This window comes from Pinus tabuliformis, chromosome J (assembly GCF_031772625.1).
Source record: "Pinus tabuliformis cultivar Carrire ecotype Pingquan chromosome J, CPIR1, whole genome shotgun sequence".
Lineage (NCBI taxonomy): Eukaryota > Viridiplantae > Streptophyta > Pinopsida > Pinales > Pinaceae > Pinus > Pinus tabuliformis.
Genome location: NC_142295.1, coordinates 231292073 through 231364161, shown reverse-complemented (window position 1 = coordinate 231364161; position 72089 = coordinate 231292073). Strand labels below are relative to the sequence as shown.

General features: G+C 34.5%; 2 pseudogenes across 2 annotated transcripts; both read left to right on the top strand.

Annotated features, from left to right (window-relative positions):
- The first annotated feature begins 12873 nt into the window (after nucleotides 1-12873).
- LOC149226575 (putative aquaporin PIP2-8) lies at nucleotides 12874-14204 on the top strand (annotated as a pseudogene). The gene is made up of 4 exons (XR_016247058.1): nucleotides 12874-13201; nucleotides 13303-13598; nucleotides 13718-13858; nucleotides 13961-14204. The product of XR_016247058.1 is annotated as a putative aquaporin PIP2-8 (transcript).
- A 24108-nt stretch (nucleotides 14205-38312) lies between these two features.
- Nucleotides 38313-39699, top strand: LOC149226574 (putative aquaporin PIP2-2; annotated as a pseudogene). The gene is made up of 4 exons (XR_016247057.1): nucleotides 38313-38638; nucleotides 38740-39035; nucleotides 39158-39298; nucleotides 39403-39699. The product of XR_016247057.1 is annotated as a putative aquaporin PIP2-2 (transcript).
- The last annotated feature ends 32390 nt before the right edge of the window (nucleotides 39700-72089 follow it).

Genomic DNA, 72089 nt, shown 5'->3' with positions numbered 1-72089 from the left:
TTTTACCTAAATCTAGAAAGAAAAATGATTCCATAATGGTGGTAGTAGATAAATTAAGTAAGGTTGTGCATTTTATACTAGTGCAATCCACTTATAAAATAGTACAAATTGTTGATATTTTTATGAGAGAGATTTTTAGATTGCATGGTATGCCTAAAGTAGTAATATCTGACAGGGATGTGAAATTCACATCTACCTTTTGGAAAGCCTTATTCACTGGATTAGGTATGCAGATACAGTTCAATATTACTTACCACCCTTAAACAAATGGACAGATTGAACAAGTGAACCAAGTTCTTGAAGATATGTTAAGGATGTATGTGATGCAGCAACCGACTAAATGGGAGGACTACCTTCATTTGGTAGAGTTTGCTTACAATAACAGTTACCATGCTTCTTTAAAAATGAGTCCATTTGAAGCATTGTATGGACGCAGATGCAGAACACCTATTAATTGGAGTGGTGCTAAAGATAAACTAATGTTAGAATAGGGTATAGTAAAAATAAACATTATAATTTTTGGTAAGACATGGTATTGATCCATGTATTATAAAATAGTCTATTTACATAATGAGGTTAATCTCAGTTTTCAAGAATTTTGTTACACGTTTTATTTTATATATATATATATATATATATATATATATATATATATATATATATATATATATATATATATTATTTCTTTTTATAATTTATAATAGTGATCATAATTTAAAATAAAATTATAGTCTATTTATTTTTTATGATTTTTTAATATTAGTAATGTGATATATTATTAAAAAATACTTTGATAATCCTCCACCATTAAGTTCACTATGGAACAAGAAGTCGATGGGTGCCTTCCTTTCCTCGATGTTCTTATTTCGAAGAATAAGGACGGTTCCCTCTCCCACCAAGTGTTTCGGAAGAAAACTCATATTAAGCAATATCTTCATGCCAGCTCCCATCATTTCCCTGCTCAAAAGTTGGGCATTCTCAACACACTTGCCACTCGTGCACGGATAATCTCTGATGAAAAGAACCTCGATAAAGAGAAAGCCCATCTCATTAATGTATTTGCCAATAATGGATATAGTAGGCACCTTGGTTAGAGGGCTTTCCTCAGAGCCAACAAAAATTCATTGGTCAAGAAAGACCCTAAAGATCGAGCCTCAGGGGTCCATCTACCTTATATCCAAGGGACCACTGATAAGATTGCAAGGATTCTTAAGAAGCATAATGTTCCCTCGACCTTTAGACCTCTTAACACCCTTCGTAACTCCCTCCGATCGGTGAAGGATCCGATCAACCCTAAGGACATGAAAGGTGTCTATATTATTCCTTGTTCTTGTGGGACCCCCTACGTTGGAGAGATTGGTCGCTCTATTAATCAAAGGATTAATGAGCACTCAGTAGACCTAAAACATGGGAGAACTCAATCTTCTGCCCTTGCAGAGCATGTCGAGAAGACCAAGCATCATGTTTATATTGAGGAGGCCTAGGTTATTGCTAAGGTTCCGCAGTTTCACCACCAGAAATTTAGAGAAGCCATTGAGATTTAAAAAAGACCAAACAATCTCAATAGAGATGATGGCTGGAAGATTAGCAGTTGCTGGATCCCTGCCCTCTCTTCCTAGTCGGTTTTTTCCTCCTTGTCTTCTGACCCATCTTCTAAATTTGTTAGAATGATTATGTAGACATTAGATAGCTTTAGATTTATATCTAATTAATAAGCCCTTTTAATAAGTTATACAATCCATTAAAATTAGTATCATTAAGAATAGTACTACAATAAGAATACTATGATAATAAAATTTATAATATCAATATTAAAGTTATAGTAATAAGTCCATAGGTTTTGGTTTTTGTCTTTTTAATCTTTTTAAGAATTTTCCATCTTATTTGTTCCCTTAAACTTACTAGATAATCCCTTATATAACTAATCTAGAATTTATTACGCTCTACTTATAAAATATACAATCCTTTAGTAACTTAGGGTTATTAATTATTAGGTCATAATAATAATATAATAATATAATTTTAAAGTAATTATTAGATCTATAGTATTAATGTTATAATTAAAGGGATATTATAGGTAATATATATAATATTATTAATATTAATCATTATTAAACATTTTAACATAAATATAGTTTCTTTAGTATTACTTAAAACTATTCTTACTACAAGTTTAGTATAAAGGAAAAAAAAAAATATTCATAAAATTATTATTTTAACACTCAAGAACCCTGAATATATTATAATAATAGATATTAATTCATTGAATAAATAAAATTATTATAATTAAAATAATATTAAATAGAATTTTGGTCCATATCCTTAATCCAGTCGAGATTGGTTGGTCAAAGTTAGCCGTTACATAGTCAAATATAGCCGTTAGTCCAGGCCCATATAGCCATTTCCTAGTCAAGCTTCGCGGTTGGAAGATCTGCTCTTCCTATTTAACATGCAACCATGATCTCATTATTCAACTTATCCTGACGATGAACCACACTCTTGGTTCGAAACATGTCGACAATTATTCAACTTATCCTGACGATGAACCACACTCGTTGGTTCGAAACATGTCGACAATTATATCATAACATGATTTACGCCGAAAAATCTTCTCATAATTTGATATGGATCACAGAAGTCTCAATTCAACCAATACTTTGATGTTTATTATAGTATAAAATAATTTAATTTATATAACTAAACCAATAATATAATTTTTAAAACCAAAATACTTTTAAATTAAAAATTTAAAAAACATAAAAAAAAATTCTCTTGTTAATGAAATGATTTAATATAATATAATAATATGTTTATTTTTATGTTAAAAATTTACCATATTTAAAATGAATTTTACTCAGTTTTATATATAGCTTTAGAATGTATGTTAAATTTTTAATTCAATATTCCCTGTGGATACCCTGAATAATGTATTCCCAAAGCGATACGTTTGCAGCACGACCTAAATAATTAAATTACGCTCATATGGCTAATAAATCTCTAAACGGAACCAACTGAACAAGCGAATGCGAAATGTTGTTGTATCTCTAAAATGAGATTAGAAGCTAAGGATGCCTTGATACAGCAAATCCAGCTCGCTTATTCTCTACAGTCATGTGACGGCTACGGATTAATGTTTATCTTTGAAAATTTAACTCTGATCAGTTCGATTCATGCTATGAATATTGAAAATTTAACTCTGATCAGTTCGATTCATGCTATGAATATTGTTTGAGGCTTCAGTGTGTTAAATTTAAGTGTGGATTAATGCTTATCTTTGACTACTATGACTCCGGAGGCACGGACCAGAGTTGCGCTGAGCATCAATCCAAATTAAACTGTGTGAACATGCATAAAATTAAATAATCCTGTCAGCGTCACAATAATTTTAATATGATAATGGCACAATACAAGTTGACATGCCTAAACCAACTTAACGATTCACTTTTACTTTCAAACCATTTTTTTTACGTTTAAATATAAAATTTAATAAAAAGTAATCTCCACACCAACTAATTAATCAACAACTTACTAAAATTAAAATATATTATTATTTATTAATGGTTTAGCTATATTGTCTTTATGTAAAGAAGGAGCTCTACAACCCAGTTCAGTATAGATAAATGTTATAACGTAACATTATATTTAAAAATAATAAAATAATATTTTAAATTAACAAATTAAAAAGGGTAATAACAAACAAAATAATGTTGGTCATAACTAAAATACTATATTATTGATGTTATATGATCTGTAATTCTATATTTAGTTTAATATATGAATAATAATCAAATATTTTGCTATTAACCATAACTAAAATATTCCAATGTCCATATTAAATACTAGCACAATCACATTAATAAATATGTTTGATATAGACACTAAGCATAACTTAATATATGCTATATTATAAATCTAATATATTAATATTAATTTACCAAATTAAAATTAAAATTAAAAGCTCAAGTCGTGATGGCTGTAGAAATGAAGTCTCACTGAACCGGAAATCTTGGGTTCAAATCTTGAGCTACCCTCCCCGTAGTGGGATGAATAATGGACATGTAAGCATGAATATTAATATTGTTAATATATTAATATTATAAAACTAATATGCTAAATTAATATATTAATATTAAATTAATATATTAAATATTGTTATTAATATTTTTAATTATATTTATTAATATAAATATTGTTAATTATTTAAATAATAAATAATTCATTTAATTATTAAAAACTTAATTTATTCATTATTAATAATTAAATATAAATAAATAAATGATTAATTATTAAAAATTAAACACTAAAATAATCATGGTTGACCATGATTAGCCATGGTTGGCTATGATTGACCATGGTTGGCCATGATTGATATTATAAACCGAAGGGATTGTCATTATAAACCCAAGGGATTGGACTCTGGTTGATCATGGTTGACCATGATTGACAATGGTTTAGGATTGCTGTTTTCATATTGAGACAATCTGTGGCAAAATGTGACATTGGACCAAGTTTGACCACGATTGTCACAATGTGACATTGGACCATGAGACAATCTTGGACACAATGTCACCATGGTTGACCATGGTTGATTTTTATATTGAGAAAATCTTTGTCAAAATGTAACAATGACCATGGTTGGCTATGATTAACCATAGTTAACCATGATAGATATTATAAACCAAAGGGAATAATAAACCCAAGGGATTGATATTATAAACCGAAGGGAATAATAAACCCAAGGGATTAATACTAAAACCCCAAGGGATTATGAACCCAAGTGAATAATATTAAACCCAAGGGGCTAATATTATAAACCCAAGGTATATAAACCCTAAGATAAATATTGTAAACACTAAAATAAACATGGTTGACCATGATTCACCATGGTTGGCTATGATTTACCATGGTTGACCATGATTGATATTATAAACCCAAGGGATTGTTATTATGAACCCAAGGGAATAATAAACCCAAGGAATTAATACTAAAACCCCAAGGGATTATGAACCCAAGGGAATATTATTAAACCCAAGGGACTAATATTATAAATCCAAGGTATATAAACCCTAAGATAAATATTGTAAACACTAAAATAAACATGGTTGACCATGGTTGATTTTCATATAGAGACAATCCTTATGACAATGTGATGTTGGACCACAGTTGACCATGCTTAACCATGGTTGATTTTCATATCAAGACAATTTTTGTCACAATGTAACGTTCGACCATGGTTGAGCATGATTGACCATGGATGACCATGTTTGAATTTATAAAACATGGTTGACCTTCAATGAATAATATTAAACCAAAGAGACTAATATGATAAAGCTAAGGTATATAAACCCTAAGATAAATATTATAAACACTAAAATAAACATGGTTGACCATAGTTTATTTTCATATTAAAACAATACTTGTCACAATGTGACGTTGGACCATGGTTGACCATGATTCATATTATAAACCCAAGGGATTTTTATTATAAACCCAAGGGTTTAATACCAAAACCCCAAGGTAATATTATTAAACCCAAGGTATATAAACCCTAAGATAAATATTATAAACACTAAAATAAGCATGGTTGACCATGGTTGATTTTCATATTAAGACATTTTTTGTCAAAATGCGACGTTCGACCATGGTTGAGCATGATTGACCATGTTTGACTTTATAAAACATGATTGACCATGCTTGACCAAGGTTGACCATGATTGACATCGTTGACCATAATTATCATATTGAGGAAATTTTTGTCATAATGGGATGTTGGATCGTGGTTGAGACAATGATTGATTTCCATATTGAAACAATCATTGTAAAAATGTGACATTGGCCAACGGTTGACCTTGATTAACCATGGTTGACCATAATTGATTTTATAAAATATGATTGACCTTCATTGAATAATATTAAACCAAAGGGACTAATATTATAAAGACAAGGGATATAAACCCTAAGATAAATATTATAAACACTAAAATAAACATGGTTGACCATGGTTGATTTTCATATTGAGACAATCCATGTCACAATGTGACGTTGTACCATGTTTTACTGTGTTTGACCATGATTGATTTTCAAATCGAGAGAATCTTTCTCACAATGTGACATTGGACCCTAGTTGACCATGGTTTTCCATGGCTGGCAATGGTTCACGATGGTTGATTTTCATATTGAGACAATATGTGTTAGAATGCGACATTGGATCAATATTGACCATGGATGTCATAATGTGACGTTGGACCATGAGACAATCTTTGACACAATGTCACTGTGGTTATTAACCATGGTTGACCATGGTTGATTTTCATATTGAGACAATCTTTGTGAAAATGCGACATTTGACCATGGTTGACCTTGATAGATATTATAAACAAAGGGGAATAATAAATCCAAGGGATTATGAACCCAAGCAAATAATATTAAACCCAAAGGACTAATATTATAAACCCAAGGTATATAAACCCTAAGATAAATATTGTAAACAATAAAATAAGCATGGTTTCCAATGATTGACGATGGTTGTCTATGATTGGCCATGGTTGACCATGATTGATATTATAAACCTAAGGGATTTTTATTATAAACTCAAGGGATTAATACTAAAACCCCAAGGGATTATGAACCCGAGGGACTAATATTATAAACCCAAGGTAAATAAATCCTAAGATAAATATTGTAAACACTAAAATAAACATGGTTGACCTTGGATGATTTCCATACAGAGACAATCCTTGTCACAATGTGATGTTGGACCATGATTGACCATGATTAACCATGGTTTATTTTCATATCAAGACAATTTTATTCACAATGTGACGTTTGACCATGGTTGAGCATGATTGACCATGGATGACTAGGTTTGAATTTATAAAAATGGTTGACCATACTTGAGAAAGGTTGACCATCATTGACCAAGATGATCATATTGGGGCAATATTTTTCATAATGCGATGTTGGACCATGGTTGATATAATGATTGATTTTCATATTGAAAGAATCTTTGTCATAATGTGACGTTGGCCAATGGTTGATCCTAATTAACCATGGTTGAACACAATTGATTTTATAAAACATGGTTGGCCTTCATTGAATAATATTAAACCAAAGGGACTAATATTATAAATCCAAGGTATATAAACCCTAAGATAAATATTATACACACTGAAATAAACATGGTTGACCATGGTTGATTTTTATATTGAAATAATCCTTGTCACAATGTGACATTGGACCATGGTTGACCATGATTGATTTTCAAATCGAGAGAATCTTTGCCACAATGTGACATCAGACCATGGTTGACCATGTTTGATTCTCATATTGAGACAATATTTGTCACAGTGCAGCATTGGACAATGGCTGACCATGATTGAATTTATAAAACATGGTAGACAATGGTTGGCCATGGTCGACCATGATTAACCATGATTGACTATGGTTTACCATAGTTGACCATAATTGATAATAAACCTAAAGGAATAGTATTAAACCCTAGGAATATGAACCCTTATATCAATAAACCCTAGGAATATATCAATAAACAAATTTATAGATGAGAGAAGCTCGAGAATTCTCTAATTCTCTCATGTGGAATACATGACTGAACAATGAAGTCAATGGACATTGTGGTAGGTTGAGGGTAGTGGAGTGTTGGAGAGTCGACGCCGGATGGTGTTTTCAATGGCAGTTGGTGCTGACGTATTCATTGGGTTTGATATTTAACATTCTCCCACTTGAAATCAAATGAAGAGGCTTGAATCAAGTCACACCAAGTCCTACCATACCTCTACATAATGCATGTTTATTTATTGGTAGAATCTTGTGAGCATATCAGTAGGGTTTTTATCTATATCGATATTTTCAAAGGATAATTGTCCTTCATCTAACACATGTCAGATCCAATGATCTCTTAAGTCAATGTGCCTGGTTTTTAGTGAAATGCTGGGTTTTTCGCCAAATGAATAACACTCTAACTATCGCAATATAGCACATACTTGTTCTGCTTTATTCCTATCTCTCGTAGGAATCGTTGCATCCACAACATTTCTTTACAAGCTTATGTCACAGTTATGTAATTTTCCTCTATTGTAGAGAGACCTACTATTTTTTGTAGCCTTGACACCCAAGATACTGTTGCCCCTACAAATGTATACAAATAACCCATAGTGGAATTTTTGGTGTCCATATCTATAGCCATATCTGCATCTGTAAATTCTTCAAGCATGGTATCATTATGACCAAAACATAAACAATAATTACTAGTACCCTTGAGATACCTCAAAATCCATTTTACTGCTTGTCAATGTTGTTTGCCTAGATTGTCAAGGAACCTGCTCACTACTCCCACTAAATCTGCAATGTCTGGTCATGTGCATACCATGGCATACATAAAACTGTCAAATGTTGAAGCATAAGGAATCTTCCTCATTTCTTCCTTCTCGTTGTCATCACTAGGACATAACTTAGAACTCAACTTGAAGTGGGTTGCAAGGGGTGTACCACTGGCTTAGCGTCCTTCATATTAAACCTGTCAAGCACCTTCTTGATATATTTTTCTTGTGACAACCACAACCTTTTATTTTTCGTGTCACGCATGATCCTCGTGCCCAATATATGTTGTGTTGGACCCAAATCCTTCATTGCAAATTTGATGCCCAAATCTTTCTTTAACTTATTGATCATGCCCAACAATTAACATCCCATCCACACATAACAATAATATGATATATTTTCCTTGATCATACCTCTTGATATAGACACAATGGTCAACTTCCAACCTATGAAAACCATGTTCCAACATGGATGAATCAAATTTCTTATACCATTATCAAGGTGCCTATTTCAACCCATAGAGACTCTTCTTCAACTTTCAAACTAGGTCTTCTTTGCCTTTTTCTATGAAGCCTTCTGGTTGCTCCATATAATTTTTTTCTTCTAATTCACCATGAAGGAAAGTAATCTTTACATCTAATTGTTCACATTCTAAGTCTAAAGTAGCAACATGACCATGAATGAATTTGATGGATGAAATTTTGATAACATGTGAGAAAATATGAGTGAAGTCAATACCTTCTTTTTGGGAAAATCCTTTCACCACCAGTCTTGTTTTATACCTCTCCTTCTTTCTGTCACCTTCATGCTTAATCCTATATACCCATTTTTTTTGTAGAGCCTTTCTACCTTTTGGGAGCTTTACTGATTCCCAAGTTTTATTTTCCAGCAAAGAGTTCATTTCTTCCTCCATTGCTTTCTTCCATTATTTATTGTGCTCAACTTTACAAGCCTCTTGAAAACAATTAGGCTCACCTTCATCAGTCAATAAAATATAGTTTGAAGGAGGATACCTTTGTGAAGGCTTATGAGGCCTAGAAGATTTGTGAACCAACTATGGTGGTGCATTATCAAGTTGAATCTCTTGTAAAGGTTCCTTCAAGATTCCTTCTTCTTGATATTCATCATTTTCCACTTGTTGTCCTTCATGCTCTTGAATTCGATGTCCATTTTCTTGCATTGGCGGGATGTTTTCCTACTGCTCTTCAAACTTGTCAATAACTTTCTTGACCTCCAACTCACCTACAATCCTCTTAAACATTTCTAACTCATTAAATAAAATATCCCCGCTTCTAATAATTTTATGGATGACTGGATCCCATAAACGATAATTAAATTATTTATCTGCATATCCTAGAAAAATGCATTTCATAGATTTATCATCTAGCTTAGTTCTATTTTCTTTGGGAATATGTACACATGCTTCACATCCAAATATTTTCAAATGAAAATATATTCAACTTCTTACCAGTTCAAACTTCTTCAGGGATGTCGCCATCCAAGGTTGTAGTGGGAGATCAATTTATAAGGCAGCAAGTTGTCCTTGCAGCTTCTGCCCAAAAATGCTTCCCCAAACCAGAATTGGACAACATACTCCTCACTTTCTCCATAATGGTGTGATTCATCCTTTCTTCAACACCATTATGTTGACCAGTATCAGGCACAGTATTCTCATGGTTTACACCAAACCTGTTACAATATTCCTTGAATGCTTTTGAGTAGTATTCTCCACCATTATAAATTCTCAAGCACTTGAGCAACTTGTTAGTTTGTCTTTCAATAACAACATGGAATTTTTGAAATATTTCAAATACTTCACTTTTACTTTGCATAGGGTATGCTCAAACCTTCCTAGATGCATCATTTATAAATGTTACAAAATATGATGCTCCACCTAATGACTTAATGTTAATAGGCCCAAACACATCTAAGTGTATCAATTCTAACAAATTTTTCTTTCTGTCATTGCCACCTCTAAGGAATGAAACCCTTCTTTGTCTACCATATATACAATGCTCACAAAAATCAAGATTGTAGCATTTCAAACCTGGAAATAAGTTTTTACCAACAAGGATTTTTAAGGCCTTCTCGCTTATGTGACCCAAGCGCTTACACTACATATCTGTTGAATTTCCTTCTTTTGTGACAATAGCCAAATCTGATTTTCCTATCATTTCCTTCAATGTATATAATGTTCTTGTCTTTGGTCCTTTGGCCACGAACAATACTCCTTTGCTAATTTTCCAACCTCCCTTTCAAAAGCTTGTGGAATAGCCTTTATCATCCTGTCATCCCATAGAGATCAAACTCATGCGCATTTCTAGTACATGCTTGACCTGTCAACAATATATCTTGGCCATCTTCATCTTGATCTGGACATCTCCCACTCCATCAATACTACAAAAATGATTATTCCCCAAATGCACTCTACCATAATCACCAAGACTATATGCAACAAACTATCTTTGCATGGGGTTACATGATGAGATGCCCCAGAGTCAAGGATCCAATCAAAGCTACTGCTAGATGTGTATAAATATGCATCCTCTACTGAAATACTAAATAACGCATCACCATCTGTGACTACAACAGTAATCTCGCCTTCATTTGCACTGGATGACTTGTGATTTGTATTGGTCAGTCTCTAATCCTTTTGCCCTTTCTTCCAGACTTGACATTCTTTCTTCATGTGCTCGAGCTTTCCACAATGAAAGAAGATGATCCTACCCCTCCTTGATTTCGATTGGCCTCTCGATCTTGATCGCCCTTATCGGCCTCAATCAATTCTCCTACCACGATCAGCTACAGCTAAAGCTTTTCCTCCCTGGTTTTCCGCAATTGACTTGCTCGCAGCTCCTCATTCATTAAATTGTTGTTGACATTATCAAACTTCAGGGTCCCTACAAGTGCATTTCGTCAGTCATTGCCTCTACATAATTTTATAATCGATGCCATACCATTCCACCGGTCATCGCCTTTGCCTTACATAGGTCTCCAACAAATAACGAAACTTTGCCAAGAATGCAACCAAGAGATCCATGTGTTCCACCTTCGCTCTATAGTTTTGGTAGTGGAAAATCTCTTGTGGTGGGCTGCCTCAAACGAGTTGAGAAATGCAGCAATTCAGCAGTTGAACAATGGTTCCACCACCCTGTCTTCGTTGAAAACACCTTGTCGAAGTCCTCTTTGGGAGAGTGGCTATTGGTGCCCACCAACGATGAAGTCCCTAGATCTGATACCAATTGGTGGGTTCAGAGGGAAACAACAGAAAATAAAATTGATTACAGACAAAGATATAATCAGACAACAGAATTAAGAAGAACACAAGACAAAGACAAGAATGGAGAAAAAAAAACATAGACTATTATTCATAGAAGGCCTTGCCTTGGCTTACATTGCTAGCATAGGCAAGATTACAAATTTATAGATGAGGGAAGCTCTAGAATTCTCTAATTCTCTCATGTGGAATACATGATTGCACAGTGAAGTCAATGGACAGTGTGGTAGGTTGGGGGTGGTGGAGTGTTGGAGAGTCTGCGCCGGATGGTGTTGTCAGTGGTAGTTGGCGCCGACATATTCATTGGGTTTCACATTTAACAATTTGAAATATGCATTATTATAAATTTATTTTAACTCTACATTTATCAAGGGATCAAATTTCTTTTTAAGTGTAAAGATTTACACCTTAAGAAATTTGATTGTTGAGATCTTAGTAGATTTTTGTAAATCCATAGTTAAAATAAATCTAAACTAATTTTGAAAATCACATTAAAAAATAATTTAACTTAAAATATATATATATATAGATATATAAATAAATAATTTATATTAAAATACTAATATATTTTATTATGATTCACATTTTCCAAATTAAAATAATAATACATCCCGCTTTTTTTGGAAGTTGAATAAATATATATATATATATATATATATATTCATTCCCGGTTAAAGGATTATTTTATTTTACCGAGTTTTAATTTGTAAGAGTTTTACCGAGTTTTTAAGTTTGATCGAAATTTTGAGGCTGTTGATTATATATATATATATATATATATATATATTTTTAAATCAAGTTCATGTTTTTTCCAGATAATTTCCCATATTTTCCATTAGTTGCTTTTAGAACCCTGAACGATGTATACTCCCAAAACGATATTTGCAGCACTTAAGATAAATTACGCGGATATGGTTGATATGCAACTGATGTCCATCTAAGTCATCTCTCCATGGAAACCATCTGAACAAGCGAACCCGAAATGTTGTCCCATCCTACCAACCTCTGGGATTTAGAAGCCAACAATACCTTGATACATGTTTACAATATAATATAATCTCTAAGCGAGATAAGTTCAGTGTTCTTTACTTCCTCCTCCAAAAATTTAGCTGAACGGTCGAGACGGGTCCCCCGACTGTTACAGCAAATCCAGTTCGCTTATACTCTATGGTCATGTGACGGCTACGGTACGTTAGCTCTCCTCGGTACTATTTAACCGAGGGCCTTCGTCTGTAAAATCCACACAGTGGAGTATCCATTATTAGCAGTACAGTTTTTGCTGTTAAGCTAAGGAGAAGAGCAGGACGGCAGCGATGGAAGCACAAGGCGGAGAACAACAGACAATGGAATACGTAGATCATCACGCCGCCCCTCTTTTGGATTTGCTAGAATTGAAGTTGTGGTCGTTCTACAGAGCCGCCATAGCTGAGTTCGTCGCTACGCTACTTTTCCTCTACATAACACTGACCACCGTTGTTGAAAACAAAGCAAGCAAAGGTACCTGTGGCGGAGTGGGGTTGTTGGGAGAGGCCTCGGCTTTCGGAGGAATGATCTCCGTTCTCATATACTGCATATCGGCAATTTCAGGTATAAGAAGCCAAGCGTATCCGGCAGCCCTGATCATAATCTGATTCCATATATAGTGAAGGCTAAGTTGAATCACATTAATCATCAAAGCGTGTGTGCAGGGGGTCACGTCAACCCGGCAGTCACATTTGCACTGTTTCTTGCCCGCAAGGTCTCTCTTCCTCGCGCCCTATTGTATATTGTAGCTCAATGCCTGGGTGCCCTGTGCGGAACTGCCCTTGTGAGGGGCATGCAGGGGAGCTTTTATGCCTCCACCGGAGGAGGATCGAACTCTGTATCTACCGGTTATTCCAAGGGAACTGCCCTTCTCGCGGAGATCATTGGCACGTTCGTGTTGGTTTACACTGTCTTCTCTGCAGCAGACCCCAAGCGCAAAGCCCGCCACTCCCACATCCCTGTACATAACACAAATCATACTCCACCCTTCAAACTCTTTCTCTATATATATGAACCTTGGTGTTATTAAATATTCATTCACTGATGGAAATTTACTAATATGACAAGTGGTTAATGCAGGTTTTGGCTCCGATTCCAATTGGGTTAGCGGTATTCTTGGTCCATTTGGCAACCATTCCCATCACAGGCACAGGCATCAACCCTGCCAGGAGCTTTGGGCCCGCTGTGATATACGGCCATCAAAAATCATGGGACGACCTGGTAAGAATAATATCTATAATTCCCTGTTAGAAAACATTAGATTTATATGGATAGAAATGGAATTTGATGGTGACTTATCGTTTAATGGATTGAATGTATCAGTGGATATTCTGGGTGGGTCCGCTGATTGGAGCTGCGGTTGCTACGGTGTATCACCAGTACATTCTAAGGGCGGGTCGTTTGGCCTGAAAAACTCGGGATCGTCGCGTGGCCACCTAACCACTGCAATATAGAATGAAAACTTCACAGGACCTCTCTTTATTATCCCACATTGCAGTTCAATAATAAATAGACGTTTATATTGTAAGGTCTCCACTGTTGAGTTTTAGTAAGAATATTAATAGTAATAAATACCATAAATATGTGCTGTTGTTGTTTACACCTCTCGTATTAAGTCTAAACCTGGATCATTCCTTGTCAAACTAATTGCATATTGCTTTAATATTGTGTTGGTGTTTTAAAAGGAAATAATTTGATTAAATTTTTAAAACCAAGTGTGTTGGTGTTTTGAAAGGAAATGATTTGATTAAATTCTTAAAAACATTAAGAATATGCATATAAAATTTAAAAAAAATGTTTGGTAACGTTAAAAAAAATATTTATTAAAGAATAATTTGATTAATTGTGAGATATTTGATTAAATTGTTAACAACATTAACCATATATATTTACATAAAAAACAATTTAATAATATTAAAAAAATATTTATTAAAAAATAATTAGATAATATTAAAAAATAATTTGCAGAATGAAATTCAACACTCCATTTCCGCTTTTAAATTATTTATAAAATTTAAATTTAAAATTTAATAAAAATTAAACCATTAAACCACACAGCCCGCACAAACCAATTAATTTATACCCACATTACCTAAATTAAAATATATTATTAACAAGTGTGTTTGATGGCGTAAGGAATGTCTCTTCTTCCATACAAAGTTGGCCGGTAACACCTAATCCTGAACGAGACAATTAAAAAGCCAAGAGTTCGATGAGGCATCGATTATACACCCTCTGAAGCAAATTAGTAAGTTAATAGTAAGTTTACATCAAAAGTGTGTTGTATTCTTTATGCGAGAGTTACCTACATTATACGATTACATAAAGGTTTGAAGGGAAGAAGTAGACGTAAATCGCGAAATGCAAGCCCGGTATTTCTTTTTATTTAAAGGCCTGTATTTATTTCCGTCCGCCTCAACATATAACGAGTAACGAGATGCCAGTTTCTGGTACACCGTAAATGTAACCCCAGAGGCTTACTTCAAGTTCTGTAATCCCTCCAACCCCTGAAAACTTGACGTGAGCGAAATATTTGGCGATGCACTGCCGAGGGGCTTGGAAACCCCAAACCCATATATATATAGATAAAATTAGATATCTGTTTATATAGTAGAGGGTCATATATTAATTTTATCTTTATATAGTATAAAGCATTATCAATTTTGTCGGGTAGGTTAGTTGGTTGAAGCTTGATCCTCTGCCTTTTGTTACCGGGTACCATTTCAATTTTCTTTAGATCTATCAGGGTCAAGTCTCTGTGATAGAGTCTATTTGATGGGTGTTATTAGACTGTTCTAAAAACATTACTAAGAAAAAACGAATGAGAGTAAAGCGTAGTTCTGCAAGAGAGGTCTTACCCTGTATGTAAGGTGACAACTATGACAAGCTTAACATAGGGATGGATGGAAATATTTATTAGTTGCCTTAAGAGGTTCATTTTACTATCCACTATGAGGGGATGGGATGGGGATGAGGATGAGGATGGAGATGGGGATGTGCCCAAAATAAAAATGAAAATAACTATATAAATTAGAAAAAAAAAAACTTATAATATAATTTGTTATAAAAAATAGAAAATCTTGCTCCCAAATTTTATAATAGTTTCTTTTGCTTAAATATTTGTAAAATAAATGTTTAAAAAAAAAAAACCATAACATGCATATATATTAAAGATATGTATTAAAATTTTTAAAGACAAAAATATTTCCACTTTAATGTAATTTTTTTATTATTTTATTAAAAAAATAATAATAATAATAATAAATCTAATATAAATATAAATATTAATATTATTAAATTTAAATTAATAATTTAAGAAAAAATTACAGATATATCTCGAATTAGATAGATTTAGACAGTAAATATAACAAGGTTGTTAAGGGCCGCAATAAAGAACAGCGAGCTCAATCTTATTACTTCAATTCGTTCAGGGCTTGTTGGAAAGCGGGGAAAATTTTATAAAGTTCTAATATTCTTTCATTGATATTTATTAAAAAAAAAAATCTGAAAGTAAAAAGCATAAAGATTAAATTATGTATATTGATCCAAAAAGAAAAGAATATTCAATCGTAGGTTTGTTCAATAAATATTTATGAAGAATTGGTTTTTTACAAATAGTTGGATATGACAAGGAATTTATTATTCAATCGTAGGTTTGTTAAATAAATATTTATGAAGAATTGTTTTTTTCAGATGGTTGGATATGACCAGGAATTCATGGGCAACAAATGACAAGGAACTTATGATATTATTATTATTATTTGGTTTATCTAATATTTTTTTCAAAAATATTTTGGTATAGGTAATATATCCATCCAAAATTTGCCAAAAACTCTTAAAAAAAATTCACTTAAAAATTACTCTTTTTCATTTAATATAACATATCAATATTAAATATTTATTTTCACTGTATTTAAATCAATTACGGAAAGAAATTTTATAATATATATATATATATATATATATATATAAGTAACTTAATCTAAATATTAAAATATTATTGTTATTATTTAATATGACTTAGTTGTTATATTAAGTAATAATAATAATATTTTAATATTTAGATTAAATTATAATTATATATATATTTAATTTAAATATTAAAACATTATTATTATTATTTATTATAACTATATATATATATATATATATATATAAAATAAAAAATTTAAGGGTTTGGTCAATTGGTCTAAGTCAAACTTTAAGCTTTTTTTGTAACACCCCATATTATATGGGCACTTAACTTGTTTTATTGTTTTACTTATTACTTTTAATTACTACTATGATTTTGTCATCATATGTTCGATAAGAACATTAAAGAACTGTGGTTGAGTTGGTCATAACAATTGACAAATAATGCATAATAAGCATTAAAGTATTTTCGAGAACTAAAAACAATGGTTAACCTCCTGAGACAGTTAAGGTGGTTACTCGCCTGTTTCCTCAAAAAGAGAATTCGAGGAAGGCCTAGGGAGTTGGAGAATTGAAGAGAGGAAATGATTAGATTGGTCAAAAAGGCAAAGTGATGCCATCAGAAACTCCTTGAGCTGGGTGAAATAAACCAATGGGAGATCTCGAGAAAAGTTATGAGGGTATGTGACTTGATGTTGGACACTCAGTCCTGACACTTCAAGATACCTAGACTAAGATGGACCTTATAAATATTGTATGGAGGAAGAGCTCAGGTGAGAGTTTGGACGTCATTGCCAGACTCGAAGATAGGAGGTGAGATCTTCCTAAAGAAAATCTACTAAGAGAAAGACTCTGAACAAATAGGTGCTTAAATCTTTCTTATGTCTCATTTGTTATTAAGGACTGGTAATTTCTAGTATTGTCAGGTTACTTTAATCAAATGAAAAGGAAATTCTGAAAATTGATGTTTAAATCCATTATGTGTATGGACAGAAGAATTTTTTTTATCTAGACAAAAATCACTAAATCTATGTTCTTGAGGAAAAACCAATTGTAACTATTAATTATTACATTGTGTATGCAATTGTTAATAATTAGGCATTTAACTAATAGTTGTAAGTAAAACCTAGAAAATTCATGAACAGTAGCATAGAACCAATACTTGCATAATAATAGAAAAACAAAGAATCTGTGAGCCCTAGACTTTAGAATTTAAGAGTAGATCTAATAATATTCCATGAATTTTCTTGAAGAACTAGTACACCTTACACGCACAAATAATAAGCAGAAGAGAGTTTATTTCAGTATCTACTATTTAGAATTTAACTAAAGTACCAATGCATAGATCTAGATCTTCTAAGGAGAAAAAGTTATTCTACTCTTATAATGAGGAATTAGACAAATATATATATATATATATATATATATATAGAGAGAGAGAGAGAGAGAGAGATCGTCTTGGGAATTAGAAAAGCATATATAGCATATCAGGCAGAATGATTAATTAATAGAACTTATTTACAGCGTTCCAAATATTGAATCAGAGAGACAGTAAAAAAAATTGGTAACCAAGCCAACTCATCGATTTTTACACAGTAAGCTATTATCTGACTCAAACCCTTGTCTTTTGACACATAAGCTGTCTCCAAAAAAATATGTGAAAACTTTCCAAACATAGGACGAGCACCGAGCCTAGATGGGATATTCGTGATAACCAGTTAAGCTACCTGTTCAAGTAGGGAATGGTGGGGAAAAAACGTTCAAACTTATATATAGTTATAGCATTTTACTTAACAGAAGAAGAACTTCAAAAACTTATACAAATAGTATTTTGTTTAATATTTAACATCAAGAGCAAATTGGGTCACCCATTTGAGTTCCAGTAGAGAAAGTCATCAAAATATATTAACCCAAAAAACAATGGAGAGGCTACAACCAGCCACATGCTAAGCCTATCATAACAAAACTCGTAAGCCAATAAGCAATCGAAATGACAGTCAAGTGGTAAAACCCTTAATATTTTAACAATAAACCAACCTAAATAGTAGGAAAGACATAATTGTAAGAAAACATTGCTCCTAAGGCTCGAACTACTAAGAAAGAAGGCTCTAGGAAATTCTTACATGCAAACAGAATAGGAAAAGGAATTAGGAGGAATTTTAGTGGGGTATCGACTAAAAAGTAGAAAAAAAACAGATTGAACAACCCTACATTACCTGTGACATGGCCTTGGAGCTGCAATGCTCACCTGCATGGGTAAACAAGGTGTTGTGGTCAAATTCAAAATTTTCCCTCTCTAGAAAAAAGACAGAACCAAATGTCCTAGTAAATAATTGCAATAAATACCTGAGGAAGAACTTCTAATTCCAAACTTGCTTCCATCAATGGATGTAAAGCCGACGTTAGCAGGAACCACCTGTATAGTCCAAGAAACAAATTAGGGTTGTTCATATTGTGTGGTTGTGGAGAAAAATGATGAGGGAAACATTAATCCTAAGAAAATAAATAATAATTTACCAAAGGGATGGTGTGTGTAGCAACCTGCAGGAGGGAGAGGTTTTGGTGAGTGAAAACCCTTATAGCCATGGAGAAAACCTCGTTCAATTTCAGAGCAGTCGACCGTGAAGCAAAAAGACCCAAATGATTTCGACCCCGACGCTGAGGGTGGGAATTAGTTACTCAACAAACCCTCACTGTTGTTGACCGTCAAATTCACAAAGGCTGATTGCACAACGCAGTGAGTGCCAGGTGTCCTAGGTCATATGACCTTTGTGGAATCATGTACATAGACAAAAATTTGTGTTGTATGTGTTGCATACTATGCACAGGGTGGAATTAATAACCTCAAAAAATATACATACCAAATACCATAACACTAGTTGAAAGACTATCATATCAAACCTTTGTTTGCGCAATGAACATTAATTATAAAGTGGGTAATTCGAAGTTATATTTTTTTTATTTGGTTAGATCTTGTAAGTTGAAATGTATGTTGCAAGTGGTATGTGAGCCCGGTTTACGATATACAAATATAATATACATTTAAAAAAAAAAAACTAATTAGAATTGGGTGTGAATGATTGACCACAGAGATAAAGACAACGAGAGAGAAGAAGGGCAAAGAGCCACAAGAACAGAATGCAGAGGGGTTCCAGACCACTGAACCAGTCAGGTGCGACATATGTAGGGGCCAACCCTGATATGTGGATACAGTTGGGAGAAGAATCTCATCAGGCCAATGCAGCCCTACTCGAAACCGTTCAGTAGTTACATGCTGAGATGACTAACTTGAGGACGAATAATGAGAGATTACGACAAGAACAAGAGAGAATTTTGAAAAGCCTGTCTGATCGACAAAATCAATGTGGGCCAAACCCTAGTGCTAGTAACGGAGAGAAAACCGCGATTGTCCATCAAGGGGAAGATAATGTTGAGTCAGAGGAAAGACATGAGGATGATGAAGGACATTCTGATAATGTTTATGATCAGTGAAAATCAAAAGCTAGAAAGCTGAATTACAAGGGGAATTTAAAAAGATAAAACCCCCAATTTTTTAAGGTGAATCAGAGGAAGCGGCGGAAGCTTGGTTAATAGATATGAATAAATATTTCTAGATCTATGACTATAATGATAAATTAAAGGCATGGCTAGCAGTTTATCAACTAAGAAGTAAGGCCACCCTGTGGTGGGAAGAAATAAAAATTGTAAGGAAAATTGATGAAGAGCAGGTCACATGGAAAGAATTTCAGAAGCATTTCAAAGATAAATATTTGACAGAACACTATTATGATGAAAAAGCGAAGGAATTCCATGATTTAAGGTTGGGAGCCTTAACTATGGATGAATATGTGAAACGATTTACCTCTTTACTATGGTATGTACCGTATATGCAGGAAGAAAAGGCCAAGATTCAACATTTTATTAGTAGTCTACCTAATTTCATGAAGGAGAAGCTGGAATTTGATTATCCAAAACGATGGATGATGTTGTGCGAAAAGCCCACATCTGTTACCAGCAAATGAAACAGAAAAGTGAGGGTTCGAAAGGAGGTTTGAACTAGAGGGGAAGAAATTTTCCCCCAAATAGATAGACAAAAATTGTCGGTGGAAGGAATTTATAGCAAAGAACCTTTAGTAAATTTCCAGCAAAGAATCAACAAAAGGTCCCAACATCTACTAAAAGTAGGCAGACTGAGGGAGTTAATAAGCCTGCTAATGACCAATAGAAAAAATAGCCTTTGTAGTGTTGGGGATGTGGAGAATCCCATTATTACAAATATTGTTCACATAGAGCAAGAACGGAGCAGCTTTTGAACATGCAAGAAGCCTCCACATTTGGGGAGGTGGCGAGGAGCATGCACAGGATTAATGCTGCACTTGACGACCATCAAGCAGAATACCAGCCCACCATGATTGAGTGTGAAGGTATGATTGCTAATCAACCTATCTCTATTTTGTTTGATCTGGGTGTTAGCTTAAGCTATGTTAGTCCTAAGATTGTAGAGGGATGCCAACTACAAAGTAGTAAATTTCAATAACCCTGGTTAGTCCAATTAGCCACAGGAACGAAGCGAAGGGTAGTTTCAAAAATAGAACATTGTCCTGTCAATATTTCAAGATAACATATTTATGTTAATTTAAATATACTCCCATTGGGATCATACGATGTACTAATAGGGATGGATTGGTTGGAAGGACATTGGTCCTTAGTAGATTGTAAGGGAAAATATGTTAGTTACCTTACTGAATCGGGACAGAGGAAGGAAATTCAAGGAATTAAGAAAAATATTAAGTTATGTCCTATTACTGCTAACCAGCTAGGAAAATGCATCAGGAAAGGTTGTCAAATTTATGTTGTACAGGTAGGATATACAAATTCCAAGAGCAAGATGACTTCTCTGGAAGATATTCCTGTCATTCAAGACTTTGTTGATGTGTTTCCTGAATCCATACTCGGGTTACCACCCAAGCGGGATATTGATTTTACAATTGAGTTGGTTCTAGGTGCAGCTCTTGTTTCTAGAACTCCTTACCGTATGAGTATACCCGAATTAATAGAACTCAAAATGCAGCTGCAGGAACTGCTTGATAAAGGATATATCTACCTAGTGTGTCTCCCTAGGGAGCTCCCGTATTGTTCGTATGAAAGAAGGATGAAACTCTAAGATTATGTATTGATTATCGTTAGTTGAATAAACTGACTATCAAAAATAAATATCCTTTACCTCGAATTGACGATTTATTCGATCAAGTTTGGGGAGCAAGTGTGTTCTCCAAGATCGACTTAAGGTCCAGGTATCATCAAATAAGGATTAAGGAAGAAGACATTTGTAAAACTACTTTTCAAACTCGTTATGGTCATTATGAGTTTGTAGTGTTACCTTTCGGTCTTACGAATGCCCCGACAACTTTTATGAGTCTGATGAATGGTATTTTTCAGCCATACTTAGATAAGTTTGTGCTGATTTTTATTGATGATATATTGATTTACTCTAAGAATCAGGTGGAACATGAAAAGCATTTGAGAATTGTATTGCAAACCTTACGGGACAATCAGTTGTACGCTAAGTATAGCAAGTGTGATTTTCCAAAATTCAGATACAATATCTCGGTCATGTCATATCAACAGAAGGTATAGCGGTAGACCCGGAGAAGATTAAGACCATTATGGAGAGGGCCACCCTGAAGAATGTCACTGATATTAGGTCCTTGGGCCTAGCTGGGTACTATCGTCAGTTCATTGAAGGATTTTCAAAAATCGCTTTCCCCATGACTTCATTATAGGAGAAGGGAAGGAATTTCCAGTGGATAGTTGAATGTCAACAAAGATTTGAGAAATTAAAACACCTACTTACTACTGCACCTGTATTAAAGGTGGCGGATCCAGAGAAATATTTTGTTGTATGCACATATGCTAGCAAGGAGGGTGTTGGCGGAGTATTAACGCAAGAGGGGAAGGTTATAGCTTATGAATCCCGCAAGTTGAAGGAATATGAGCAGCGATACTCTGCTTATGATATTGAATTAACAACAGTAGTGCATGCACTAAAAATGTGGCGACACTACTTACTGGGGAAGAAATTTATGTTGTTAATAGATCATAGTAGTCTTACAAATTTATTTAACCAATCCAGTTTAAATGCCTGTCAAGCTAGGTGGACAACCTTTTTAAGCGAATTTGACTTTGAAATAAGACACCTTAAGGGAAAAGAAAATCAGGTTGCCGATGCATTAAGCAGAAAGTTTCATTGTATTTATGAAATACATTTCAGCCAAGTGAAGTCAAATCTCCCTGATATGATTAAAGAAGCATCTCTTAAAGACCCAGAATATACCAAGAAATCAATGCCTAGAATAAAGGGGAGAAATCTGAATATGGAATAAATCTGGATAAACTGTTAACTTTTAGAAATCGAATTTATATTCCTAATCAGAATTCTATTAAACAATTTTTATTGGATGAATTTCATAGGAAACCATATGCTGCCCACCCAGGATACCAGAAACTACTTTCAACTATCAAGAAAGGTTATTTCTGGTTGGGTTTAAGAAAAGATATTACTGAATATTTGGCTAAATGTTTAGAATGTCAATTGGTGAAGGTAGAACATCAACATCCCGCTGGACTACTGCAACCACTGCCTATCCTTGAGTGGAAATGGGAGGTGATTACTTTGGATTTTATCATAGGTTTTCCCCGAACTAAGAAGCAGCACGACTCAATTATGGTGGTGGTTGATAAGCTAAGAAAAACCGCTCATTTTATACCAGTAAAATCCACTTACAAGACTGTTGAAATTGCAGATATTTTTATGAGAGAGATTTTTAGATTGCATGGAATACCCAAGGTGGTAATCTCTGACAGGGATGTAAAATTTACATCCACATTCTGGAAGACCCTTTTCTCTGGATTGGGCACACAGATCCAATTCAGTACTGCTTACCACCCTCAGACGGATGGTCAGACTGAATGGGTTAATCAAGTTTTAGAGGATATGTTAAGAATGTTTGTGATGCAGCAGCCGCATAAGTGGGAATATTACCTCCACTTAGTAGAGTTTTCTTATAATAACGGACACCACGAGTCATTGGGAATGAGTCCCTTCGAAGCATTGTATGGAAGAAGGTGTAGGGTACCCATAGATTGGAACTGTCTAGTCAATAGAATAACATTGGGTCCTAATATGCTAGCCGAGATGGAGAAAACGATTAAAAAGATTCTACAGAACTTAAAAGTCGCCCAGGACAGACAAAAAGTTTATGCGGACAAAAGGAGAACCTATAGAGAATTCCATGTGGGAGATAACGTGTATTTGTGATTCAAGCCAAGGAAAAGTACCTTGTAGTGGAGGGCTTGTGCTAAGTTAGCACCCCGGTATTGTGGTCATTTTCAAATATTGGAACGGATTGGACTTGTAGCGTACAAGCTTGCATTACCAAGCCATATCTAGATTCCCAATGTTTTCCATGTATCCTTGTTAAAAAAACATGTGCACAATCCTCAGCATATAATTAACTGGGAAAATGTGCAAGTAAATCAATTAATGAAATAATTAGTGTATAACTTTTTTATAATTAAATTTCTGATGACAGTCCGTGAAAACGTGCAGGTTGAACCAGAAGGAGAATTTCTGGTAGAACCTCTTCGTATTCTCAAACAGAGAGAAACAACCTTGCAGAAGCGAGCCATCACCCAGGATAAAGTGCAATGGAAGCACTTTGGCTCGAAAGAAGCCACTTGGGAAGAAGAGGATTTCATGTGGAAAGTTATCCTACACTATTTTCGTAAACCAAAGAGAAAACCAGGGATGGTGTTCCTCATAAGGGGGGAAAGATTAAACACCCCACATTATATGGACACTTAACTTGTTTTATTGTTTTACTTATTAATTTTACTTACTGTTATGATTTTTTCATCATATGTTCGATAAGAACATTAAAGAACTATGGCTGAGTTGGCCAGAACAATTTACAAATAATGCATAATAAGAATTAAAGTATTTTCAAGAACTGAAAACAATTGTTAACCTCCTGAGATAGTTAAGGTGGTTACTCACCTGTTTCCTCAAAATGAGAATTTGAGGAAGGCCTAGGGGTTTGGAGAATTGAAGAGAGGAAAGGATTAAATTGGTCAAAAAGGCAGAGTGTTGCCATCAGAAACTCCTTGATCTGGTTGAAATAAACCAGTGTGAGATCTGGAGAAAGTTATGAGGGTATGTGACTTGATGCTAGACAGTCAGTCATGACGCTTCAAGATACCCAGACTAAGACAGACCTTATAAATATTGTCTGGAGGAGGAATATCTCGGGGGAGAGTCTAGATGTCATTGTCAGACTCGAAGCTGGGAGGTGAGATCTTCCTGAAGAAAATCTACTAACAGCAAGACTGTGAACAGATAAGTGCTTAAATCTTTCTTATGTCTCATTTGTTATTAAGGACTGGTAATTTCTAGTATTGTCATGTTACTTTAATCAAATGAAAAGGAAATTTTGAAAACTGATGTTTAAATCCATTCTGTGTATGGACAGAAGAGTTTTCTTGATCTAGACAAAAATTGCTAAATCTATGTTCTTAAGGAAAAACCAATTGTAACCATTAATTATTACATTATGTATGCACTTGTTAACAATTAGGCATTTAACTGATAGTTGTAAGTAAAACCCAGAAAATTCATGAACAGACGCATAGAACCAATACTTGCATAATAATAATAAAAAAACAAAGAATCTGCGAGCCCTGGACTTTAGAAGTTAAGAGCAGATCTAATAATATTCCATGAATTTGCTTGAAGAACTAGTAGACCTTACATGCACAAATAATAAGCAGAAGAGAGTTTATTTCAGTATCTACTATTTAGAATTTAACTATAAAGTACCAATGCACAGATCTAGATCTTCTAAGGAGAAAAAGTTATTCTATGCTTATAATGAGGAATTAGAAAAATAAATAAATAAATATATATATATATATATATATAGATATATATATATATATATATATATATATATATATATATATATATATATATATATATATATAGATATATATATATATATATATATATATATATATATATAATGTCTCGGGAATTAGCAAAGCATATACAGCATATCAAGAAGAACGGTTAATTAAGAGAACTTCTTTACAGCGTTCCAAGTGTTGAATCAAAGAGACAATAGAAAAATTGATAACCAAGCCAACTCATCGATTTTTACACAGTAAACTATTATCCGACTTAAACCCTTGTCTTTTGACACATAAATTATCTCCAAAAAAATATGTGAAATCTTTTCAAATGAAGGACAAGCACTAAGCCTAGCTGAGCTATTTGGGATAACCAGTTAAGCTACATGTTCCAGTAGGGAATGGCAGAAAAACAATTGTTCAAACTTATATATATATTTATATCTTTTACTTAACAGAAGAAGAACTTCAATAACCTATATAAACAGTATTTTGTTTAATGTTTAACATCAAGAGGAAAGTGGGTCACCCATTCGGGTTCCAGTAGAGAAAGTCATCGAAATATATTAACCCAAAAAACAATGGCAAGGCTACAACCAGCCACATGCTAAGCCTAGCATAACAAAACCTCTAAGCCAATAAGCAATCGAAATGACTATTAAGTAGTAAAACCCTTGAGGGTTTAATGATAAAACAACCTAGATAGTAGGAAAGATATAATTGTAACAAAACATTCCTCCTAAGGCTCGAACCGCCAAGAAAGAAGGCTCTGGGAAATTCTTACTTGGAAACAGAACAAGAAAAGGAATTAGGAGGAATTTCAATAGGGTATCGACTAAAAAGTAGATCAAAAACCAAATTGAACAATCCTAGGTTACCTATGACACAACCTTGGAGCTGTAATGCTCACCTGCATAGGTAAACAAGGTGTTGTGCTCAAATTCAAAATTTTTCCTCTCCGGGAAAAAGACAGAACTAGATGTTCTAGTAAATAATTGCAATAAATACCTGGGGAAGAACTTCTGATTCCAAACTTGCTTCCATCAATGGATGTGGAGCCGACGTTAGCAGGAACCACCTACACAGTCTAAGAAACAAATTAGGGTTGTTCATATTTTGCAGTTGTGGAGAAAAATGATGAAGGAAACATCAATTCTAAGAAAATAAATCATAATTTACCAAAGGGATGGTGTGTATGGCAACCTACAAGAGGGAGAGGTTTTGGTGAGTGAGAACCTTCATAGCCATGGAGAAAACCTCGTTCAATTGCAGAGCAGTTGACCCTGAAGCAAAAAGACCCAAATGATTTCGACCCCGGTGCTAAGGGTGGAAATTAGTAACCTCAACAATCCCTCGTTGTTGTTGACCGTCTAATTCACAAAGTTTGATCGCACAACGCAACGAGCGCCAGGTGTCCCAAGGCATATGACTTCTCCGGAATCATGTACATAGACATAAATTTGTGTTGTATGTTGTGTACTATGCACATGGTGGAAATTAATAACCTAGAAAATCTACATACCAAATACTATAGTACCAATTGAAATATTGTCATATCAAACCCTTGTTTACGCAATGAACATTAATTATAGAGAGGGTAATTCGAAGTTATATTTTTTTTATTTGGCTAGATCTTGTAAGTTGAAATAGATGTTACATCTTCACTAGTTAGACAAAGCCCAATAATCAAAACCAAAAATTCACCATACACAGAACGTAAAAAAAAAAATATTTTAAATTTTCATACTTTCATTATATATAAATATATACAAATTTATATTTAACATAATTTTATTATTATTATTATTATTATTATTATAACAATTCTCAAAACAATAGTTTTAATACTATATATATGAAATTACTCAAAATTATAATTTGGATTTAAATAAAATCAAAACATAGTAAAATAAAAACAAATCTATACAACAAACCACCATTAGTTACCCCACACACACAACAAATCTATACAACAAACCACCATGAGTTACTATACCCAACAAATATACTTTCACACTAGAAGGATATAGCTTCTTTCTTTTGTCTTTTGGAATATGAATGTACCTAGGACATCCAAAGATTTGGAGATGATCAACAAATGGCGTTTTCCCAGTGAACACTTCTTCTGGAGTTTTTTTGTCTAGATAACTGTGAGGACATTGGTTTTGTATGTAGATTGTTGTCTTAGTTTCCTCACCCCATAGAAACTTTGGTAGATCTTGATCGTGTATCATTTCTTTTACACTTTATTCAATGAACCTATTCTTTCTTTCCGCAACTCCATTTTATTCGGGATTGTATGGAACTATCATCTCCCTCTTAATCCCATATTCCTTACATAATGCTATGATCTCCTTGGATGTATATTCTCCTCAATTATCAGATCTTAGTATCTTGATCCTTCTTTCTATAAGGTTCTCCACTTCGGCTTTGAATTCTTGAAATTTAGTGAATCCTTCATCCTTGGTTTTCATTAACTAAACTCGGGTATTTCTTGAGTGATAATCTATGAATGTGACATAATAAAGATGTCCTCCAAGTGATTTTGGAGTCACAGAGCCACATACATCAGAGTGAATGAGATCCAAGATTTCTTTCAACCGTGAAGCACTGCTTCCAAATGGTTTCTTTGTATTTTTGCCTAATCCATATTCTTTGCAGACACCTTCATGATCCTCCTTTAGATTTTCTATTCCATCTACTATAGAATTTAGGTTTTAAAGAAATTTCAAATGTAGATGATCAAACCTTATATGCCAAAGTTCACATGGACTAATATCAGTGTGAACTAGGGCATGATTTACAATAGATATTAATATGTAGAGTTTTCCTTCTTGGATACCAATCACTTTAGGTTTTTCTATGCTTGAGTCTTTTGCCGAAACAACTAATTTTCCATCAATGAAGGCTTCTCTATCTCCTTTATCTTCTAATCTTGAAATAGAAAGTATGTTTTTGTCCAAACCCGGAGCAAACAGAATGTTGTTGAGGTGGATGTTGCTTCCATCTTCTAGCTTTATGGATGGTGATCCAATGCCTTTCACACGATAGCTCTTGTTGTATCCAAGTTCCACAGAGTAAGAAGATTTCCCTTTTGATAATTTCTTCAATTGGTGAGAGTGACCAGTCATGTGCCTTGATGCACCACTATCAATTACCTAGATGTCTTCATCTTGAAATTTTCCAGAGAGAGAAGAGAAGAGTCCTTCATCTTTTTCTATTGATTCCTTCTTTGAAGAGAATATGAGACTACATACCTCTTTTATGATTTTCTTGAGATGGCTTGCAATCCTTTTGATGACCTTCTTCATTGTAGAGGAGATCTTCACAATGCCCTTACATAACCAAAGCTTTGATACCATGTCGAGAATTCAGTAGGGAAATGTTTATTTTAATTCTCTTAACTTGATAACTGCTTGTGTTAGATTTTTACTTATTAGCTATGATATTTTTTAGTTCAATATGCAATACATCAAACAACTACCAAAACAGTCATACAATGACACAGTATGTAGGCTCCAAGCCAAGGCCAAAACCCCTCATCTTAAGGGGAAAACCTGTAAAATCTCTTCTTATCTTTTAGATCTTTCAATTAACGAATACCATGACCTAGACTTAGAAAATTACCCTTCAAGATAAAGTCTTTCTCAATCTCCTACTGCAATATCTTCGACCTCCCTAGTGAATCCAAAATTTTGCCCCAGCAACTACTGCTGCTTCACTAGGAGACTTCGATCTCCCTCTTGCTGCTCTTCCGTTGACCTAGTTTGCCTTGATTTGAGTCTTAGGGCTAATAGGAAACCATAATAAACCTTCTATTTCCTTATTTCTCTTCCTACTTCCAAAATCAAACTTCTAGACTTGTCTAGTGCAGAAACCCTAAGTTTGCATTCCTAGAAGAAAGTAGAGATGCCCAAACATTTCGACTTCTTCTTTGTACTTCCTTCTTCGTCCTTCTATTGCTTCCTTCTTCGTATGAGAGATAAGCGAGAATGATCCAAATGGAGGAAAATTTATTCTTATATATAGGCTTCCTTCAAGGGTGGACATGTCTCTTCACTTAGGCCGTTTTGACAACTCATGTAGGACGACTTGATCTTGGAGTTATTTTGACATTTTCAAGACAAAATAAATTTTCTTTTACAATTACAATGTGCCCTTAGGGTCTTCCATATATGATAATGACTCTTATACCTAGAACAAACCCTAGAAGCACTCAATGGGTGCTTAACCTATCAAATAAAAGAACGAGCATGAAACCCATGCTCCAATAATAATAATAATTTCTTTTTCATTTTATATCTACAAGAATACACTTCATACTAATGAAGATCGAACCTAGTTACGCATTCTTCAACATTCACCCTGGTTTCAATAAATTTTGTTAATTTCTAATCCAATGTTACAGGTGCCATCATATTACAAAGCCAAGTGGCCCAATGAATTTAATATGCAGGGCTATAATTCGAAAGGCATTACAACCTCTATACCATTGCAAAATTCAACCTATACTATTACAGAATTCAATCTTTATGCAAAGCAGCTCTATTAATTCATTTTTATTGTAACCCCAAGCTATAGACACCCTCAATTCATTTCCAGTGTTATATCCTATGAGGTGGTGATCCTGGTAGCATCTCTCCCCAATGCGTGTTTAATGAATTATTCAAGTGTTTCACAACTTTGCTAGCTAAAAAGGTGAGTAGCTCTATCAATTTTGCAATTTTTCCTGTGTTCTTTGGTTTCAAATTGGAAGTGTAAGTGTGGTTAGTTGAGGATAATATGGAGGATGACTTGAATTAGGGGATTCTTGGTAGTTTTCTTTAGATATTGGAATCACTTGAATTAGGATTAGGTTTTTTTGCAAATAACTGGACCTCTATTTTCACGACAACAGGAGAAAATCATGCTCAGGAAGAAAATAATATGAGTGGGATTGCAAGTATAATGGAAACTCTGATGCAACAGAAGAGACAGGTTGAAAACTCAAGAGGCTAAATTTTGTGTTATGCATCAACAGGTTTCAAATTTATCTAGGAGACCTCCAAAATCAAAATGTCTATTAAATCAGGTGTTGAAGAAAACAATGATTAGGAATGCCCTTTATTAATTTCAGGTCTTCTCATGTTTTGTAAAGCTATTCCTTTTTAACTTCAGGTCTTCTCATGTTTTGTAAAGCTAGTCTTTTTTTAGGTGTATTTTTCAAGCTTTATACAAGCAAAATTTTGGACACCCCTGCAAAGGATAATATCACCTTTTTTATGGTCAATCGTTGTACCTGCTAATGCCAACAACATTATTAGGTCCAATTTTACATTAGATATCCCTCATTTAGTTGAACCTCTCCATGGCCACTATGTATTTGTGTTGCCTTCATATAGAGGAAGACCAAACTAGGTACGTGAGAAGCAGACTAGATATGCCCTACTATTATAATAAGGGATGGAATTAGCCTTTAGTGATGATTCACCTCCTTTTATATATAATAAGTGGCAATTGGAACCATACCATGCTTATGTTTATAGACATGGAGCACATTCCCCTTTCTATGTAATTTTTCTAGGCCTGGTCCATTATTGTTGTTTCCAGAAGTGGAAATTCACTCTATTATTATATTCAATCCAAGCATGGACATACAAACAAAGTAATATTTGGGTCACTAATCAATTGAACCTTGTCACCCATCCTTGTAGGTGTACCTCTCCATGGCCACTGTGTATTTGTGTTGCCTTGATTTTTGACAATGCTGATGTGCTTTGAATATTCGCAGAGTTTGAACATTAGTTCCAACCTTGGCAATCAAATCTATAAGCCTCTTAAATAATTTAGGGCCTATATTTTCATTAGAGTTCCATACCCTCCTTGTATGAAAAGTAAACCTAAATTTCATACTCTTGGCTTTTATTTATAGTCAATCAAAATGATCTAATAACATTTAGAATAAAAATAACTAGTTTGTGTGGCTATTTGTAGAAAATTCAAATCCAAATAGTTGCAGTGGTTGTGTTGGTTCTTAGTATTATTAAGATATCCTTTTATTCTTTGAAGCAAAAGAAAAATGTTGAAATGCAGAGACCATTCATTACACCATAGTCTCTAGTTTACATAATCAAAATATTGGAAAATTTATTTAAGTTCCATCATTCAAATAAATTATGATAACCTGTGCAAACATTATGTGATGGTATGTCTCCAGTGCTGGTGAATAGTTTGAATGTTATAAATGTAACTTCTTTTATAGTTTTTTGCACTTGAATTTGATTGGTAGCAAGGATTGACATGGATTACAATCAATTAATTTTGAATGTGTGATCTGGATTAATTTGGATGTGATCCAATGGCTAGGAATTTGTTATGGTTGATCCATGTGCTTTGATCTGATCTATTTTAATGGGAAATTTAATGGGTTGGGTGTCATTTATTGAATACAGTGGGATGAATTGTTGAATAACACAACAGTTATGGCTTACATAAATCATCTATTTATATGTGCAAGTATGAATGTACATTTGGGATACATAGCTTCAATTTAGTTCAGTGGGGTTGAAGTGATGGGTACTTTGTATATATCTAATATGAAATTACTCATAATTATATTTTTATTTAATAAATCAATTTTTTTTAAATCAATAAACGACTCGTTACCCCATATCTATATATATATATATATATATATATATATATATATGGTTAATAAATTAAATGAATTACTCATAGTTATATTTTTTATTTAATAAACTAAGTCATAGTAAATGAAAATTAGTCGATACAAGATCAATAAACCACATGTTATCTACATTGATTTCTTGTAATAATATAAAACATGCATAGTCTTTTTTCATTTTTGGTAATTAGATTGGGCTACCCTAATGGATGGAAGAATGATCAACCTACTAGTGGGATGTTATGACCAAAATTGTGCCAAGTTTGGTTAAGATTGGACACCCCTTGGGATAGTCTGATTCTCCCAAAAGTATCTTCCATCCTCAACCCCTACTCATGAGATTTAAACCCTTATATCTATGTATATTAAAAGATACATATAAAGAAAATTTAATACATAGGTCACAAAGTTCGATTAAATCAAACAATGGAGAAGATGGCGACATAAGTGTCAGGATTTTAAAAAAGAAAAGAATTATTATGGAGTCAAAAAAAAAATTGCATGTAAATGGTCATATGAATATGAGACGTGGTAAGGCATGAATACCCTTGGGAATTTACTAGTAAAGCCTAGAGTTAGGCTTAGGTAATAGGGGGGCATACCAAATTACCAAATACACTGGATATAAACTTTGACACGACTAAGGCCTAGAGGTGAGCAACACTAAATCTCTTGGCCAGTTTGGCTAGATTTGGTTAAGGAAGACCCCAAATCAAGGTTTACGAGGAATTGTTAAGTAAAGCTTGACTCGGTTAAATAGAAAAGTTGTTGAGTCAAATAGTGGTGGTAATGGGAACATGGTTTTTGTTTCCCACATCTTTACGCCCATGTGTTGGATGTAATGAATCATTTAAAAGGCTTGGAAATAATTCATTATAATTTGCTAGTGATATGAGTGGTGAAGGTTCACTTAGCCAGTTTGGCCAAGTGTAGCCAAGGGACATCAATAGAATACTCTATTAGCTAGTTTTTCCCTAGATTTGCATTTTCCAAGATAAACATTTTGTTTCTCTCTGTGTTTTGTTGTTGTTAAATTTATCTTTCTTAGTTAATCTCTCTTAGTAATTTTAACATGACTTAGGTTGACTATGGTTGACCATGATTGACTATGGATGACTAATGGTGATCATGGCTCCCTATGGTTGATTATTGTTGATTGTGATTGTCTATGGTTGATTGTAGTTGACTATGGCCAACCATGGTGACCATAGTCATTTATCATGACCATGGTTGACCACAGTCAAATACGGACAACCATAGTCAACTATAATCAATCATGGGAATCCATAGTTAAGCATGGTCAACCATGGTGATCATAGTTGACCCTTGATGACCATGGTGATGATGTTTGACTACATATCACCATGGTTGATTTTGGTTAACTTAGGATGACTATGGTTGACCGTGTTGAATTTGGTTTACCTTGTTTTCTCGAGGTAGAGCATTAGTGACTATGGTTGACCAAATATGGCCATTGTTGATCATAGCTGACCATGTTTGTTCATGGTTAACTAAGATTGGTCATCATTGATCATGGTTGACTATGGATGACATGGTTGGTCATGTTTAACCATGTTGAACATGGTAACAACATTGACCAAGTTAACATTGTTGACCATGCTAACCTTACTTTGATGTAGTTGACCATGGTTAGACATGATTGAATATGATTTTTCATGCTTGACCATGTTGATGAAAGTCAACTATAGTAAATATGATTAGTATACATCGATCGGTGACACTTTCCACCTTTTATATGCCAATTGGAGTATGAAAATTGCATTGAACAATGTATATCAAACACATTTACTAATGTGGTTCAATGTGGTTGAACATGGTTGAACATTATTAACCATGGTTTAGCTTGTTTGACCATAAATAAATAAGGTTGTGCATGGTTGTACTTGTTGACCATGTTCCACCATGGTTGAGCTTGCTTGACCATGTCTAACCATGGTTGGGCTTCTTCGTCATGGTTAACTATGACCAATATATGCTTGACTATGGGAAAAAATGGTTGAACATAGATGTGAGAATTTACCTATAGAAGATTATTGTTAACCATGGATGATTAAGATGCACATGCATACTATGGTTAATCCTATTATCCCATGTTGACCATGGTTTACCATTATTAATATTTGTTAACCATGTTAACCATTGTTGAATATGGGTTCACCATATTTGGCCTTGGTTGACCATAGGTGGCCAATTTGACCATGCTCTCTATAATTGGCTATGGTTGACCATGGGTGACCATTGTTGATTGCATATGACCATGCTCAACTATAGGTCAACCACGCTTGACTAACCTAACAATGCTTGACCATCACTTTTGTTTATCTCATTATGATGCCAATATTTGTTTGTCATATTGTGACATCATTTTTGTCCAATTATGAAGATATTTGGAGATCTCACATTGTGACACATTTTGTTTTTCGTCACATTATGATATCATTTTTTGTTAGTCACTGTTCAACATCATTTATTCAACACATTGCAATGACATCTTTTCTTCATAAGAATGTAACAATATGTGTTGTTCATCACATTTTGTTGTCATAACGTTGTAATGTAGTTTTTTGTTCATCACATTTGGATGACATTGGTTGTTCATCACATTGAAAAGCCATTTGTTTTTCATCATATGATAATGTCATTTGTTGTTTGTCATGTTGTGACATTGTTTGTTGTTCCTTAGGTTGCAACATCATTTGTTTCTCATTACAATATGACATTGATATTTGTTTTCACATTATCACATTGACTTTTTGTTGTCATAAGCTACCTATAAATGATTGTGGTTGCCCATGATTGACCATGATGTGCATATTGACTATCATAGACCATGACACACATGTTGACTATCGTTGGCTATGGTTCATTACAATGCGCCAGTTGACCATGGTTGAAAATGATGCCCATGTTGACTATGATTGGCTATAATTCAAAATTGTTAACCATGTTGACTATGCAACATCAATTTATGGTACAATTTTTATATCATTTGTTTTTCATCACATAGTGACATCATCTATTATTCATCATAATGTGACATCATTTGTTATTCAACACAGTGTGACATTGTAATGTGACATCGATTTTACATGTCACATTGTGATGCCATTTGTTTTATTTATTAAATATTTCATTGATTCCTTCTAATGTATATTAATGTCTATTAATGTTTACGTATAAATATCAGTTAATGTATATACATTATATCGTTATGTCTATATATATTTATATATGCATATTTATACTTATTAATGTAGCGATATTAACATGTATTACTGTACAGGTAAATGATTGCCTGTATTAATGTGGTGTTACCAATATATTATTATAAAATTATCAATGTTGAGATTTGCAACAAGAAATGCTAAAAATAGAAAATGTTAAAAATAGCATTGCTATAAATAGCAGGTCAGCCATTGTGGTTCTTAGCAACAATGGGTGAGAAGTGAAAGTGTTAAAAATAGCATTTCGGGATCCCTTCTATTTTAGTCAGTCCCTGGACTAAACATAGGAAGTAAAATTCGAATTTGATGTTAAGAGCTATTTGTAAATTGATTAATTAATTCATCTTGAGTTAATTAGTTAAGAAATTATGAACATGAATTCTATGTGAGGACATGCAATAGTTTCTCCTTTGATTAAGGGATTTATCCATCAGTTAAAGAGATAAGGATGAGTTGTAATATTAAGTTGTAATTAGTTGGCTCAGTTAACTGAATCAAGTCCAGTTAGATTAATTTAACAGTTTGTTAAATTAATGAGAGCTCAGTTAGTTAATGCTTGCATGCATGTAACTACTGTATTTCAGATAACTGAAGATCCAATCATGGATAACTCATGCATGTCAATTCAGTCAGAGACCCAGTTGAGATCAGATGGAGGGACAGTGTACTATAAATTGCTAGAATATTCCATTGTGAATATTCCTTGCATGCAGAAGGAATAGTATTCCTTAAGGATTGCGCGGTTGGATCATAGGTTACAATGAGTATGATGAGGCCAATTCACACATGTGACATCATTGGACCCCAATCAAAACTGTGCAAGGAAATAGGGGGCTTTGAGGGCTTGAGGAAGATATATACTATGTCTATTGAGTCTGTGAGCAGTATTGTTTGATTACAGAGAGAGCATGATAGCTTGAGCGTTGATTCTTTTTGTAACTTGAACAAGATTTCCACTTGTATGATAATACAAAGTTAGGGTTTTAGGCTAGTGCTTTCCCCAGTGTTATATCTTTTGTGTTATGGTTGATTACTTCTCATTCTTAGTTATATTTGTTCTTGGTTGATGTTGCTCATGTTCGATTAAGCTTCCACTAAATTGTTTGTAGAAGTAGATCAAGTGTTTTGCTTTAGTACATTGCATTACCAAGTGATCTACAATGGTAATTTCTACAATCAAAGTCTAAATAATATTAAATTAATAAAATTAAAGTTACATTAAAGTGGCTTTTATTGTATAAGTATCATCAACTAATATGTTAAACTGTAATAAATCATAATTTAAATATATTTAACCATATTTAATTATAGTCAAATAAACTCGACTATAATCAATATATAAAAACTAAAAATAATATAACCATAAACAAAACATAATATAAACTATATTAAGATCAATTTTAATAAAATACTATATTAAGATATATCACATTAAAATAAAGTATTAAGCTATATTAAAAATGTTGTAAAATTATTAAAGTTTAAGTAATATTAAATTATTAAAATTAAATTTATATTAAAGTGAGTATATTTGTATAGATAAAGTTTATCAATATGTTTACTCTTAAAAATCCACATTAATCCTAATTTGAACATATTTAATTATAATCGATTAAAATAAATTATAATCTCACAAAATATATATATGTATATGGCCCACTTTATTAAAAGGCTTTATTAGAAAGCTATATATATATGTGGCCCACTTTATTAGAAAGCTATATGAAAGTATATTAAGATAGAATGTTAGAACTTAAAATATGTTAAAAATAGTTTTAATTAAAATATGTTAAAAAAAATAATATCTAAATATATTAAACTATATTTATTGATATATTGAACCGTATGTTTTGTTTTAATTCATAGGTTAATATGTAATTTAATTTAGGTCAGGACATCTTTTATAATACTTTCTATGAATAGTTTTTTTATTAAGGTTATTTCAATGTAACTATTATTAACTTTTGTTTGTGGAAGCTATATATATATCTATGGGTTAAAAGATATATATTTTATTTTTTAGTTTATTTTGATCAAGTTGATTGTAGATTTTTCAAATATTCGGAAATCTAAAGAATATGGATATGATCAAAAAATTCACCGCACCCATATTTGTAAATTCCTAATATTTAGAGAATCTGCAATCCACTTAAAGATGACCTTACTGATTCACCGAATATTAGGTAATTAGTTTGACATAGGCGCGGTTAAATAATAATTGGCCGACCATCAGTGCGTTTGATTGCCAAATATTCTGGGAATCATGCCCATATTTGACCAGGTTAAAAGATTATTTTATTTACATAGTTTTAATATGTAAGAGTTTTACCGAGTTTTTAAGTTCGATCCAGTTTTGAGGTTGTTGATTTTATCTAAATATATAGGAAATTATGTGGAAAAACATAAACCTGATTTTAATATATATATATATATATAAAAAAAAAATCAGTTTTATGTTTTTCCACATAATTTCCCATATTTTCCATTAGTTGCTTTTAGAACCCTGAACGATGTATACTCCCAAAACGATATTTGCAGCACTCAAGATAAATTACGCGGATATGGTTGATATGCAACTGATGTCCATCTAAGTCATCTCTCCATGGAAACCATTTGAACAAGCGAACGCGAAATGTTGTCCCATCCTACCAACCTCTGGGATTTAGAAGCCAACAATATAATATAATCTCTAAGCGAGATAAGTTCAGTGTTCTTTACTTCCTCCTCCAAAAATTTAGCTGAATGGTGGAGATGGGTCCCCCGACTGTTACAGCAAATCCAGTTCGCTTATTCTCTATGGTCATCTGACGGCTACGGTACGTTAGCTCTCCTCGGTACTATTTAACCGAGGGCCTTCGTCTGTAAAATTCACACAGTGGAGTACCCTTTATTAGCAGTACAGTTTTTGCTGTTAAGTTAAGGAGAAGAGCAGGACGGCAGCGATGGAAGTAGAAGGCGGAGAACAACAGACAATGGAATACGTAGATCATCACGCCGCCCCTCTTTTGGATTTGCTAGAATTGAAGTTGTGGTCGTTCTACAGAGCCGCCATAGCTGAGTTCGTCGCTACGCTACTTTTCCTCTACATAACACTGACAACCGTTGTTGAAAACAAAGCAAGCAAAGGTACCTGTAGCGGAGTGGGGTTCTTGGGAGAGGCCTCGGCTTTCGGAGGAATGATCTCCGTTCTCATATACTGCATATCGGCAATTTCAGGTATAAGAAGCCAAGCGTATCCGGCAGCCCTGATCATAATCTGATTCCATATATAGTGAAGGCTAAGTTGAATCACATTAATCATCAAAGCCTGTGTGCAGGGGGTCACGTCAACCCGGCAGTCACATTTGCACTGTTTCTTGCCCGCAAGCTCTCTCTTCCTCGCGCCCTATTGTATGTTGTAGCTCAATGCCTGGGTGCCCTATGCGGAACTGCCCTTGTGAGGGGTATGCAGGGGAGCTTCTATGCCTCCAACGGAGGAGGATCGAACTCTGTATCTCCCGCTTATTCCAAGGGAACTGCCCTTCTCGCGGAGATCATTGGCACGTTCGTCGTGGTTTACACTGTCTTCTCTGCAGCAGACCCCAAGCGCAAAGCCCGCCACTCCCACATCCCTGTACATAACACAAATCATACTCTGCCACCCTTCAAACTCTTTCTCTATATATATGAACCTTGGTGTTATTAAATATTCATTCACTCATGAAAATTTACTAATATGACAAGTGGTTAATGCAGGTTTTGGCTCCGATTCCAATTGGGTTAGCGGTATTCTTGGTCCATTTGGCAACCATTCCCATCACAGGCACAGGCATCAACCCTGCGAGGAGCTTTGGCCCCGCTGTGATATACGGCCATCAAAAATCGTGGGACGACCTGGTAAGAATAATACCTATAATTCCATGTTAGAAAACATTAGATTTATATGGATAGAAATGGAATTTGATGGTGACTTATCGTTTAATGGATTGAATGTATGGCAGTGGATATTCTGGGTGGGTCCGCTGATAGGAGCTGCGGTTGCTACAGTGTATCACCAGTACATTCTAAGGGCGGGTCGTTTGGCCTGAAAAACTCGGGATCGTCGCGTGGCCACCTAACCACTGCAATATAGAATGAAAACTTCACAGGACCTCTCTTTATTATCCCAGATTGGAGTTCAATAATAAGTGGACGTTTATAATCTAAGGTCTCCACTGTGGAGTTTTAGTAAGAATATTAATAGTAATAAATACCATAAATATGTGCTGTTGTTGTTTACACCTCTCATGTTAAGTCTAAACCTGGATCATTTCTTGTCAAACTAATTGCATATTGCGTTAATATTGTGTTGGTGTTCTAAAAGGAAATAATTTGATTAAATTTTTAAAACCTAGTGTGTTGGTGTTTTGAAAGGAAATGATTGGATTAAATTTGTTAAAACATTAAGAATATGTATATAAAATAAAAATAAAAATTGTTTGGTAATCTTAAAAAAAGATATTTATTAAAGAATAATTTGCTTAATTGTGAGAAATTTGATTAAATTTTTAACAACATTAACCATATATATTTACATAAAAAAACAATTAGATAATATTAAAAAATAATTTGCAGAATGAAATTCAACGCTCCATTTGCGCTTTTAAATTATTTATAAAATTTAAATTTAAAATTTAATAAAAATTACACCCCACAGCCCGCACAAACCAATTAATTTATACCCTCATTACCTAAATTAAAATATATTATTAAGTGTGTTTGTTGGCGTAAGGAATGTCTCTTTTTTACATACAAAGTTGCCCGAAAACACCTACTCCTGAACGAGGCAATTAAAAAAACATGAGTTCGATAAGGCATCGCTTACCCACCCCTCAAGCAAATTAGTAAGTTAATAGTAAGTTTACATCAAAAGTGTGTTGTATTCTTTGTGCGAGAGTAACCTACATTATACGATTACATAAAGGTTTTTAAGGGAAGAAATAGACGTAAATCGTGAAATGCAAGCCCTGTATTTCTTGTTACTTAAAGGCGTGTATTTATTTCCGTCTGCCTCAACATGTAACAAGTAGGTAACGAGATGAGAGTCGAGCGTTTTTGGGACACCGTAAATGTAACCCAGAGGCTTAATTTAAAATTCCGTAATTTTTTTAATTCTCTCAAAACTTTGTTGGAAAGGTAAAGGAGGAAAGATACAAAATAATTTACACACAATAATACGAGTTGCAGCGCTTCTATGGATCATACAAACTTTATTATTACAATGAATTTGATGAACGGTATTTAAATCTATTTCGACTAGCGACTCACGTAAAATAACTTGGCATTCAACCACACACTAAATTCAATTTTACTTAAAATATGACTTAACTCGACTTGATTCAACTTGACTCTCTAATTTTAGACAACTCTCCATGCTAGAGTGATTAGTTATTTTAACACTCCTCCTTAATTATGACCGCTAAACTAGGACATGACTCATGACAACTCAAACATCTAAGTATGGGGGATTTACGCAGTGCATTATATTAGATATGACAACTCAAACATCTCTGCTCATCTATGTCTCAACTAGGCTTACAACACCCAAGTTTCTTCTATGAAACTCAAACATATCTTTTGCTAATGATTTAGTAAATATATCAACCAATTGATCACTAGATTTACAAGGATTCAAGTGAACTTCTCCATTTCTCACAAGTTCTCTAATAAAGTGATATCTAGTATCAATATGTTTGCTCTTTTGATGAAACACATTATTCTTAGATAGTGCAATCATTGAGGTGTTGTCAGAATATATTGTTGTTGATTCTTGTTGTTTCTGCTTGAGTCCATCAAATACTCTTCTTAACCATACTGCTTGACACGCTACTGATGTTGCTGCTACATATTCTGCTTCTACTGACGAAAGTGTCACAATAGATTGCTTCTTAGATGCCCATGAAATCACACCTGAACCAAGATGGAACATATAACCGGAAGTGTTCTTCCTATCATCCAAACTACCTGCAAAATCACTATCTATATATCCAATCAGATCCTTCTTTTTTGTGCTTGCATAAATTATTCCACAATCTCTAGTTCCTGCTATGTATCTCATAATTCTTTTTCCCGCTCTTCAATGTATGTCTTTTGGAGTCTCCATAAATCTAGAAATCAAACTCACCCCTTGCATAATATCTGGTCTTGTAGCTACGAGATACATGAGGTTGCCAACCAATCTTTTGAATAGAGTTGGATTGACATCTGATCCTTCATCATCCTTGCTTTACTTTGTACATGTTGCAACTGGTGTAGGGACAAGTTTGCAATTCTCCATTCTGAGTCTTTTCAACAAATCTTTAGCATATTTATTTTGACAAATAAAAAATCATTTTTCAGATTTCTCAACTTATATGCCAAGAAAATATTTCATGAGACCAAATTCATCTCAAATTCTTTCATCATGGCTGCTTTAAATTCGTCCAATTCAAAATCACCTGTATAAATCATGTCATCAACATATAAGCAAACAATCAAAATTTTCCCATGCTCATTTACCTTTGTGTACAAGGTAGGCTCAATGTTCCATCTGCGAAATCCATTCTTGATCATGTAGCTGTCGATTCTGCTATGTCAAGCTCTAGGCACTTGCTTGAGTCCATAGAGCATTTTCTTCAACCAATAAACTTTATCTTCTCTACCTTCAACTTCATAACCTGGAGGTTGTTGCACATAAATTTCTTCTTCTAGAAATTCAAGAAGGTTGATTGTTGTGGCTAGAACTGCTCTTACAGTATCCAATTTGGCTACTAGAGCAAACGTTTCTCCAAAATCTATTCTTGATTGCTATGAGAATCCTTTTCCTACAAGCCTTGCTTTAAATCTATCAATTTCACTTTTCTCATTCAACTATGTCTTGTACATCCATTTTACACCAATGAGGTTTTTATCCTTTGGAAAATCAACCAAATCTGATGTATTATTATTTTCAATAGCTTCAATTTCTTCATCCATGGCTTGCACCCAATTTTCATCTCTGATTGTTTCTTCAAACAAAGAAGGTTGGAATGACAACAATGCAAAATTTGAACTAACATCCAAATCATCATAAATATCTTTCACACTTCTCATATTTCTCTTACCATTGATTTATTCATCCCCTAATTGGTTGTTAGGAGAACTCTGATCTGTTGATATGCTTGAAGATCCATGCTACTCAGAAAATCTTGGAGTCCCTGCTGGTGTGACTATGTATATTCTTTATTCTTTTGATCCCTGTTGGTCATTTTCTTCTACATCATCCTCTTCCATCAATAGTGCTTGTGCATCAACTACTTTGTTTACAATCCCATTCCATGACTCTTGTTCTTTGAACACAACATCTCTACTAATTATGGTCTTCTTGGTGACAGGGTTATATAATTTGTAAACTTTTGATTGCTCACTATAACCAGTAAATATGCATTTTTCACTTTTATCATCCAATTTTCCTCTTAGTTCCTCAGGAACATGTGCATAAGCTACATATCCAAACACTCTGAGATGAGATACATTGCAAGACATACTTGACCATGCTTCTTCTGGTACTTTGTTCATCACACTCTTTGTAGGGTATCTATTTATCACATAAACAACACATGCAACTGCTTCTGGCCAATACTAATTAGACAAGTTTCTTCCTTTCAACATGCTTTTTTTCATGTTCATAATTGTCTTGTTATTTCTCTCTGCTACACCATTATGCTACGATGTGTATCTGGTTGTAAATTGTCTTCTGATTCCATGTTCTTTGCAGTAACCATGGAATTCCTTTGAATCACATTCTCCACCACGATCTAACCTCAATAACTTGATTTGTCGATCACTTTGGTTCTTTGTTAAGGCTTTAAACTCTTTGAACTTTACAAAAGTTTCAGACTTTTGCTTTAGGAAGTAAATTCAAGTCTTTCTACTATAGTCAACAATGAAAGTGAGGAAGTAATAACTTCCACCAATCCATTATGTCCACACAAGTCTGTATACACCAGCTCAAATGGTTTCCTTGCTCTATATGCAACTCCCTTTGGAAAATGCTCATGGTGTTTCTTTCCCAAGATGAAACACTCACAAGTACTAGCAGGTTATTTGATGGGAGGTAATCCTCTAACCATCTGTTTCTATTGCAACAATCTTAAATTGAAAAAGTGCAAGTGTACAAATTAAAAGTGTCATAACAAATAATCATTACAACATGCAACTGTAAATGAACTGACCTGATCATTGTAATTCATAATTAGAGGAAAGAGCATGTTCCTTGTCATCTACACCTTTTCTATCAACTGCTTGCTTGGGGGCTTGCAATATATAACACATTCGTGTCCTTGAAAGATAACTCAGTATACCTTTTGCGTGAATTGACCAACACTTATCAAATTATGTTTGAGACCAGGGACATAATATACCTCTGAGATTTTCTTCATCTCCTCCCACTGGGTCAAAATGTTGACCACTCCTTTTCCATCTACATCCATAGTCTTGTTAGTTCCCAACTTTACCTATGTCTTCATAGATTGATCCAAATTTGCAACAAAATGTGTGTTGTCTGTCATGTGGTGACTGCAACCACTACCTAATAGCCACACATTATCAGAAGGTTCATGCATGGTATGGAAAGCTAGGAACATGGAGTTAGTACTCTTTGTAGGGATATTAGCTCTCTGATTTCCTTGATTAGTTATCATCTTCCTGCAATCACAGGCATAGTGACCAAATTTATTGCAATAATAACATATCACCTTGGATTTATCAACTCTTTCATTATTGTTGAAGCTTTTGCACTTGACCTACGCACTTGTCACTCCTTAATGGTGCGACGATTTTGCAATGTGATTAAAAAAAAATTGTCAGCCGTCTTCTCTTGGCCCCCTTCTCACTGGCTCTAGAGGCACCATAGATCTTGTGATGTTCCTCCGCTCTAATACCAATTTGTTGGAATGACAGAGGAGGAAAGGCACAAAATAACACAAATAATTCACACACAATAACATGAGTTGTGGCTCTTCTATTGATCACACAAACTTTATTATTACAATAAACCTAGTAAGGGGTATTTAAATCTTTTCTAACTAGCGACTCGCCTAAAATAATTTGACATTCAACCACACACTAAATTCGACTTTACTCAAAATATGACTTAGCTCTACTTGACTCAACTTGACTCTCTAATTTTAGATAACTCTCCATGCGAGAGTAATTAGCTATTTTAACAAACCTGACGTGAGCGAAATATTTGGCAATGCATTGCTAAGGGGGTTGGAAACCCAAAACATATATATATATAGATATATATCTTTGTTTATATATTATAGGGCCACATAGGAATCCATTTCCACCACCAAAAACACAATTCAAACACTACCTCTACAAAAAAAAATTGAAATTCTTTTTCCTGTATTCCAACCACTTTTTGTCGTCCAGGCAATTCCTCTGCCTTGGTAGACGACTCTCAATCACAAGGCATGTACGGTCATTGTAGTTATAATATTTTCAAACATCGAAGGAAACGTTCTGGAAATTTCTATTAGTAAATACTAAAACGGCGAGTTGGAAAATTTTATAAAGTTATAATATTCTTTCATTAATATTTATTAAAAAAATTCACAGAATAAAGATTAAATAACATATATTGATCCAAAAGAAAAGAATATTCAATCTTATGTTTGTTCAAGAAATATTTATGAACAATTGTTTTGTACAAATTGTTGGATATAACAAGGAATTCATTTGCTAAAGATTTGGTTTAACCAATATTGATTTTCAAAAATGCCATTTAGATTGTCATTGCAGTAAAAGTAATATTTCCAAAGTCACTTGGGCGAAGCTTGGGAGATCGAAGTTCAAATCTCATTGAGTACACTGACCTGCTGTGGTGGAAGCTAAAGGGGCGGATTCCACAATCCCATCTTGGCGGCACATGAGTCTGCTCTTGCTAAAATCATAGGATCTTAGTATACCCGACTTGCAGGTGGTTGGATGTACTCCTGGTGTTATAGAGGTAGCTATGAGGATTGATCCTGGGTCTCCCATAGATTAGGATTGGCAGTTACCGATTCACCATGTGGTTAAAAAAAAAAATTCTGAAGTTTAGTTAGAAATATGTTAAAAATTCCAAAAAGTAACACTTATAAATTACTCATTTTTATTTAATATAGCATATTGATGTTAAATATTTATTTTTAATGTAATTAAATAAATTAAGGAAAAAAAATGAAAACATAAAAATATTACTAATTTAAATTTAGTATTAAAATATTGTTATTATTACTACTATATATATATATATATATATATAATACATTTTTTTTAAGGATTATCTCAATTGATTTAAGTTAGAATTAAAGTTTTTTGATATTGTTGCAGTTATTGAACGAGGATTAATAATTAGAACCAAAGATTTACCATACACAAAATGTAGAAAAATAATACTTTAAGTTTTCCATACATATAGTTTGAGTGGGCCTAATGGTTAAAAGCATGTGTTTTCTCCTAAAAGGTCATAGGTTCAAAACCATATGGGTAGAGTATGTATGTCTCCATAGAGAAGTACAGTATGTATGAGGTGGGTCCCTTGTCCCACACACACACACACATATATACTAGCACAACCACATTAGTAAATATGGCACAACGATATTAATAATAATATTATTAATAAAATTACAAAAATAACTATTTTAATAAAAATATTATTATTATTATTATTATTAAAATTAAAAAATGTTTGATATAGGCCTAAGGCTTAACTTGTATATAGAATTGATAAATATATAATAATAAAATGAATAATTTAATTATATAATATTAATATTAATTGATAATAGTAGTAATATAAATTAATAATAATAATAATAATAACGATAATTATTTATTTGAATTTAAGCTTCTGTGATCCATAATCTGAGTTTATAGAAATATTTTTGGAAAAAATCACATCATAAAATCTTTGTCGACGCATTTCGAACCAACGAGTGTGGTTCATCGTCAGGACAAGTTGAAAAAATCAGATCATGGCTCCATGTTAAATAGGGATGGCAGATCTTCCAACGGTTAGGTTTGACTAGAAAAACGGCTATATAGGACTCAATTGGACCAAGGTCATAATTGATAAAGAAACGGTTAGATTGGTCAAAATTATTAGTTATAATATTATTATCAAAAAACATTAATATTTTATAATGCCATTTAATAATTTTTCGGTTTAAAAAACTTTTTGAGTTAAAAGTTATAAATTAAAAGTGTGGATATAATACTATCATTAAAATTAATAATACTAAATATTATTAAATATTTTTCATTATATAATAGTGGTAATATTTTTATCATTATAAATTTAAATAATAATCTTATAATGGGTAATATTAACCCATTTAGTTAGTTATAACAAAGGCAATTTGAATTATAATAATATTATTAAGGTATATCAATAACATTTTATAGTATTCTTTAATATGAAATAATATTAATATTATAATAATCTTAAATATTATTAAAATATCATGATATTATAGTAGTAATAGACTTACTATTTAAATAATAATCTTATAATATGTAATATTAATTCATTTTAGTTAGTTAAGCCAATGGTAATCTTAATAGTATTATTAATATAATTGATAATCCGAGTCAATATTAATAGTATTAAAATAATATTATCCTTAAATCATAACTAAACATTGTTAAATTATTATTATAATATTATAATAGTAATATTTTATCAATAATGGTTTTGGGAAACATTTTAATGTAACTTATTCAATAAGTTAACTAAAGAGAACCAAAACTTATTATTTAAAAGGGCGAGGGTGGGAAATATTCACCAGTAGAGTTAGTTAAGACAAGGGTAATTTTAAAGAAAAGGAAAGGGGGAAAAAGATTTTAGTTCAAGTCATTAATAGAGTGGGGAGGCGTTGAAGAGGGGAGATATCATTGGGAAGAAAGGGTAGGGATCCAGCAAATACTGATCTTCCAGACGTCGTCCCTATTGAGATTACTAGGCCTTTTTTCAATCTCAATAGCTTCCCTAAATTTTTGATGATGAAATTACGCAACCTTAGCAATTACTTGGGCTTCCTCAATGTAGACATGGTATTTAGTCTTCTCTGCATGTTCCGCCAGTGTAGAGGACTTGGTTCTCCCATGTTTTAGGTTAGTTGCGTGCTCATTAATCCTTTGATTAATAGAGCGTCCAGTCTCACCAATGTAGGGGGTTCCATAGGAACAAGGAATCATATAGACACCCTTCATGTCCTTGGGGTGGATGGGATCTTTTACTGATCGGAGGGAATTTCGAATGGTTTTAAGGGGTTTGAAGGTCGAGGGGATATTATGCTTCTTAAGAATCCTAGCAATCTTATCAGTGGTCCCTTGGATAAAAGGCATATGGACCCCTAGGACTCGACTTTTAGGTTCTTTTTTGACCACCGAGTTCTTGAAGGCTTTAAGGAAGGCTTTCTGACCGAGGTGTCTGCTATAACCGTTTTCAACAAAGACATTAAGGAGATGGGATTTCTCTCTATCGAAGCTCTTTTCATCAGAGATTCTCAGGGCATGAGTAGCGAGGGTGTTGAGAATGCCCAACTTCTGAGCTGGGAAATGATGGGAACTGGCATGAAGATATTGCTCAGTGTGAGTTTTCTTCCGAAACACCTGGTGGGAGAGGGAACCATCAGAATTCTTCGAAATAAGAATATCAAGGAAAGGGAGGCAACCATTAACCTCTTGTTCCATGGTGAACTTAATGGCGGAGGATTGACTATTGAGATGATTGAAGAAGAGATTCAACTCCTCTTGTCCATGAGACCATATGACATTAGTGTCATCTACAAATCTCTTCCAAAGCTTAGGAAGGAGACGGGCAGAGGCTGAAGCTTTGGATTCAAAATCTTCCATAAAAAGATTAGCAACGACAAGGAATAAGGGGAGCCCATGGCGACACCACAGGTCTGTTCGAAGAATTCACCTTCGAAACTGAAAAAAGTGGAAGTGAGATAGATCTCAACTAATTGATCAGTGTCAAGATCCGTGAGACGATTGATGACCTCCATGGCCTCCTTTATAGGGATGAAAGTGTAAAGGGAGACTACATCAAAACTCACAAGAATATCTCGAGGTTCAAGTTTTATGCCTTTGAGCTCATCAACAAAGGATGCGGAGTCCTTGATGAAGGACTCCGTAAGGCCAACCAAGGATTTAAGCTTTGAGGCAAGGTATTTAGCTAGAATATCCCATCCACCCCAAGGACATGAAGGGTGTCTATATGATTCCTCGTTCATGCTGAAACCCCTACATTGGTGAGACTGGACGCTCTATTAATCAAAGGATTAATGAGCACACAACTGACCTAAAACATGGGAGAACCAAGTCCTCTGCACTGGCGGAACATGCGGAGAAGACTAAACATCATGTCTACATTGAGGAAGCCCAGGTAATTGCTAAGGTTGCACAATTTCATCATCGAAAATTTAGGGAAGCTATTGAGATTGAAAAAAGGCCTAGTAATCTCAATAGGGATGACGACTGGAAGATCAGTAGTTGTTGGATCCCTGCCCTTTCTTCCTAGTCATATCTCCCCTCTTCAATGCCTCCCCCCTCTATTAATGACTTGAACTAAAATCTTTTCCCCCTTTCCTTTTCTTTAAGATTACCCTTGTCTTAACTAACTCTACTGGTGAATATTTCCCCTCCCCCACCCCCTTTTAAATAATAAGTTTTTGTTCTCTTTAGATAACTTATTGAATAAGTTACACTAAAATGTTTCCCAAAACCATTATTGATAAAATATTACTATTATAATATTATATTAATAATTTAACAATGTTTAATTATGATTTAAGGATAATATTATTGTAACACTATTAATATTGACTCGGATTAACAATTATATCAATAATACTATTAAGATTACCATTGGCTTAACTAACTAAAATGAATTAATATTACATATTATAAGATTATTATTTAAATAGTAAGTTTATTACTATTATAATATCATGATATTTTAATAATATTTAAGATTATTATAATATTAATATTATTTCGTATTAAAGAATACTATAAAACATTATTGATATACCTTAATAATATTATTATAATTCAAATTGCCTTTGTTATAACTAACTAAATGAGTTAATATTACCCATTATAAGATTATTATTTAAATTGATAATGATAAAAATATTACCACTATTATATAATGATAATAGTTTAATAATATTTAGTATTATTAATTTTAATGATAGTATTATATCCACACATTAAATTTATAACTTTTAACTCAAAAAAGTTTTTTAAACCGAAAAATTATTAAATGGCATTCTAAAGTATTAATGTTTTTTGATAATAATATTATAACTAGTAATTTTGACCAATCTAACCGTTTCTTTATCAATTATGACCTTGGTCCAATTGAGTCCTATATAGCCGTTTTTCCAGTGAAACCTAACCATTGGAAGATCTACCATCCTTATTTAACATGGAGCCATGATCTGATTTTTTCAACTTGACCTGACAATGAACCACACTCGTTGGTTCGAAACGCATCAACAAATATTTTATGATGTGATTTTTACCGAAGATAATTATTTAGTAATAATGATAATTATTCAGTAATAACAATAATTATTTTAGTAAATGTGGTTGATATACGTTGAAGGCTTAATAATTAATAGTTAATTAATTAATTATTAATGAATAATAATTATTATTATTTAATCAATAATAACAATAATTATTATTAAATAATAGCAATAATAATAATTAATTAACTAATAATAATAATACTTCATTTCTATTTTAAAACGATTTAATAATAAATTGAATATTATTATTATTTAGTAAAAATATACCAATATTGTTTTTTTATAAATGTAAAAAGAACCACATTAATAAATGTGATTTCTTTCGAAATTGTTTTCAAAACAAAATATGTTATATTATAAACCATAATATGAAACCCAATGTTATAAGTTATAGTTATAAAAACCTACATTATAAACCCTAATATTAAATATTAATATATCAATAATGTAATAAGAAAAAATCATATTAAAAATATTTATTTAAATATTAACATATTATTCTATATTAATTAATATTAAATCTAAAGGATTTATACTATAAACCATAGGGAATAGTATTACAAATCCAAGGGAATAGTATTACAAATCCAAGGGAATAATATTAAATGCAAGGGATAATTATTATAGGTCTTTCAAATTAATATTATAAAACCAATGGAATATTGATAATATTGATACTAAAAACCCGGGGGACTATAAACCCAAGGGAATAATATTAAATCCTATGAATATGAATCCTAAAATAAACGTGGTTCACCTTGGTTGACCATGGTTGATTTTCAAATAGAGACAATCCTTGTGACAATATGATGTTAGACAATGTACAAGGAAAATTTTAGGGGCTAATATTCGTAGGTAGGCCAATTTTCCATGGTTTTTCCAAAAAAAAGATTCGCCAATTTCCACTTTTCTCTAAAAGTGATTCGCCCAAATTTTACAATATTAAATTAATGCTATCCTAAAAATCGCCAAAATTTTGCAGAGACTATATAAAGTCATTAGAAATTTGGATATATTTAAAAGTATATCACCAAACATTTTGTAGCTTGCATATTAAGAACTCGTAAGATTCACCAAGGTTTCTAAACTTTAAAATAAGTTTCCATCCTTAAAATTTTCCTTGACCATGTTTGACTATGATAGTTTTTCAAATTGAGATAATCTTTGTCACAATGCAACATTGGACCATGATTGGCCATGGTTGATTCTCATAATGACAAAATAATTGTCACAATGCGACATTGGATAATGCTTGATTATGATTGAATTTATAAACATCATTGACCATGATTGATATTATAAAGCGAAGAGAATAATAAACCCTAGGTATTAATACTAAAAACCCATGGGATTATAAACCTAAGCGAATAATATTAAACCCTAGGAATATGAACCCATAGATTAATAAACCTAAGGAATTGATATTATAAACCCAAGGGATAAAAATTATAAACCCAAGGTATATAAACCTTAATATAAATATTATAAACCTGAAAATAAACATAGTTAACTACGGTTGATTTCCATATTGAGACAATCATTGTCACAATGTGACATTGGACCATGGTTTACCAAGGTTGACCATGATTGATTTTCATATCGAGACAATTTCTGTCACAATGTGATGTTGGGTTATGGTTGACCATGGTCGATTTTCATATTCAAACAATCTTTTTTCAAATTAAACATTTGACAATGGTTGGCTACGATTGACCATGGTTGACCATGATCAATATTATAGACCTAAGGGATTGATATTATAAAACCAAGGGAACAATAAACTCAAAGGATTAATACTAAAACTCCAAGGGAATAATATTAAACTAAAGGGACTAATATTATAAACCAAAGGTATGTAAACCCTAAGATTAATATTATAAACACTAAAATAAACATGGTTGACCATGGTTGATTTTCATATTGAGATAATCATTGTCACAATGTGACGTTAGACCATGGTAAACCATGCCTAACCATGTTTGATTTTCATATCAAGACAATCTTTATCACAATGTGACGTTTAACCATGGGTGACCATGGTTGACCATGATTGACCATGGATGACCATGTTTGATTTTATAAAACATGGTTGAACATGATTGAAAATGTTTAACCATGGTTGACCATGATTGACAATGGTTGACCATGGTTGAGACAATCATTGATTTTGATATTGAGATAATCTTTATCACAAAGCGACATAGGGATTATGAACCCAAGCGAATAATATTAAACCCAATGGACTAATATTATAAACCTAAGGTATGTAAACCCCAAGATAAATATTATAAACCCTAACATAAACATGGTTGACCATGATTGATTTCCATCTGGAGACAATCATTTTCACAATGAGACATTGGACCATGGTTGACCATGATTAATTATCATATTGAGACAATGTTTGTCACAATGTGACATTGGACCATGGTTTACCATGGTTGATTTTCATATTGAGACAATCTTTGTCACAATGCGACATTTGACCATGGTTGACCTTAGTTGGCTATGATTGACCACAGTTAACCATGATTGATATTATAAACCCAAGGTAATAATAAACCCAACGGATTGATATTATAAACTCAAGGGAATAATAAACCCAAGGGATTAATACTAAAATCCCTTAGGATCATGAACCCAAGGGAATAATATTAAACCCAGGGGACTAAAATTGTAAAGCCAAGGTATATAAACCTTAAAATAAATAAACTATAAGGGAATAATATTAAACCCTAGGAATATGCACCCTTAGATTAATAAACCTAAGGGATTGATATTATAAACCAAGGGGAATAATAAACCTAAGGGATAAAAATTATAAATCCAAAGTATATAAACCATAAGATAAATATTAAAAACCCTAAAATTACATGGTTGACCATGGTTGATTTCCATATTGAGACAATCATTATTAGAATGTGATGTTGGACCATGGTTGACCATGATTGATTTTCATATCAAGATAATCTTTGTCAACCAAGGGACCAAGATAATAAACCTTAAGGGATTATACTAAAACCCCAAGGGATTATGAACCCAAGCGAATAATATTAAACCCAACGGAAAAATAGTATAAACCCAAGGTATATAAACCCTAAGATAAATATTATAAACAATAAAACAAATATGGTTAGTGATGGTTGATTTTCATATTGGGGAAATCCTTGTCACAATGTGACATTGGAGTATGGTTGACCATGGTTGAATTTCATATCAAGACAATATTTGTCACAATGTGATGTTCAACCATAGTTTACCATGTTTGAATTTATAAAACATGGTTGACCATGGTTGATTCTCATATTGAGACAATATTTGTCACAATGCGGCGTTGGAACATGCGTGAGAATTATTGAATTTATAAAACATCGTTGACCATGATTGATAATAAAAACCCAAGATTATAATAAACCCTAAGGATTAATACTAAAAACCCAAGGGATTATAAACCTAAGGGAATAATTTTAAACCCTAGGAATATGAACCCCTAGATTAATAATCCAAAGGGATTGATAATATAAACCCAAGCAAATAATAAACCCAACGTATATTAACCCTAAGATAAATATTATAAACCCCAAAATAAACATGGTTGACCATGGTTTATTTCCATATAGAGACAATCCTTGTCACAATGCAACGTCGGACCATGACTGATTTTCATATCGAGAAAATTTTTGTCACAATGTGACAATGGGCCAAGGTTGACCATTGTTGATTTTCATATTGAGACAATCTCTATCAAAATGCGAAATTTGACCATGGTTGACCATGATTGATATTATAAACCCAAGGGATTTATATTATAAACCCAAGGGATTAATACTAAAACCCTAAGGGATTATGAACCTAAGGGAATAATATTAAACCAAAAGGACTAATATTATAAACCCCAAGGTATGTAAACATTAATATTAATATTATAAACACTAAAATATGCATGGTTTACCATGGTTGATATTCATATTAAGACAATCCTTGTCACAATGCGACGTTGGACCATGGTTTACCATGCTTAACCATGGTTGATTTTAATATCAAGACAATCTTTGTCACAATGTGACTTTCGATCATGGTTGGCCATGATTGACCATGGAATACCATGTTTGATTTTATAAAAAATGGCTGGCCATGGTTCACCAAGGTTGACCATGGTTTATCATGATTGTTATATTAAGACAATCTTTGTCATAATGCGATGTTGGACCATGGTTGATACAATGATTGATTTTGATATTCACACAATATTTGTCACAATGCAAAGTATGGATTCTGAACCCAAGGGAATAATATTAAACCTAAGGGACTAATATTATTAACCCAAGGTATGTAAGTCCTAAGATTAATACTATAAACCCTAAAATAAACATGGTTGGCCATGGTTGATTTCCATATGGAGACAATCCTTGTTAGAATGCAATGTTGGACCATAGTTGACCATGATTGATCTTCATATCGAAACAATCATTGTCGTAATGTGACATTAGACCATGTTTGACCATGGTTGATTTTCATATTGAGACAATCAAACCCTAAAACAAATACACCTTAAGGGACTAATATTAAACCCTAGGAATATTGAGACAATCAAACCCTAAAAAAAATAAACCCTAAGGGAAGAATATTAAACCCTAGGAATATGAACCCTTATATTAATAAACCTAAGGGATCAATATTATAAACCCAAGGGATAAAAATTATAAACCAAAGGTATATGAACCCGAAGACAAATATTAAAAACCCTAAAATAAACATGGTTGACCATGGTTGGTTGTGATTGACCATGGTTGACCATGATTGATATTATAAACCCAAGGGAATAATAAACCTAATTGATTGATATAGTAAACCCAAGGGATTAATACTAAAACTCCAAGGGAATAATATTAAACTAAAGGGACTAATATTATAAACCAAATGTATGTAAACCCTAAGATTAATATTATAAACACTAAAATAAACATGGTTAACCATGGCTGATTTTCATATTGAGATAATCCTTGTCACAATGCAATGTTGGACCATGGTTAACCACACTTAAACATGGTTTATTTTCATATCAAGACAATCTTTGTCACAATGTGACGTTTGACCATGGTTGAAAATGGTTGACAATGGATGACCATGTTTGATTTTATAAAACATGGTTGACCAAGGTTGACCATGATTGACAGTGGTTGACCAAGGGATTATAAACCTAAGGGAATAATATTAACCCTAGGAATATGAACCTTATTTTTTTTGCTAAAGCAATAGTAGGACCTTCTATTTCATTAATGATATACATAAATTACATCAATCCACAAGGAGTTGTGGATCAAGGGAGGGACCTGAAAACCCAACCGAAAACGGGCAAAACACCCAACTTCTAAATTCAAAAAAGTTATACAAGGCTGAACAAAAAGGAATCGGAAGCGGAACCAAAACTATGAACTAAACCAAAGTCAAAAGTGAGAGTCCCATCAATTCACGGGAATGTTGAGCTGGCTTTGACTTAAGGACACCCACCCACTTTTCCAATCTGCCAATAATAGAGGACAAGCGCACTTCCCGCCAACCAAGCAACCTGACCCTTTGATCTTCACCATTGATCCAGCATACCCAATCCAACGGCAGAGGACTATTTCGCAATGGTAAGAAGCGCGACCCTTACCCATCCCGACCACCAACTAGCTTGATCATTCCCAGCTGTCAATCCACTGGGAATGATCCAACAGCCGACGATCATATCGCATCGACCAATGTCTCTAAACATTAGTGTGCGATGAGGGCAGTTTTCAAACCAACCCCACCGCCACGTGTTGCACTCTGTATGTGATCGCTTCAAAATTGGAAAAAACTGTTTTCTGCCCGCGAGGCCTGCGATCGCCGGAAAACCGTCCCCCACCTGGTATTCCGAACCCGGACGGAAAGCTCATGGTATTGTGGCCGTCGAGATTGCTTTCCGATGTGTTTTTTCTTCCGGAACTGAGGGAAGAAGAGACTCCCCCCAAACTGCCCAACTTCTCAGAATCAGAGCCATCCGACTGGCTACTAAACGGATTGTCTAAATCACCTGGGATCCATATCCAGGGCTCTCCTTCGAAACACGACTCTATCTTCTTTTGCCTGCTCATGACAAATCATTTTTATCCTACTCGGAGGCAGCTCTTTCCAGTTCAACACAATCCTGTTCTGTGTGCTAATAACACCTTGATTGGCTAGAAGATCCGCCATTTTATTCGCCGACCTTCGAACATGTTTAAAACTGACTGTACGAAGGCTCTGGAGGTGAATCTGAATCCATTGAAAGCCCTGGATCAGCCTCCAGTTCTTTGAAACTTTTTCTGGCTTGGTTCCCCAGCTAATCCTTTTGACCGAGTTGATGATAAGCTCAAAATCAGCCTCAACTATCACATTTTGTCAGTTTTCCTGTTTCAGGAGATCTAAACATTGTTCCATAGCCATCAATTCCACCATGTTATTGGTGGCTTTTCCTAAATGACTATGGAAGATGCAAAGGACACTTCCTTTCTCATCCCTTAACACACCTCCATAACCAGCAGTGCCCAGGTTGCCTTCTGAAGCCCCATCAATGTTGAATTTCAAAAATCCCTTGGGGGGAGGATGCCAGAAATCTTGCTCAGACACCATGGAGATTACTTTCCTTTCTAGTCCCTGAGGAGTAAGATCCTGCATACCTAAATCACAGAGAATTCTCAAATCAACAGTAGAAGGAGGGTTCTTAGGAAGATTTCTCACAATGGTGCCAACAGTTTCTTTGAGTTGTTTTAAGATCAACTTAAAAATGTGTTGGGATGGCCTCTTTTCATTCTTGAAGATTCTGTTGTTCCTTTCTTTCCAAACATTCCAGATGATGAAACTTGGGAAGATGGCCCATGCTAAGCCAAGAACTTCATTATCTAAAAAGTTTCTTCTCCAATTGTTTAGGGTGTTGATGATATTCCTTTTGTCTCTGTCAGTGTGGCACAAAATGGTGGCAAAAGAATCCCACAAACTGCAGGTGAAAATGCAATTGTTGAGAAGGTGCTCCATAGTTTCCTCTTGAGCTTCACAGAGCTGACATCTGGAAGGCCCCAACATACCCCTCTTCCTAATGTTATCCCAGGTTAGAATTTTCCTATGTTGAACCAGCCACATGAATAGTTTGATTTTCATCCAGCCTCGGTGTCTCCATAGTTCAAGCCAAATCTTGTTCGGAGCTTGTGTGTTCAAGTCAAGGAGAATGAGTTTTGCTTCCTTGAGATTAAAGGCCCCCTCATTCTTGTAGCCCCATCTTAGCTGATCTTGCCCCTCTGACTTTAGAATCTTCCTTTGGTCTAACATTTTTTGTAGAGTCTCTGCTTTAGCTTTTAGGGGGTTGTCCTCCCTAAAATCCAAGTTTCCCCAGGTTCTCCATTTTCCATTACTGTTGGCTTGATCCCAAAAGTCTTTTACTTTAGATAACCCTTTGGTTTCTATTTCATCCTTGAGATCCCTCTAGTCATCTTTGAACAATATGGGTTCTTGTTGCCATCTATCCTCCCAGAATAGGGCTAGATTTCCATCTCTGATTTCCCAGAAGTTGTTTCCTTGGACTAAGTCCCTATTATCCCAGGCCTTATTCCAAAGGTATGAGCCCTTTCTATGTCCTGACATTCTTATGAGATCATTTTTTAGCCAAGTTTTGGCATATTTTTCTTTCCAGATCATTGTCCACTAAGCCTTTGGGTCTTTAACCCATCACCACCATAATTTAGCTCCTAAAACCCTGCTTAGAATATCAGGATCATCCAATCCAAGCCCCCTGTAGATTTTAGGTTTGCAGATTTTTTCCCTTGCTACCAAGGCCCATTTCTTTCATTCTCCCCCCTTTCCCCAAAGAAAATCTCTTTGAATGGTTCTGAGTTGGTGCAGGACTCCTTTTGGTGCTGGAAGAGTAGATAGCATGAAGACAAGAGTTGATTGTAGGACCGCCTTGGTTAACATTAACCTACCAGCAAAATTTAAAGATCTGGTAGTCCATTTCTTGATTTTATCTTGTAGTTTGTTAATCACTGGCTCCCAGATGCTCTTGTGTAAAGGCTTGGCTGTTAGAGGAACTCCCAAATATTTTGAAGGGAGGGACTCCCTTTGAAAGCCCAAAATTCTGGAAATATTTCTCTGAATAGCAATGTGAGTATTAAAGAAAAAAATCTTAGATTTGGAGAGATTAACTTCCATACCTGAAGCCATAGCAAAGTCTCTCAGGATTTGCCTATAAGCTAGAGCTTCTTTGACCGTGGGGATACCCTGCAGCATGGTATCATCAACAAATTGTTGATGAGTTAAGGCCTGGCCATCTTCAGAAAGTTGGATACCCTTGACCTCACCAACTAATTTAGCTTGCTTGATCGCTCGACCCAGTCCTTCCATCATGAGTATGAAGAGAAAGGGAGAGAGTGGATCTCCCTACTTGAGGCCTCTTGAAGGAGTAAAAGTCTCCAAGGGAGAACCATTGACAAGGATAGAAAAACTGGGAGAAGTAACTAGGGCCATTACCCATCTGATCCAGTTATGATCAAACCCAAAAGCTGTGAGAACTTTTCTAATATAGTTCCAATTCAGCTTATCATAAGCTTTTGCTATATCCAATTGCATGATCATTCCTGCTTTCCTATTGATTGTCAATGAGTGCACCACCTCATGAGCTTGAATGATGTTATCGAGGATTTGTCTTCCTTCCACATATCCAGACTGTTCAACTGACACCAGGGTGGGAAGAAGAGGTTTGAGTCTATTGGCCACAACTTTGGATATAATCTTGTAGACCACATTGCATAAGGCAATGGGTCTGAACCTGTCAGGAGTTTGAGCCACATCTTGTTTAGGGATGAGGGATATAAAGGTGGTATTAAGAGCCTTCAATATAGTTTTGTCCCTCCTGGAGTCTTCCACTACGTCCAGAATGTCCTGCTTCACTGTGTTCCAACAAGCTTTAAAGAAATCCACATTAAATCCATCTGGGCCTGGTGCCTTACCATTTTGCATTTCTTTTAGGACCTCACTGACCTCCTCTTCTGATACTGGTCTATTGAGGTTGAAGTTGTCCTCTCTGGAAACCAGCTTAGGTATATGTCTTGAAATAATCCTGATGTATTGATCTTTGTCTGAGCCGGTTTCTTGTGCAATACCCCGAAAGTGCTGAACCAGTACTGCTTCTATTTCTTCATGAGAGTTGAGCAGGTTACCTCCCTCGTCCTTAATCGAAGAAATCCTGTTGTGAGCTCTGTTCGCCATAGTGGATCTATGGAAGAATTTAGTATTACGTTCTCCTTCTTTTAGCCATTGAACTCTGGATTTTTGCCACCAGAAAATTTCCTCTTGTTTACATAAGTTCTCCCATTCTTGATGATATAGAGTTGCCTGATCATTTCTATCTTTATCAAAACCCTCCATGATAAGGGTTTGGTTGAGCTCCTGCATTTTTCCCTCAACCATTTTTTTTGCTTCAAAAATGTTGCCAAATTCCTTCTTGTTCCACTCCTTGAGCTGGAGTTTGATATGTTTGAGTCTTTTTTGAAGAAGGAACATTCTTGTGCCCTGAATATTTAGATCTTCTGCCCACCAGATGGCAATGTTGTTGCAGAAATCTGGGTGGGAGAGCCAGATGTTTTCAAATCTGAAAGGTCGATTCCTGGGAGTACCAATGCCCTGAATTTCCAGTTGCACTAGCCAGTGATCAGAGCCTCCAAAGGGGAGAACTCTTGCAACTATGTCCTTATCCTTGATCATAAGATCTTCTGAGATTATGAATCTGTCTAATTTGGATGCCACCTGAGACACTCCTCCTCTTTTATTGTTCCAAGTATAGGTACCATTGTTCATTACAATATCCACTAGCTTCATATTGTCTATGAAGGATTGAAATGCACAAGAGTCCTTGTTTAGAGTTCTGGTACCCCCTTTTTTCTTCGACAATGATTTTATCATCTTGAAATCACCCCCTAAGATCCAAGGGATTCTTGCATGTCTTTCCCTAAGATCCTGCAAGGAGTCTAGAAGCTTGAGTTTACCATCCAATCTTTGGGGACCGTACACATTTGTGACCAGGTAAATTTCTTTATCTCGCACTGGTTGAATGACCACTAATAGATAGTCTCTAGATGCCTCTGCATCTATGATGTCAATTTTTTGGGGGTTCCAAAGCGTGAGAATTCCTCCTGCTATATTCTTTGCTTTGAATTCTAGAAACTCAAATTTATTGAGCCATTTGCTGTGAATCTCTTTTATTTTTTTCATGCAACATTTTGTTTCGTGGATGACGATCACATCCGGAGCTTCTTGTTTCATCCTATTACTAAGTAATCTTTGTTTTCTTCTACTGCCTAGACCTCTTATATTCCAAGAAGTGAACTTCATTATTAAATATTTGTAAAGGAGTAATTGGATAGGTCTTTCATCTTACCTAAGTCTGTCATTAGCTTTCCACATTCCATCAATAATTTGTTTTTCTTTTTCCAGCCTCGTTTCTTTCCTGGGATTTTGGGTGCTAATCCTGGTGTGGTTTTCATAGCTTTCACCCCTTTGTTACCCTGTCTTTCATTTTTCCCTTGCTTTTCCAGCCCTTTGGTCTGAGTTTTCCATAAGAACAGTTGTTGAACTCTATGGAACTCTTCTGAGGTAACGAATCCACTCCCTCCCTGGTTCCTTGTTTCAAGAATCCTTCTAGATCTAGATTCTCTTTTTCAAGAATCTCTTGTAGTTCGTTGTCCTCCATTTCCATCTCACTCTGGGTCATTTCCTGGTCCATCTCTAGTTCTGTGTCACTCATCATTTCTCCTTTCTGTTTATTGTTGTTTTGGGTTTTCTCATCATTTTCTTCATTCCCCTCCTCCACTGGACTGTCTCCCTTGACCTGATCTGCTTCCATTATCACATCCTCCTCTTCTAGGGCTTGAAACCTGTTTTGACTGGCTCGTTGCTTTTCTGATTGAAGTTGCTTCGATCCCCTTTTGCTTCCCTTTCCTTTCTGGACCACCTTTTGAAAGCTTTCAGAATCTTTCATGGTGTTTGCTTTTCCCTTGTTTTCTGTTTTACTGAGAGGGCAATCTCTGAATAGGTGCCCATGCTCATGGCATTTACGACATCTGAATGGGATATGCTCATAATCCACTGTTTGCACCCATTCTTCATCAAACACTTCCAAGATTACCTCATCTGGCAAAGCTCCAGAAAGATCCATTTCCACACATATTCTTGCAAAGGATGTGTATTTTCCCCTTCTGGTAGCCTCAGAGGCTTTGACAAAATGCCCTAGCTTATTTCCTATGGCAGATAAGGATTCCAGTTGCCAGTAATCCAAAGGTAGAGAGTAGAGTCTGACCCAAACTGGTACCGAGGTAAAAGTTTCTCGTTCTGGGACAAAATTCATAACCCATGGTCGCATGTATAGGCCTGCTGCTGCATAAAAGTAGGGCCCTCCTTCAAACACTCTGTCCTTATCCTCAATATTTGCAAAAACAACAGTAAAGAATCCCTTTGACCCCAGATGTAGTTCTATGCTTCCTTTTGGTTTCCAGTGGTATTTAATCCATGTTTGTAAAGCTTTTTCAGTGGGCCATAAGCCCATGAATTTACAAATGATTGCATAAGTCTGCATATGGTCCCTATGCGCCTGCAGAGCAGGATCATTCAAAACTACTCTGGGCGTGATTGTAGTTTTGGGCTTGCATGGTCCCTTTTGTGCTTTGTCTTTTGTTCCCTATTCCTTGTCCACTTCCTTGCTTTCTGTGGTGTTATTATTCTCCATCGATTTAGAGCCATCCTGCTCCTCTTCCCTGTTTCTTTGTCTTACATCTGAAGGACCTCTATTTTCTTCTATCGATTTTTTACCTCTGCTGGTCACTGCCTATTTGTAGGAGGGAGTGGAGCTCCCTCCTTTGTGTCCCTCCATGGAGAACAATTCTGCAAACCTGTAACCCTAGCTCGAAAATCACCTCCACCTCCTCCTGCCACGGAATATGAACCCTTAGAGTAATAAACCTAAGGGAATAATAAACCCAAGGGATAAAAAATATAAAGCCAAGGTATATAAACCCTAAAATAAACATGGTTGACCATGGTTGATTTCCATATTGAGACAATCTTTGTGACAATGTGACATTGGAACATGCTTGACCATGAATTATTTTCATATCAAGACAGTATTTTTCACAAGGCGATGTTACGTTGGACCACCATTAACCATAGTTGATTTTCATATTGAGACAATCTTTATTACAGTGCATCATTTGACCATGATTGGCCATGGCTGGGATTGATATTATAAACCCAAGGGATTAATACTAAAACAAACATGGTTGACGATGGTTGATTTTCATATTAAGACAATCCTTATCATAATGGAACGTTGGAGCATGGTTAACCATGGTTGATTTTCATATCGAGACAATCTTTGTCACAATAGACATTCGACCATTGTTGACCATGATTAACCATGGTTGACCATGTTTGATTTTATAAAACATGGTTCACCATGATTAACCATGGTTGACCATGTTTGCCCACAGTTAACCATCATCATTAATCATGATCAAATATACTTTAATCAAGATTGATCATGGGTGATGAAATTCAACCATGGTTGACCATAGTTGGCTATGGTATACCATGGTTGACCATGATTGATATTATAAGCCCAAGGGAATAAGAAGCCTAAGGTATTGATATTATAAACCCAGGAGATTAATACTAAAACCTCAATGGATTATGAACCCAAGGGAATAATATTAAACGGAAGGGACTAATATGATAAACCAAAGGTATGTAAACCCTAATATTAATATTGTAAACACTAAAATAGACATGGTTGACCATGGTTGTTTTTCATATTGAGACAATCCTTGTCACAATGTGATGTTGGAAGATGGTTAACCATGCCTAACCATGTTTAATTTTCATATCAAGACAACCTTTGTCACAATGTGATGTTTTACCATGGGTGACCATGATTAACCACAGATGGACATGTTTGATTTTATAAAACATGGTTGACCATGATTAACAATGGTTAACCATGGTTAATCATGATTATCATATTGAGACAATCTTTGTCATAATGCGACGTTGGACCATAGTTGAGACAATGATTGATTTTGATATTGAGACAATCTTTGTCGCAATGTGAAGTAGGGATTATGAACCCAAGGGAATAATATTAAACCAAAGGGATTAATATTATAAACCCAAGGTATGTAAACCCTAAGATTAATATTATAAACCCTAAAATAAACATGGTTGACCATGGTTGATTTCCATATGGAGACAATCCTTTTCAGAATGCAATGTTGGACCATGGTTGATCATGATTGATTTTCATATCGAAACAATATTTTTCACAATGTGACATTGGACCATGGTTAATTTTCATATTGAGACAATCAATCCCTAAAATAAATAAACCCTAAGGGAATAATATCAAATCCTAGGAATATGAACCCTTATATCAATAAAGCTAAAGGATTGATATTACAAACCCAAGGGATAAAAATTATAAACCCAAGGTATATAAAACCTAAGACATATATTAAAAACCATAAAATAAACATGGTTGACCATGGTTGATTTCCATATTGAGACAATCCTTGTTAGAATGTGACGTTGGACCATGCTTGACCATGATTGATTTTCATATCGATACCATCTTTGTCACAATGTGACTTTGGGCCATGGCTGACCATGGTTGATTTTTATATTGAGACAATCTTTGTCAAAATGCAACATTTTACCATGGTTGAACATGGTTGATAATGGTTGGCTATGATTGACCATGGTTGACCATGATTGATATTATAAGCCCAAGGGAATAATAAATCCAACGGATTAATACTAAAACCCCAAGGAACTGTGTTCCCAAGGGAATAATATTAAACCGAAGGGACTAATATTATAAACCCTTGGTATGTAAACCCTAATATTAATATTATAAACACTAAAATAAACATGGTTGATCATGGCTTATTTTCAAATTGAGACAATCCTTGTCACAATGTGACGTTGGACCATGGTTGATTTTCATATCAAGACAATCTTTGTGAAAATGTGATGTTCGACCATGGTTGAACATGGATCACCATGTTTGATTTTATAAAACATGGTTGACTAAGTTTGGGTATGGCAGTGAATATTCTGGGTTGGTCCGCTAATTGGAGTTGTGGTTGCTGCGGTATATCACCAATACATTCTAAGGGCGAGTCGTTTGGCCTGAAAAACTCGGGATCGTCGTGTGGCCACCCAACCACTGCAATATAGAATGAAAACTTCACATGACCTCTCTTTAATTATCCCACATTGTAGTTCAATAATAAGTGGACGTTTATAGTGTAAGGTCTCCATTGTGGAGTTTTAGTTAGAATATTAATAGTAATAAATACCATAAATATGTGTTGTTGTTGTTTACACCTCTCGTATTAAGTTTAAACCTCGATCATTTCTTGTCAAACTAGTTGCATATTGAGTTAATATTGTGTTGGTGTTTTAAAAGGATAATTTGATTAAATTTTTAAAACCTAGTGTGTTGGTGTTTTGAAAGGAAATGATTTAATTAAATTTGTAAAAACATTAAGAATATGTATATAAAATAAAAAAAATTGTTTGGTAATGTTAAAAAAGATATTTATTAAAGAATAATTTGCTTAATTCTAAGATATTTGATTAAATTTTTAACAACATTAACCATATATATTTACATAAGAAACAATTTAATAGTATTAAAAAAAATATTTATTAAAAAATAATTAGATAATATTAAAAAATAATTTGCAGAATGAAATTCAACACTCCATTTCCGCTTTTAAATTATTTATAAATTTAAAATTTAAAATTTAATAAAAATTAAACCCCACAGCCCGCACAAACCAATTAATTTATACCCTCATTACCTAAATTAAAATATATTATTAACAAGTGTGTTTGATGGCGTAAGGAATGTCTCTTTTTACATACAAAGTTGGCCGAAAACACCTACTCCTGAACCCGAAATGCAAGCCCTGTGTTTCTTGTTACTTAAAGGCCTATATTTATTTCCGTCTGCCTCAACATGTAACAAGTAGGTAACGACATGAGAGTCGAGAGTTTTTGGGACACCGTAAATGTAACCCCATAGGCTTATTTTAAATTATGTAATCTTTTTAATTCTCTGAAAACTTTGTTGGAAAGGAAAAGGAGGAAAGATACAAAATAATACAAATAATTCACACACAATAATATGAGTTGCAGCTTTTTTATTGCTCATACAAACTTTATTATTACAATGAACCCGAAGAGGGGTATTTAAACCTATTTCGACTAGCAACTCACGTAAAATAACTTTACATTCAACCACACACTAAATTCAATTTTACTCAAAATATGACTTAACTCGACTTGACTCAACTTAACTCAACTTGACTCTATAATTTTAGATAACTCTCCATGCGAGAGTAATTAGTTATTTTAACACTTCTCCTTAATTATGACCACTAAACTAGGACATGACTCATGACAACTCAAACATGCATGCTCGTCTATGTCTCAAGTAGGCTTACAACACCCAAGTTTCTTCTATGAAACTCAAACACATATTTTGCTAATGATTTAGTAAATATATCAACCAATTGATCACTGGATTTACAAGGATTCAAGTGAACTTCTCCATTTCTCACAAGTTCTCTAATAAAGTGATATCTAGTATCAATAAGTTTTCTCTTTTGATGAAATGCATTATTCTTAGATGGTGCAATCATTGAGGTGTTGTCAGAATATATTGTTGTTTATTCTTGTTGTTTCTGATTGAGTCCATCAAATACTCTTCTTAAACATACTGCTTGACACACTATTGATGTTGCTGCTACATACTCTTCTTCTACTGACGAAAGTGTCACAATAGATTGCTTCTTAGATGCCCATGAAATCACACCTAAACCAAGATGGAACATATAACTAGAAGTGTACTTCATATCATCCAAACTACCTGCAAAATCACTATCTGTATATCCAATCAAATCCTTCTTTTTTGTGCTTGCTTAAATTATTCCACAATCTCTAGTTCCTGCTATGTATCTCATAATGGTCCAATTTCTTCATCCATGGCTTGCACCCAATTTTCATCTCTGATTGTTTCTTCAAACAAAGAAGGTTGGAATGACAACAATGCAAAATTTGAACTAACATCCAAATCATCATAAATATCTTTCAAACTTCTCATATTTCTCTTACCATTTCTTTATTCATCCCCTAATTGGTTGTTAGGAGAATTATGATCTGTTGATATGCTTCAAGATCCATGCTACTCAGAAAATCTTGGAGTCCCTGCTGGTCTAACTATGTATGTTGTTTTTTCTTTTGATCCCTGTTCGTCATTTTCTTCTACATCATCCTCTTCCATCAATGGTGCTTGTGCATCAACTATTTTGTCTACAATCCCATTCCATGACTCTTGTTATTTGAACACAACATCTCTACTGATTATGGTCTTCTTGGTGACACGGTTATAAAATTTGTAAGCTTTTGATTACTCACTATAACCAGTAAATATGCATTTTTCACTTTTATCATCCAATTTTCCTCTTAGTTCCTTAGGAACATGTGCATAAGCTACACATCCAAACACTCTGAGATGATATACGTTGTAAGACATACTTGACCATGCTTCTTCTGGTACTTTGTTCATCACACTCTTTGTAGGAGATCTATTTATCACATAAACAACACATGTAACTGCTTCTGGCCAATACTAATTAGACAAGTTTCTTCCTTTCAACATGCTTTTTTCCATGTTCATAATTGTCTTTTTCTTTCTCTCTGCTACACCATTATGCTACGGTGTGTATCTGGTTGTAAATTGTCTTCTAATTCCATGTTGTTTGCAGTAACCATGGAATTCCTTTGAATCATATTCTCCACCACGACCTAACCTCAATACCTTGATCTGTCGATCACTTTGGTTCTTTGTTAAGGCTTTAAACTCTTTGAACTTTAAAAAAGTTTCAGACTTTTGCTTTAGGAAGTAAACTCAAGTCTTTCTACTATAGTCAATAATGAAAGTGAGGAAGTAATAACTTCCACCAATCCATTATGTCCACACAAGTCTGTATACACCAGCTCAAGTGGTTTCCTTGCTCTATATGCAACTCCCTTTGGAAAATGCTCACGGTGTTTCTTTCCCAAGATAAAACACTCACAAGTACAGGAGGTTATTTGATGGGAGGTAATCCTCTAACCATCTGTTTCTACTACAACAATCTTAAATTGAAAAAGTGCAATTTTACAAATTAAAAGTGCCATAACCAATAATCATTAGAACATGAAACTGTAAATCAACTGACCTGATCACCGCAATTCATAATTAGAGGAAAGAGTATGTTCCTCGTCATCTACACCTTTTTTATCAACTGCTTTCTTGGGGGCTTGTCATATATAACACACTCGTGTCCTTGAAAGATAACTCAGTATACCTTCTACGTGAATTGACCAACACTTATCAAATTATGTTTGAGACCAGGGACATAATATACCTCTAAGATTTTCTTCATTTCCCCCTACTTGGTCAAAATGTTGACCACTCCTTTTCCATCTACATCCATAGTCTTGTTAGTTCCCAACTTTACCTATGTCTTCACAAATTGATCCAAATTTACAACCAAATTTGTGTTTCATGTCATGTGGTTATTGCAACCACTATTTAATAGCCACACATTATCAGAGGGTTCATGCATGGTATGGAAAGCTAGGAACATGGAGTTAGCACTCTTTGTAGTGATATTATCTCTCTGGTTTCCTTGATTAGTTATCATCTTCCTGCAATCACGGGCATAGTGACCAAATTTATTGCAATAATAACATCTCACCTTGGATTTATTAACTCTTTGATTAGTGTTGAATCTTTTGCACTTGACCTGCGCACTTGTCACTCCTTAACGGTGCGCTGATTTTACAATGTGATTTAAAAAAAAAAATGCCAGCCTTCTTCTCTTGGCCCCCTTCTCACTAGCTCTGGAGGCACCATAGATCTTGTGATCCTTCCTCGGCTCTGATACCAATTTGTTGGAAAGGTAGAGGAGGAAAGGCACAAAATAACACAAATAATTCACACACAATAACATGAGTTGTGGCTCTTCTATTGATCACACAAACTTTATTATTACAATAAACCTGGTAAGGGGTATTTAAACCTTTTCCAACTAGTGACTCGCCTAAAATAATTTGACATTCAACCACACACTAAATTCGACTTTACTCAAAATATGACTTAACTCAACTTGACTCTGTAATTTTAGATAACTCTCCATGCGAGACTAATTAGCTATTTTAACAGACTTTTCGTGAGTGAAATATTTGGCGATGCATTGCCGAGGGGGTTGGGGTTGGAAACCCAAAACATATATATATATATATATATATATATATATATATATATATATATATATATATATATATATATATCTTTGTTTATATATTGTAGGGCCACATATAATTTTATCTTTATATAGTATAGGGCATTATCAATTTTGATGGGTAGCTTAGTTGGTTGAAGTCCACTCAAGTCATTGGTCGTCTGCCCTTTGTCACGAAGCACCACTTCATTTCTCTTTGGATCCATCACGATCAGGCTCTCTGTGATGGAGTCCACTGGATGGGTGTTATTATGTAGAAATTTGAATAATAAACACTTATTCACAAATATTATCCTGATTATACACTATTGCGGAATACATGCATAATACATAACCTCCTCTACGTTGATCATCAATTTAGCAGCATTAAAAACAATGAAACATCAATCGCATGCACACATTAACACAGTATGTAACCCAGGGAAAGCTTATAGCTGAAAACCTCACACTATCTATATATTATAATGATTGAGAACATGTAACAATACATAGTACAATACTCCTCACAACTACTCAGTACTATCTCCACCTGTTACACACAAAACTAGCTTAGATCCGAACAAGTCACAGGTTCAAATCTTCTCCACTGCTTTGCCTACCTCCACTGCAAAATACAAAGTGAAAATCACGTGAGCACAGGGTATAATTTCCTTGGTATCAGCCCACACTGCACAGTCCTCATTGGCATAACTCAATCCCATTGATTGTGCAAGATCTCATGCACAACTATAGTCACCACTGATAGCAATCTCAACCTCTAACACCTGTCTCCACTGAACTGTACATGCACTGAGTTAACTGATGTATTCTTTAGTTGCTTAATGAGTTAATAATTAGTGAATTAATTAACATTTAATTCACACAACTCATCACTAGAGTATTTTTTAGTTAGACTAAAATACAACTAGTTCAACCAAGTCAAACTGAACACAACTCCATCAACTCCATCGAAACTCAACCACATGAGTTCTAACTAAAGTCCTGCATGCAATAGCTCAACTGACCCACAAAGAAAGCGTATTTCTTTCTGACAGCTGCATGCACCACATCTATAGCTCAAACTGAAGTGCTTCAAGAGGATAAGATAATGTTTATAGTCCAAATATTATTATGAGCTAATAATATTCGACTGTTCTATTTTTAGCCTGGCAGTCTAAAAATAGAACCTGCCCATATGTCTAAAAATAGAAGTCCATCTATTTTTACCAACATGACCAATCATCCACAAATAACATACTGCAACTCATAGACCATGATCCATATGTCTAAAAATAGACATAGTCTAAAAATAGACTTTGCACCAAAAATAGCCTACAAGCCCACTTAGTGAAGGCAACTTCTTTCCACTAGCTCCATCATCTTGTTGCATTCTCAACACTCCCTCTCAACAAGATATGGATTATCAGAAACCCCTATCCTGCCTCGGTGGTATTCGAATTTTCTCCTGGTGAGCGCCTTCGTCAAGATATCAACATCCTGATCCTTCGTTGGAATGTATGAAAGTAACATGATTCTCCGCTGCACACAATCTCTGATATGATGGTACCTGATGTCAATGTGTTTAGATCTATCATGAAATACAGGATTTGCCAAGAGTTTAATGCAACTCTGGTTATCACAGTAGGCTCCAAGTGAGAACCGAACAAACCGACCAGAATATTCCTCATCCATATAGCCTTGCATGCAGCCAAACTTGTTGCCATATACTCGGCCTCTGCTAAACTGAGTGCCACGGATCTCTGCTTCCTGCTGTACCAAGAAAATTTTGTCGACCTGGTACTGAAGACCCCTCCTGATGTGCTCTTTTTGTCTGTTGGGCTCCCTGCCCAATCTGCATCCGTGAAGCCACATAGCTTCACCTCATCCTCTTGTCTGTACCACAATCCATATCCTAATGCGCCTCTCAAATAACGCAATACATGCTTTCTTGCCTTCCAGAAGAGCTTGGTTGGCTTAACCATATCTTGTGAAAGCTGGTTAATAGCATAGCATATATCGGGTCGTGTATTGACCAGATACATCCACCAACTGTCGATAAACAGTGGCATCCACTTCTTCTGTTCAAGTGGCATCCTCCTTCCTCCAACCTCTAGGAAGAGTATCAACAGGCTTGCATCCATGCATGTTGAACTTCTCCAGTATCTCCTGAGCATACTTACCCTGAGAAACAAATAGTCCATCACTGCACTGCCAAATTTCTAATCCCAGGAAATAATGAAGGAGGCCCAAGTCCTTCATCTCAAACTCCTTAGCAAGATCATCCTTGCATGAAAGTATCAACAACTCATCACCCATTAGAATCAAATCATCTACATAAAGTACAATGATAAACAACTTACCCTCCACCACAATCTAGTATAGGTTAGGATCCGCCTCACTCTTGGTGAATCCAAGTCCGGTGAAATAATTGTCTATCCGTGTGTACCAAACACGTGGTGCTTGTTTCAACCCATACAGCGCTCTCTTGAGCCTACACACATGCGACTCGATGCTGAAGGTCTCGAAACCTCCGGGTTGTTCTATGTACACCTCCTCCTCAATGACTCCATTGAGGAACATAGTCTTCACATCCATCTGATGAATGTGCCACCCCATCTGTGCTGAGAGAGCAAGAATCATCCGTATGGAAGAATACCTTGCGACAAGTGCAAAGGTCTCCTCATAATCGATCCCCTCTATCTGTGAAAAGCCTCGAGCAACAAATCTTGTCTTGTACTTCTCCACACTCCCGTCAGCTGCCTGCTTAACTTTGTAGATCCATCTCAAACCCACCACTGATTTCCCTTCCGATCTTGGGACAATCTCCCATGCATTGTTTCTGAAAATCGAATCATACTCTTCTAGCATGGCATCTACCCATGCGGTATCCTCCACAGCTCCCTCGAAAGTGGATGGCTCAGTCACAAGACATTTGCTCATGAGAGCCATGTATCCAGTGTACTGATCAGGTGACTGTCTCTACCTGCGTTGGGCTGTAGGTGGTCCTACAACTTTCTCTGCATCTTGAGCCAGTCGCTCAACTTCTATCAAGCACTTTCGTCCTCTGATGGTTAGCGCTGCATGAGTGGTCTCTTCCACTCCATGAACCTCGTCCTGTGGTTGATCCACATCCTGAAGCTCATCCTTAGGAACTAATAGCTCCTCATCTGCATGCAAGTGTGGCTCCCTCTCAAGCAAACACTTCATGGCTTTCTCCTCCTGAAATTTTATATCCCATCGCACAACAGTCTTGCCACTGTCTGGCAAATACACACGATAGTTGTGGGGCATATCATTGTACCCCACAAATATCCCAACCTCTGTGGTTGGCTCCAATTTCTTCCCGGCATCCTTCGTCACATGCATGTAAATGTTAGCACCAAAAATCCTCAAATGAGAAAGATCAGGCTTCTTACCAAAATAAGCCTCCTTGGGTGTACTCATGCCAAGTATCCTGTGAGGACAACGGTTCTGCACATATACTACAGTATTGCATGCTTCCGCCCACAAGTGAAGGGGTAGGCCCTGATCATGCAACATCGCCCGTGCAGTACCCATGATCGTTCTGTTCTTCCGCTCAGCAACCCCGTTCTGCTGTGGGTTATGGGGAGCTATGAGCTCTCTTCGAATCCCTTTTGTACTGCAGAAATCCTTGAACTCGCCAGAGATGTATTCACCACCATTATCGCTCCTAAGAGCCTTCACCTCCTTCCCCGACTC